This window comes from Panulirus ornatus, chromosome 6, assembly GCF_036320965.1.
Source record: "Panulirus ornatus isolate Po-2019 chromosome 6, ASM3632096v1, whole genome shotgun sequence".
Lineage (NCBI taxonomy): Eukaryota > Metazoa > Arthropoda > Malacostraca > Decapoda > Palinuridae > Panulirus > Panulirus ornatus.
Window position 1 is genome coordinate 47111431 of NC_092229.1, and position 56828 is coordinate 47168258.

At 40.4% G+C, this 56828-nt stretch overlaps 1 protein-coding gene across 2 annotated transcripts; it reads left to right on the top strand.

Moving 5' to 3' along the window:
- The first annotated feature begins 12564 nt into the window (after nucleotides 1–12564).
- On the top strand, nucleotides 12565–51319 carry BckdhB (Branched chain keto acid dehydrogenase E1 subunit beta). 2 transcript variants are annotated; one of them, XM_071662856.1, is made up of 9 exons: nucleotides 12565–12696; nucleotides 12821–13033; nucleotides 27157–27234; nucleotides 32879–33081; nucleotides 36343–36498; nucleotides 40841–41012; nucleotides 43194–43339; nucleotides 45638–45724; nucleotides 50766–51319. In XM_071662856.1, the coding sequence occupies exons 2-9, from the start codon at nucleotides 12898–12900 to the stop codon at nucleotides 50904–50906; spliced, it is 1119 nt and encodes a 372-aa protein (XP_071518957.1). In that variant the 5' UTR covers nucleotides 12565–12696; nucleotides 12821–12897; the 3' UTR covers nucleotides 50907–51319. The 2 variants fall into 2 exon arrangements, with proteins under 2 accessions (XP_071518957.1, XP_071518958.1); XM_071662857.1 differs by lacking the exon at nucleotides 12565–12696 and having other exon boundaries at nucleotides 12803–13033.
- Nucleotides 51320–56828: the final 5509 nt, after the last annotated feature.

Genomic DNA, 56828 nt, shown 5'->3' on the forward strand with positions numbered 1-56828 from the left:
CAGATTATTTAACATATAACCCCACAACCCTTTTCACATGGCTCCTGCACCTGAAAGTTGCACTACAATCAGTAGCCGGGAAAGGATGGACTCCTTTGGAGAGAAGTTCCTCAGTGAGGCAGCAATCCCCTTTGTCCACTAACACCGATTCATCCTCACCAAAAGTGTCTTTTCACTCACAGTGTAACTACATACAGGGAAAGTCCAGTAATGCCAATGATAATTATGACTGATATTTTTTTATATTCATATACTTAATCGCTGTCTCCTGCGTTAGTGAGGTAGCACAAGGAAACAGACAAAGAATGGCCCAACCCACCCACATACACACATATATATATATATATATATATATATATATATATATATATATATATATATATATATGAGAGAATTAATCCCTAATACTGATCCTTGTGATATACCACTTGTTACGTTTAACCATTTTGAGGTTTGACCATAAATACATAACTGTTTTCGGTCAGTTAACCAATTTCCTTACCACTGAAGTAGAACTCTATCTGTACCATATAACTTTAGTTAGTAACCTTTGATGGGGAACTTTACGGAGTGCGTTTTGAAAATCTAGTTAGATAACATCAGCAGCTTTACTTTCATCATATATATTCATTATATAATTCAAGAAATTGCGCATGAACAGTTTTGTCGAAAACCACGCTACGAGTCATTTATCAAGTGATGGTCCTTTTAATGGTTCACAATCTTATACCGTATACAATGATAATTTCCTTAAGTTTGCCAGCAAGACGCTAAGCTGTTTGGACGATAATTTCCAGGCACTGGTTTACTGCCTTTTTTGAGAATGGGTGTTACGTAGCAAGCTTCCATTCCTTTAGTACTTTTCCTGTAGCAAGTGATTTTACTGAAGAGAATCATGAAGGCTTTGACTCATTTTTCGTCTCTCGTTGTCCTCGGAAAAAATCTTATCTAGGGTGTAGTTTTATTCATCTTTATTTCATTTAGTGGTGGTACTGTATTTTCGACCCATATCCAAGTGTCGCAAAACGTTTTCCCTCTCTTAGCATTGGAATTGAGTTCGGGACATTAGCAATACCTTCAGTTGTACATACAGGATGCGAAAAGATTGCTTAAAATCTTTGCCATGTCTTCGTTGTTGTGAACCATGTCACTGTTTTCACTTATCAGTGGGCCAATTGATTGGGTGAAGACTCTCTTGCTTCTAACATACCCATAGAATTCTGGGTTTATTTTCCTATATTCAGCAGTAGTGCGTTTCATACTGACGTTTGCTTTGAAGTATAGGTCTCAGCTCTCTACACAGGCTTACATAATTTGCTTTTATCAAGCTAGTTATTGTCCTCTTTGAGCTTCTTATATGCTTCTTTCTGAAACAACAGACACTTCATTATATAATCGTTCCACCATTTCGACTTCGTATTTGGAAAAAGACCGGCTTCTGCGAGTTGGCACAAGTGATCCATCCACTATTTAAATGTTTTACAGAAACTCTGCCGAGCCACGTCCATATCGCTTTCAAATATTACATCATCCCAAATTTGCTGCCAACAGCCATGCGATTCTTAAAAAAGTGCAAAGTCTGAAATTTGGTATTATCTCGCTATCCGTATGTTGACCCGCGTTCCATGAAGTGTCAAAAGTTGAATGTACTTCGCCGGTGATCACTTGCACTAAGCTTTTCTCTGACTTCAGTGTTGTTGACAAGATTCTCATGTGTAGTTAGAACTAAATCTAATACATTCTCATCGCGCTTATGTTTATCAACTAATTGCACTGGAAGCAGCGCAGCCTTGGAGATGCATCAGCACTTAGAAAGAGTTCCTGGCTATATATATATATATATATATATATATATATATATATATATATATATATATATATATATATATATATATATATGATGTGAGTGAAAGAGTGCCTTCCACGAGATTTTTGCAAAGGACACGGAAGTTTAGAATGACGAGTCGTGTGAGTTACCTCCTGTCAGGGCCGTCGTAACCAGAGGCGTATCGAGGTGGTGGTGGTGGTGAGGGAATTCCCCCTCCCTTACCCCCCCCCCCCCCTTGAGCTGTACATTATACTAGATCACACGCGCACCACTGTAAAGTCACCTCTTGCACCAGTATACAATAATCTTATTCGGTAATGAATGATTGTTTATGTCATTTTTACAGTTCTAACTTAGTCCTCCGTAAGGAAAAGCAGATTTATTCATGGCTATTTAACTGTTGCAGTGATATGCCCTACTTGTGAACAATGAAACAAGAGTGTCAGTTCCACCACTTTCCTAAGACAATGACATGTTTTTAACAAAATACTGTCTCGAAAGCATGTTGATTTGTCATACATCGAAGCTCCCTTGGTTCATTGCCATCAGCTGTTTTGTTACCAAATACCGTGAACATATTTTTGTAGTCAAATATGGTCGCCGTTTTCCTAATAAAACTTGTTACTGTACAACACCTGCATTCAGTTGCATGAGAATGCTTCTGTCTCTGCTGAGCGTACAACGAGAGATTACTATGGCAGGAAAAAAGCAGCCACATCGGACACGGAAAACTTCCTTCAGCCTTCATTCATCTTTTAACTTCTCCATAAATCAATGCAGGTCCATTATTCACGCGAAGCATGTTTTAAGTCCTTAAGTCCGCGGTCCTGGCTACTCATTACGTCACATTCTACCTGAAACTTAAGGGTGAGCCGCTAAACCATAGAACTCTTTACATTGTCATGTCCTTTGTAGAATGACGATCTAGCCCCCCACCCCCTTTATTTTTTTTTTTTTTAAGAAAACACAGATCTTCCTCTCCATGAAAAGCTCTTTTGACTATCATATCCACATTACCTTAGATCTTTAGCGGTTCATTTTTCTTCGCTCAAGGCTTGGCATCGATAAGAATTTGAGACCATGATTGGAGTTAGCTATCTGCGCAGGATTGAGACCACAACGGTTAATCGACCACGCATCAGATTAACAGAAGTCTGTTGGGGATGAGAGAGCTTGGGAAGTGAGTCAGTTGTTGTTCGCTGATGATACAGCGCTGGTGGCTGATTCATGTGAGAAACTGCAGAAGCTGGTGACTGAGTTTGGTAAAGTGTGTGGAAGAAGAAAGTTGAGAGTAAATGTGAATAAGAGCAAGGTTATTAGGTACAGTAGGGGTGAGGGTCAAGTCAATTGGGAGGTGAGTTTGAATGGAGAAAAACTGGAGGAAGTGAAGTGTTTTAGATATCTGGGAGTGGATCTGTCAGCGGATGGAACCATGGAAGCGGAAGTGGATCATAGGGTGGGGGAGGGGGCGAAAATTTTGGGAGCCTTGAAAAATGTGTGGAAGTCGAGAACATTATCTCGGAAAGCAAAAATGGGTATGTTTGAGGGAATAGTGATTCCAACAATGTTGTATGGTTGCGAGGCGTGGGCTATGGATAGAGATGTGCGCAGGAGGATGGATGTGCTGGAAATGAGATGTTTGAGGACAATGTGTGGTGTGAGGTGGTTTGATCGAGTAAGTAACGTAAGGGTAAGAGAGATGTGTGGAAATAAAAAGAGCGTGGTTGAGAGAGCAGAAGAGGGTGTTTTGAAATGGTTTGGGCACATGGAGAGAATGAGTGAGGAGAGATTGACCAAGAGGATATATGTGTCGGAGGTGGAGGGAACGAGGAGAAGAGGGAGACCAAATTGGAGGTGGAAAGATGGAGTGAAAAAGATTTTGTGTGATCGGGGCCTGAACATGCAGGAGGGTGAAAGGAGGGCAAGAAATAGAGTGAATTGGAGTCATGTGGTATACAGGGGTTGACGTGCTATCAGTGGATTGAAGCAGGGCATGTGAAGCGTCTGGGGTAAACCATGGAAAGCTGTGTAGGTATGTATATTTGCGTGTGTGGACGTGTGTATGTACATGTGTATGGGGGGGGGGGTTGGGCCATTTCTTTCGTCTGTTTCCTTGCGCTACCTCGCAAACGCGGGAGACAGCGACAAAGTATAAAAAAAAAAAAAAAAAAAAATATATATATATATATATATATATATATATATATATATATATATATATATATATATGGGGTAAACCATGGAAAGTTCTGTGGGACCTGGATGTGGAAAGGGAGCTGTTGTTTCGGTGCATTATTACATGACAGCTAGAGACTGAGTGTGAACGAATGTGGCCTTTGTTGTCCTTTCCTAGCGCTATCTCGCGCACATGCGGGGGGGGGGGGGGTGTTATTTAATGTGTGGCGGGGTGGCGATAGGAATGAATAAAGGCAGACAGTATGAATTATGTACATGTGTATATATGTATATGTCTGTGTGTATATATATGTATACGTTGATATGTATAGGTATGTATATTTGCGTGTGTATAGGTATGTATATTTGCGTGTGTGGACGTGTATGTATATACATGTGTATGTGGGTGGGTTGGGCCATTCTTTCGTCTGTTTCCTTGCGCTACCTCGCTAACGCGGGAGACAGCAACAAAGTGAAATAAATGAATATATATATATATATATATATATATATATATATATATATATATATATATATATATATATATATGTATATGGACGTTAAGAAATATTGGATGTAAATAGTTTGCAGTCGACGGTGAAGAGGTCTTTGAAAGATGCATACACGAAGAAAATAGCGGACAGAGTAAGATATGCAAGAATTATGTAGGAAAAGGGTGTATAGAAGTGTCACTACGATATCAGAGCATTAGATGAAGGGAATTAGCAAAATGCCATAGGAATCGGTGAACAATAAGAGTAATGTTTAAAGAGCTTTATGACAGTCGAAAAATTTAGAGATGGGTCACCATGGGTGCGTAGCTCCCTCCCAACACTACACGAAGGGGGTAGTCATACATAGCGAACATCTTTGTCATGGGTTAGTTCCATAACACAGACCCGGTCCAAGGGTTGCTATGGTTACCTTAGTTGTATATTTTGGCAGGCCAGTCGTCGTTCTTTGTGCCTATTGGTCAACTGAAGTCAAAGTATGAATCTTTGTCAACCTTAATAGGACTTTAGATTTGTAGAGGAATATATGTTTTTTTTTCGGCGTCACTGTATAAGCTTGACTTTGTGTTCGTCATTCTCGCTCTGACGTTGGATGTAGACCTGGATAGCTTTGTACAAGTCTTTCTTCGCCTCACTAAGGTTTTAAGGTCTAGCTTGCTTTGTTCAAGTCTTTCTCGACCTCGCCAAGGTTCTACATCTGTTTCGCTTTACACTAATTCTCGACCTCCTTGCTTAGCTTTGTACTGTATATGTCTTCGTCGATATGTAGGCCTGGCTAGCTTTGCAAGAGCCTTTCTTGACCAACACGGGGGTTCTAAACCTCACTGGGGTTCTAGGTAAGATGTAATTATACGTATAGTACATGCATGCAGAAGAATTTCGTATATATTATCCATGGGGATAGGAGAGAAAGAATACTTCCCCTGTATTCCTTGTGTGCCGTAGAGGGCGACTAAAAGGGGTGGGAGTTGGGGGCTGGAAATCCTCCCCTCCAGTGTTTACTTTTCTAAAAGAAGGAACTGAGAAGGGAGCCAAATGAGGATATTTTCACCTTTAAGGCTCAGTCCTCCATTCTTAACGCTACCTCGGTGATGCGAGAAATGGAGGTGGAAAGATGGAGTGAAAAAGATTTTGTGTGATCGGGGCCTGAACATGCAGGAGGGTGAAAGGAGGGCAAGGAATAGAGTGAATTGGAGCGATGTGGTATACAGGGTTTGACGTGCTGTCAGTGGATTGAATCAAGGCATGTGAAGCGTCTGGGGTAAACCATGGAAAGCTGTGTAGGTATGTATATTTGCGTGTGTGGACGTGTGTATGTACATGTGATGGGGGGGGGGGGGGGGTTGGGCCATTTCTTTCGTCTGTTTCCTTGCGCTACCTCGCAAACGCGGGAGACAGCGACAAAGTATAAAAAAAAAAAAAAAAAAAAAAAAAAAAAAAAATATATATATATATATATATATATATATATATATATATATATATATATATATATATATATATATGTGTGTGTGTGTGGAATACTGCTATCGCATCTGCATTCTTACTTGACGGAGCTCAGTCGAAAGCGATCCGACTGATCAACTGTCCCATGCTAACTTCAGAACTTGACCCACAGGCTGTACGCCGCAGTGATGGTTCACTTTCCCTCTTCTGTAGGCATTACTTTGGATTTGGCTTGTGGGCCCCATATCACTAGATAGACCATGCAATACAGTACTCGGTAGGTTGCTGCGCCACATGATTACTTTGTGGCCGTTGGCAACTCAAGGGAGGGCCATTCTGGAAACTTTCTTTTCCTATACCTCGAAACTCTGGAACTCTGTATCCTCTCAGGTCTTAACCAACAACAATGGCCTGGTAATTTTTAAAAGACAGATTTCTAACTGTTTGCAAAATTCGTAGATGTTTTCCCTTGCTCTCCCCCCCCCCCCATTCATCGACCTTTTTTTTTTTATTTTTATAATTCATTATTGCCAGGCCTTGATTTAGACGTGAGAATAGTTTCATGGACAACCCTTGAGATCACTTATGTGGACTAGATGGTGAGACTAGTGTTGCGGGTGATCATTGTGATAGTTTTATGTACAACCATCATATGAAATGAGTATTGCGGACGACGTGTGAGACTAGTTATGATCTATATGAAAGATTAATTTTGTGAATATTGTGTGAGATTAGTGTGGTGTGAGTGATACTATACGCCATTTTCATGACCAGTGTTTTAGACGATCAGTATGATTAGCCTGCTACTGTAGTGCTGTGACCGATCTGTGAGGTTAGTGCTGTAGACAATCAGCGAGATTAATTTGGTGATATAATACTGTAGCAATCTGTACGATAGATTGAGTTTAGGCTTTGTGCTCTCTGTAAGATTGGTGTTGTAGACGACCAGAGATTAGCTTGGTAATAAGTAGTGCTGATGGGTAGTAGTTGGTAGTCAACCATTGACCAGGGAGGTATGTTACCCGTATTACCCGCCTAGGTATTAAGAAAGGGTTGGTGACAGCTGCGTAGTGAACCAGCACTTCACTCGTTGTCAAGTTGCACTCCTCTGACCCAGGTAGCTGTCTTTCCCATCTGCCTCACTCACATGTGGACTACTGGCATTCTGTCCACCAACATACAATCTCTCCTTGTTATACATGATACTTGACAGCACTTAAGTATATCGTTCTTCATAAACTCTGGATTTTCCCGCAGTGAGCGCTATGTGTTCCCCCTGCCTTTTGGCAAAATGGTAGGAGTGTAGATAGCAATAGTAGGTGGGAACATTTAAGCAGGAGCATTAGGTAGACATATTAGTAGTAGTAGTAGTAGTAGTAGTGAATTGGAGCGATGTGGTATACCGGGGTTGACGTGCTGTCAGTGGATTGAAGCAGGGCATGTGAAGCGTCTGGGGTAAACCATGGAAAGCTGTGTAGGTATGTATATTTGCGTGTGTGGACGTATGTATATACATGTGTATGGGGGGGGGGGCATTTCTTTCGTCTGTTTCCTTGCGCTACCTCGCAAACGCGGGAGACAGCGACAAAGTATAATAAAGATATAAAATAGTAGTAGTAGTAAGTAGGAAGCATCTGCAAACACCGGTAGAGTTGCCCTCTGCCAGTGGCCCGTTAAGGGTGAGGCCCTAAAGGCTTAAGAAGTGGCATTGGTGTCCACCAGTTATGTAGACTAATGCTGTAGCCACCCCCTTGAGGAAGTTCCAGTTAGAACAGACGTCAGAGATATAGATAGATATAGATAAATAGTTCTGTAAGCGATCTGTGAGATTAGTGTTGTAGATGACCAGTGAAATTAGGGGTAGTAATCTAATAGTGCTATAACCAATCTGTGAGATTTTGTGTTGTGGACCATCAGTGAGATTAGCCAACCTAGCGATAATCGTATGTATGCGATCTGTAAGATTACTGTTGTCGGTTATTATTGTGATCAAATAGATGATATTGAGCTACAAGCGATCAATAAGCCTAGTGTTACTGACTATCAAGAGAGATTAGTGTCGTGATATAGTGCTGTAAGTGATCTGCGGGACTAATGTTTTGTTGGGAATTTATTGAGTAATATAACCGATGAAGTTCAGGAGGCCCATGTTTGTCCTCTGAGTAATAACGGATGCAACCCGAGGTAGAAATGTCGATGCAAGTTACCAAGACGATATAAATATTCTGAAATTTTTACTTCTATACTCAGCGCACCGACACACATCAAGCAAGGGGTGTCGCTAGTCATGGTTTGGACCATATGATTTCATGTGAATCTTTAATACTTTGAGGGAATGTCACGTCACGCATGAGAACTGATTTCTGACCTTTTAATGATAACGCTGAACGGAGCGTTACTTAATAAGAAGCATGAAGCTGTGGGAGATCTAAGGGAGGGAATTGACAGTAAATACAATGATAATGCTGATTCCTTTATTACAATTGCTCTAAACTTCCTGTTTATTCGGAGGGAAAAGTAAATGTATATGTATGTATATCTAAATGATTGGTGCCATTCAACTGGGCCTGCTCGGGACTGGCTCGGGAATGAGTGTCACTTTATATGGGGTTACGTCATCAGGAGTACGGTTTCGTCAAAGGACTTATTACTCTAAAGGAGTTCACGTTTCCCTGCTACTGAAATTATCGCAGGCTGAGGCTTCAGGAGTTCCTGGAAAGAGACCATGGGTGATACTAAGAAACTTTCTTAGATATTGATCCTTGTGTTCGGTGATTTCCACGTGTCGTTTTCCCTACCTTCCTAAAACAATGACGTAAGTCCATATTGAAATTATCTGCAAATATATTGATTTGTCCCATCAGACATAACTCCCTCAGGTGAAAGTAATCAACTGTTTTATATGAAACAAAAAAATCGCTGGTACACTAAATTCATTTCTGTAAATAATTTTACTAATATCAGTGATTAATTTTATGATTGAGATAGCTCGAAAGAGTTCAGTTCTTTCATACATTGTGCGCTTACATACCACTCGTTCGGAGCTTTTCATCATTATCTTGTTTCTTCGCAACAAAATCCTTAATACGTGCCCGCAGAAAGAGGACTTGCTCCTCCGGAAACTGGAAGTCTTGTTCAAATACCGAACCCTTCTGAACAGTTAGCGTGAATGCACAAGGAATTGGTTGGTCTGTACAGCGTACTACTTTCATATGAACCTGGTGCCGTTCAAAGTACTTTGTACTTTGCTCGACTGAGTTGATTGCAGAGCACTCCGACTTACCATTCACTTCCGGTCTGACCAAAAACTTAAACTTACGGTCACCTTTTATGCATTCTCGCCACTTCCATAAAGCCCTTGAAGCCTAGTTGTCCCTAGACATATGAAATTAGTAGTAAGTAAACTCTCTCTCTCTCTCTCTCTCTCTCTCTCTCTCTCTCTCTCTCTCTCTCTCTCTCTCTCTCTCTCTCTCTCTCTCTCTAGTGTAAAGTACTTACTACTAGACTCCGAGAATCGAACCCCGATCCACTTGCGACAACCAGATAGCCTAACCCCTAGACCAAGATTAACTTAGCATTCCTTCCGTAACCATTCTATGATTCACGGATCTCGTGATGTGTCACTCTTCCGCCGCTCCCGATCTGGACAAAGAAGGAAGGCTGTTCTATCCAAACAGATGGATTGGATCAGGGCTAGAGGCTCGGGGCATAGTGGTAAATAGTTTACATAAAGATGTCATGTGTACATTAAATGGTTGAGATATACACACATTTTACCGTAGTGCCTTAGGAATCGATTAAAAAGCCTGCCTTCCTTGTCTGGTGTGCGAGTGGCAGTATTTCCACCTCACAAGGATACATGACGCATCAAAAGATATTTGAAACAACGAATGGTTACGTAGATGTTTTAAGCTCAACCTGGCGCGAGGGTTAGGCTCCCTGGCTGCCACGCAAATGGGTCACGGTTCCATTCTCAAGGTATAGTGAAAAATAGTTTGAACTAGATATCATGTATACATTACATGGTAAATATATTTACACACACACACACAGACACACGCACGCATATATGTTCGTCGTTTCTCGTTTTAGCAATGTAGCGCCAGGAATAGACGGAAGAAAAGTCCCTATTTGCTCACATCAATTATGTAGGTGTCATGTGTATTGCACAGAAACCACGGCACCCTATCCACAACCAGGCCCCACATATCTTTCCGTGGTTTCCCCCCGACTGTTTCATATGCAGTGAAAGCACGTCGCACTTTGTATACCACCTCGCCCCAGCACATTCTGTCAAATGCACGCTTTTCACCCTCCTGCATGTTCAGGCCCCAATCACTCAAAATCTCTTTCATTCTAGCCTTCCACCTCCAGTTTGGTCTGCCCCTAATTTTATTTCAATTTCTAACACATACATCCTCTTTGTCAACTTCTCACTCATTGTCTGTATGTCCGCACCATTTCAGCACACCCTCTTCAGTTCATTCACCCACACTATTATTACCACATCTCTTTCTTACCCTTTTTATGACTTACTCGATTAAAACCACCTCGCACCACGTATTGCCCTTCATGTAATTTCCAACACATCCTCCCTCCTCAGCACACTCTCTCGTATAGCCCATACCTCGCATTCATACATCGTCGGGACTGCTATATCAAACATACTCATTTTTATCCTGACAGAAAGCTGCCTCCCTTTCCACACATTCTTTAGTGCTTCCAGAACCTTCGTCCACTCTTCTACCATGTGACTCACGCTTCCATGGTTCCATTCACTGCACTGTCCACTCCCAGCTATCTGAAAAGAAATCCACTTCTATTTTTTTCCATTCAAACTCACCCAATTATCCTGTCTCCCTGCCCTGCCTAACCTAGTAATCTTGCTTTATTTCACAATTACCCTCAACTTCCTTTCACACACACTCAGAAACTCAGTCACCGACTTCTGCGGGTTCTCACTCGAATCTGCTGTGTTATCAGCAAACAACAAATCATTCCCTCTCCAGAACCCATTCACCTCTTGCATACTCGAGCATCTCTTCAAGTGTCATTTACCTCCCTCGCCACCCCTTCCATAAACAAATTAAACAATCATGGTGACATCACACACCCCTGCCGTAGGCGCATTTTTACCTGAAACCACTCGCCTTCCTCTTTCATAAGACCTTCCACAAGGCATGATTTATTAACCATATCAGTAGTGCTTTCTGCAAATCCATGAATGCCTTAATACAAATCCTTTTTATCTACGTATTTTTCACACTCCTGAAAACAAGCACCTGATTTACACATTTTCTACCATTGTGAATCCACATTGTTCTGACCCACGAGTCCATTCTGTTTTTTACGATTCTCTTGCAGGACTCGGTTGTGATATGTGTGCATGTATGAGCATGTATGTGGATAAGGAGCTGTGGTTTTGCTGCATTACACATCGACGGCTAGAGACTGATTGTGAACAAATGTGGCCTTCTTTGTCTGTTTTCTTGGTGCTACCTCACTGAAACGGGGTAGCGATGCTGTTTCCTGTGGGAGGGTAGCGATAGGATGGATGAAGGCAAGCAAGTATGAATATGTACATGAGTATATATGTATATGTATGTATATATGTATAAGTTGATATGTATATGTGCATGTATGGCCATTTATGTATATGTATGTGTATTCCTATGAGTCCACGGGGAAAAACACAATAAGTTCCCAGGTGCACTTTCGTATAACAATCACATCATCAGGGGAGACACAAGAGAGAAATATAACAGTCAGTTGATATACAACGAAGACACGTAGCTAGGAACACCATTTAATAAACAAGCGATTGTCCAAGACAAGAGGAGTGTGTCATAAACATTATGTGGACAAGAAGGTGAATTGTTTACAAATTTTAACAAAGTTATCCGATTCGTACAGACAGTCACTGATATTATGGATATAATTCTTTGTGTATTTAATAATAGAAGTCAGTAATATTTCTCGTGGTAATAGAGTTAATAGCTGATTAAACAAGGCATTTGATTCTAGTCTGGTTCTTATACTATGTTTGTGTTGCTTAAGTCTAACAGAAAGATCCTTACCAGTCTGCCCAACATAAAATTTATCACAATTTCTACATCGCACTTTATAGATGCACTCAGAATTTTCTGGTGAGTGGATGGGCCATCCTTTCGTCCGTTTCCTGGCGCTTCCTCGCTGACGCGGGAAACGGCAGTCAAGTATAAGTATATATATAGTAACGCATGGTATCTGGATTGTATCAATTAATGTATTTTTGCATGTTTATAGATATGTTAAAGGTATAGGTTGGATTCTATATATTATGTACTTAGATGTATAGTGTGGAAAAAAAATTCAATAAACTTTCCTGTAAATGTAATAAGCCTTGTATGATAACAATCAGTACAATTGATTATGATATTAAGCTGCACTACATTCTTTCTCGTATGATTATATAAACATTCAGATCATGATTCTAGGTGTGTGTAAATATCACCCTGAATTTGTCTACCATATTTATAGATTACTGATGTGACTCGGATAAACCCGCTTAGCAGATGTGTCGAATAAACTACATGTTTGCAAAGAAGAGCATATGAGAAGTAGTGCCATATGATGGAGGGGGATGATATGGGACATAAACAAAGAAGCCCAAATCAATATTCCTGTTGGAGGTGCACCTTCGTCCCTGCGGCAGAACCAGTATTTCCAACATGGGTTGCTCTGAATTCTTGTGAAGTATGCTCCATTTTTTTTTCTTGTCACAAAAGAATTGACAATAATTCTAGGTTTGTAATGATTATTTGTTCCTCTCGGATGACTAACTGATTATGAATATGAGAACATCTTATCGATGGTCCAGGTTCAGCAGGAGTTGTGAGGTCTACTTGCTGTGGCAACACTGATTCCTTGGCCTAGAACAACGTCGGCGAAATTAATATGAAGCCGTTTTTCCATCTTCCATTATTGAAACGGCTTTTGAAGCCATCCTTGGGATCTTCGCTTCAGAATACACTTCATCCGAGACATTCATCCCATTTCACCTACTTTCCTGACACCGTGCCAGAGTCTCAAGGTATGACATCATATGTTTGCAGAATTTAGAAGAAAAAAAATGCAGGGAACTGAACTGCATTTATATTTCCAGCATATGACCGAAATTGACAAGGTTGTATTTGTGTTTTTATTGGGAATGGAATGAAGTAGATCAATTAGCTTGAGGAGGCGAACTTCTGAAACTGAATTAAGGTGATATGGTAATCAGACCATTATCACCATGAAGTGGTTAGGTAACACATATATATACTGTTGTATAGTTGAGTTCCAGCAGGGGCACTTGTCAACCTATGGTGCTAATTCTTCTTCTGAATCTTTTCTGGAGTTTTGGTCCAGTCTAGTTTCAGTGGCTTTATGATTATAAAGAATGACGTATTCATACTAGAATTTATCAAACCTCCTCTGAAGTCTTTACTTCTTGCTCCAATTAGTTTATGGTATAAGTTCCATAAATCAATACTCTGTTAATGAATGCATAAGTTGTAAGGTATTTCTTAACTTTGATGTCGTTTGAAGATGATCTTTACATGATCTCTTGTAACATTTGTCTCTGTAATTGAAAAAGCTGCTCTCATTCATAAACATTTTGGCACTCAATATCTTACACATTTTAATCATATCTCCCATTAGCCTTTGGAATGGTGCTGTGAGTAATCTTAAAGCTTTCAACCTTCCCTCATTTGATATCTTAGATTATTAAGCCTGTTACCGGTGTTCTCTTTTGTTGTTTTCCTTTGCAAATTTTTTTATATCTGCTTTTACTTATATAGAAACCACACTTGGTCTGCATATTTAACATGGAATCTCCTTTGTTGATACTTGGAGATGTAATATTCAAAAAAAAAATTTTTTGTCTCATCACTCCCATTTGCTTCTCTGGGCCTGATCTTTCCATTACTGTAAGACATTATTCAGTAAATCTGACCAAGTACTTGAAATGTACAAAGTCTTATTGTGATGCACTCCTCTGGAAGCAATTTCAGGTGCCACTTTTCAGATTAGTTGTTCATACATTTATTATCTTCATGTAAGAGCAAGCACTCATTCTCTGTCTGGGTGTGTCAGGAAGCCTTCTTGTCATCTGCATATTTGAAAAAAATCACCGTTGTTTTTCAGGAATTCTGTTAGATCATTAACCCATTCCGTGTAACCTGCAATAGATACAGAGATACTCGTTTTGAGTGATCAGTAAATCAAAGGGTTAGTTATTTCACATTTTGACTTCGGAAGTTTATAGAGTACTTATCCCTGAGTGAAAAAATATATACATATATAGAATGATCCAGTTGCTACCCTGACCCTCTTATAGAAGGTTTAGAACTGTCTTGTGTATGAAGGAAAATTCCTGTTATTACTACCAGATGCATTATTATTCTGCTGAGCTTTCCCCTTTTCCACATTTTAATATTTCCTTAAGCTTTTGAGAATTTTTTTTGTGAACAGATATTACTGTTGATACTCAATTTAATGATGCAAAGACCTTTTTAGAAGTTATTTGGACCACCATAATTGACACGATTTTAGGGGGAAAAAATTTTGCAACTAACCTCTCAGAATTTTACAAGAGAGTGAGCTCCATCAAAAGTAAAGAAAAAGATAAGGCTGGGTATGTTTTTGTATTTGGACTGCTAGAAGCTTACTAGCCACTTGGAAGGCTGATTAAGAAGCTGGATCAATAGGCAGGATTAAGGGGAGACTCCTTCTGGGGATAAACCATTATATGAAAAGAACAAAGAAAACTCTCAAAATGGAGTGATGTCATTAGCAGAGTTCCATAGGGATCTGTTGTAGCACCATTATTCTCTGATTTATATGAATAACATGCTAGAACGTGTGATTTGTTATCTAGATATGTTTGCAGATGATGCAGTAGTCATGAGGGAAATTAAAGTCATGGAACATTGCATCAAGGGATAAGGGGAGTTTGGCATACTCTGAAATTGGTGTGGTATGTGGTTGATGAAGTTCAACACAAGTTAAAGTATAGTAATATGGATGGATCATGATATAGCTGGAAATGAGTAGCAGGATTCTATGTGGGGGAGAGACTTGGCAGTAGACATTGTCCCCAATCTGTCTTCAGAGTCCCCCTTTAGAATAGTTAAGGAGACCAATTGGCTGCCTGCAAATATTACATTTGCATTCAAGTTCATGGACAGGAAACATATATATATATATATATATATATATATATATATATATATATATATATATATATGTGAGGATATTCCAGGTGAGGATATTCCCTCAAGGGCCCAGTCCTCTGTTCTTAACGCTACCTCTCTAACACGGGAAATGGCGAATAGTTTGAAAGAAAGAAAAAGAAATATATATATATATATATATATATATATATATATATATATATATATATATATATATATATATATATATATATTATCCCTGGGGATAGGGGAGAAAGAATACTTCCCACGTATTCCCTGCGTGTCGTAGAAGGCGACTAAAAGGGGAGTGAGTGGGTGGCTGGAAATCCTCCCCTCTCGTTTTTTTTTTTTCTTCTTTTTTTAATTTTCCAAAAGAAGGAACAGAGAAGGGGGCCTGGTGAGGATTTTCCCTTTAAGGCCCAGTCCTCTGTTCTTAACGCTACCTCGCAAACGCGGGAAATGGCGAATAGTATGAAATTTTTTTTTTTTTTTTTTTTTTTTTTTTTTTTTTTTTTTTTTTGCTTTGTCGCTGTCTCCCGCGTTTGCGAGGTAGCGCAAGGAAACAGACGAAAGAAATGGCCCAACCCACCCCCATACACATGCCTTGATTCAATCCACTGACAGCATGTCAACCCCGGTATACCACATCGCTCCAATTCACTCTATTCTTTGCCCTCCTTTCACCCTCCTGCATGTTCAGGCCCCGATCACACAAAATCTTTTTCACTGCATCTTTCCACCTCCAATTTGGTCTCCCTCTTCTCCTCGTTCCCTCCACCTCCGACACATATATCCTCTTGGTCAACCTTTCCTCACTCATTCTCTCCATGTGACCAAACCATTTCAAAACACCCTCTTCTGCTCTCTCAACCACGCTCTTTTTATTTCCACACATCTCTCTTACCCTTACGTTACTTACTCGATCAAACCACCTCACACCACACATTGTCCTCAAACATCTCATTTCCAGCACATCCATCCTCCTGCGCACAACTCTATCCATAGTCCACGCCTCGCAACCATACAACATTGTTGGAACCACTATTCCTTCAAACATAGCCATTTTTGCTTTCCGAGATAATGTTCTCGACTTCCACACATTCTTCAAGGCCCCCAGAATTTTTGCCCCCTCCCCCACCCTATGATCCACTTCCGCTTCCATGGTTCCATCCGCTGCCAGATCCACTCCCAGATATCTAAAACACTTCACTTCCTCCAGTTTTTCTCCATTTAAACTCACCTCCCAATTGAATTGACCCTCAACCCTACTGTACCTAATGACCTTGCTCTTATTCACATTTACTCTTAACTCTCTTCTTTCACACACTTTACCAAACTCAGTCACCAGCTTCTGCAGTTTCTCACATGAATCAGCCACCAGCGCTGTATCATCAGCGAACAACAACTGACTCACTTCCCAAGCTCTCTCATCCCTAACAGACTTCATACTTGCCCCTCTTTCCAAAACTCTTGCATTCACCTCCCTAACAACCCCATCCATAAACAAACAACCATGGAGACATCACACACCCCTGCCGCAAACCTACATTCACTGAGAACCAATCACTTTCCTCTCTTCCTACACGTACACATGCCTTACATCCTCGATAAAAACTTTTCACTGCTTCTAACAACTTGCCTCCCACACCATATATTCTTAATACCTTCCACAGAGCATCTCTATCAACTCTATCATATGCCTTCTCCAGATCCATAAATGCTACATACAAATCCATTTGCTTTTCTAAGTATTTCTCACATACATTCTTCAAAGCAAACACCTGGTCCACACATCCTCTACCACTTCTGAAACCACACTGCTCTTCCCCAATCTGATGCTCTGTACATGCCTTCACCCTCTCAATCAATACCCTCCCATATAATTTGCCAGGAATACTCAGCAAACTTATACCTGTGTAATTTGAGCACTCACTCTTATCCCCTTTGCCTTTGTACAATGGCACTATGCACGCATTCCGCCAATCCTCAGGCACCTCACCATGAGTCATACATACATTAAATATATATATATATATATATATATATATATATATTCCCTGGGGATAGGGGAGAAAGAATACTTCCCACGTATTCCCTGCGTGTCGTAGAAGGCGACTAAAAGGGAAGGGTGCGGGGGGCTGGAAATCCTCCCCTCTCAGTTTTTTTTAATTTTCCAAAAGAAGGAACAGAGAAGGGGGCCAGGTGAGGATATTCCCTCAAAGGTCCAGTCCTCTGTTCTTAACGCTACCTTGCTAACGCAGGAAATGGCGAGTAGTATGAATGAAAATATATATATATATATATATATATATATATATATATATATATATATATATTTTTTTTTTTTATACTTTGTCGCTGTCTCCCGCGTTTGCGAGGTAGCGCAAGGAAACAGACGAAAGAAATGGCCCAACCCCCCCCATACACATGTATATACATACGTCCACACACGCACATATACATACCTACACAGCTTTCCATGGTTTACCCCAGACGCTTCACATGTCTTGATTCAATCCACTGACAGCACGTCAACCCCGGTATACCACATTGCTCCAATTCACTCTATTCCTTGCCCTCCTTTCACCCTCCTGCAAGTTCAGGCCCCGATCACACAAAATCTTTTTCACTCCATCTTTCCACCTCCAATTTGGTCTCCCTCTTCTCCTCGTTCCCTCCACCTCCGACACATATATCTTCTTGGTCAACCTTTCCTCACTCATTCTCTCCATGTGCCCAAACCATTTCAAAACACCCTCTTCTGCTCTCTCAACCACGCTCTTTTTATTTCCACACATCTCTCTCACCCTTACGTTACTTACTCGATCAAACCACCTTACACCACACATTGTCCTCAGACATCTCATTTCCAGCACATCCATCCTCCTGCGCACAACTCTATCCATAGCCCACGCCTCGCAACCATACAACATTGTTGGAACCACTATTCCTTCAAACATACCCATTTTTGCTTTCCGAGATAATGTTCTCGACTTCCACACATTCTTCAAGGCTCCCAGAATTTTCACCCCCTCCCCCACCCTATGGTCCAATTCTGCTTCCATGGTTCCATCCGCTGCCAGATCCACTCCCAGATATCTAAAACACTTCACTTCCTCCAGTTTTTCTCCATTCAAACTCACCTCCCAATTTACTTGACCCTCAACCCTACTGTACCTAATGACCTTGCTCTTATTCACATTTACTCTTAACTTTCTTCTTCCACACACTTTACCAAACTCCGTCACCAGCTTCTGCAGTTTCTCACATGAATCAGCCACCAGCGCTGTATCATCAGCGAACAACAACTGACTCACTTCCCAAGCTCTCTCATCCCCAACAGACTTCATACTTGCCCCTCTTTCCAAAACTCTTGCCTTTACCTCCCTAACAACCCCATCCATAAACAAATTAAACAACCATGGAGACATCACACACCCCTGCCGCAAACCTACATTCACTGAGAACCAATCACTTTCCTCTCTTCCTACACGTACACATGCCTTACATCCTCGATAAAAACTTTTCACTGCTTCTAACAACTTGCCTCCCACACCATATATTCTTAATACCTTCCTCAGAGCATCTCTATCAACTCTATCATATGCCTTCTCCAGATCCATAAATGCTATATATATCTGTTTCCCCTTTTAGAAAGTTAAAATATGAGGAGGGGAGGGTTTCTGGCCCCCCACTCCCGTCCCCTTTAGTTGCCTTCTACAACATGTGAGGAATGCGTGGGAAGTATTCTTTCTCCCCTATCCCCAGGGATATGTATGTAAGTAGGAGAGATGGCCAGAGAGCGTTATTGGATTACGTGTTAATTGATAGGCGTGTGAAAGAGAGACTTTTGGATGTTAATGTGCTGAGAGGTGCAACTTGAAGGATGTCTGATCATTATCTTGTGAAGGCGAAGGTGAAGATTTGTAGGGGTTTTCAGAAAAGAAGGGAGAATGTTGGGGTGAAGAGTGGTGAGAGTAAGTGAGCTTAGGAAGGAGACTTGTGTGAGGAAGTACCAGGAGAGGCTGAGTACAGAATGGAAGAAAAAGGTGAGAACAAAGGAGGTAAGGGGAGTGGGGGAGGAATGGGATGTATTTAGGGAAGCAGTGATGCCTTGCGCAAAAGATGCTTGTGGCATGAGAAGCGTGAGAGGTGGATTGATTAGAAAGGTTAGTGAGCGGTGGGATGAAGAAGTGAGATTATTAGTGAAAGAGAAGAGAGAGGCATTTGGACGATTTTTGCAGGGAAAGATGCAAATGAGTGGGAGATGTATAAAAGAAAGAGGCAGGAGGTCAAGAGAAAGGTGCAAGAAGTGAAAAAGAGGGCAAATGAGAGTTGGGGTGAGAGAGTATCATTAAATTTTAGGGAGAATAAAAAGATGTTTTGGAAGGAGGTAAATAAAGTGCGTAAGACAAGGGAGCAAATGGGAACTTCAGTGAAGGGGGCTAATGGGGAGATGATAACAAGTAGTGATGTGAGGAGGTGGAGTGAGTATTTTGAAGGTTTGTTGAATGTGTTTGATGATAGAGTGGCAGATATAGAGTGTTTTGGTTGAAGTGGTGTGCAAAGTGAGAGGGTTAGGGAAAATGATTTGGTAAACAGAGAAGAGGTAGTAAAAGCTTTGCAGAAGATGAAAGCTGGCAAGGCAGCAGGTTTGGATGATATTGCAGTGGAATTTATTAAAAAAGGGGGTGACTGTATTGTTGACTGGTTGGTAAGGTTATTTAATGTATGTATGACTCATGGTGAGGTGTCTGAGGATTGGCGGAATGCTTGCATAGTGCCATTGTACAAAGGCAAAGGGGATAAGAGTGAGTGCTCAAATTACAGAGGTATAAGTTTGTTGAGTATTCCTGGTAAATTATATGGGAGGGTACTGATTGAGAGGGTGAAGGCATGTACAGAGCATCAGATTGGGGAAGAGCAGTGTGGTTTCAGAAGTGATAGAGGATGTGTGGATCAGGTGTTTGCTTTGATGAATGTATGTGAGAAATACTTAGAAAAGCAAATGGATTTGTATGTAGCATTTATGGATCTGGAGAAGGCATATGATAGAGTTGATAGAGATGCTCTTTGGAAGGTACTAAGAATATATGGTGTGGGAGGCAAGTTGTTAGAAGCAGTGAAAAGTTTTTATCGAGGATGTAAGGCATGTGTACGCGTAGGAAAAGAGGAAAGTGATTGGTTCTCAGTGAATGTAGGTTTGCGGCAGGGGTGTGTGATGTCTCCGTGGTTGTTTAATTTGCTTATGGATGGGGTTGTTAGGGAGGTGAATGCAAGAGTTTTGGAAAGAGGGGCAAGTATGCAGTGTGTTGTGGATGAGAGAGCTTGGGAAGTGAGTTAGTTGTTGTTCGCTGATGATACAGCGCTGGTGGCTGATTCGTGTGAGAAACTGCAGAAGCTGGTGACTGAGTTTGGTAAAGTGTGTGAAAGAAGAAAGTTAAGAGTAAATGTGAATAAGTACAAGGTTATTAGGTACAGTAGGGTTGAGGGTCAAGTCAATTGGGAGGTAAGTTTGATTGGAGAAAAACTGGAGGAAGTAAAGTGTTTTAGATATCTTTGAGTGGATCTGGCAGCGGATGGAACCATGGAAGCGGAAGTGAATCATAGGGTGGGGAGGGGGCGAAAACTCTGGGAGTCTTGAAGAATGTGTTGAAGTCAAGAACATTATCTCGGAAAGCAAAAATGGGTATGTTTGAAGGAATAGTGGTTCCAACAATGTTGTATGGCTGCGAGGCGTGGGCTATGGATAGAGTTGTGCGGAGGAGGGTTGATGTGCTGGAAATGGGATGTTTGAGGACAATATGTGGTGTGAGGTGGTTTGATTGAGTAAGTAATGTAAGGGTAAGAGAGATGTGTGGAAATAAAAAGAGCATGGTTGAGAGGGCAGACGAGTGTGTTTTGAAATGGTTTGGTCACATGGAGAGAATGAGTGAGGAAAGATTGACCAAATTGGAGGTTGAAGGATGGGGTGATAAAGATTTTAAGCAATCAGGGCCTGAATATACAGGAGGATGAGAGGTGTGCAAGGAATAGAATGAATTGGAATGATGTGGTATACCGGGGTTGACATGTGAAACAATTGGAGCTAAACCATGGAAAGGTCTGAGTTGCCTGAATGTGGTGGATAGGGAGCTTTGGTTTCAATGCATTACACATGACAGCTAGAGACAGTGTGAACAAATGTGGCCTCTTTTTTTTTTTCTGTTTTTGTGGCTACCTCCCTGAAGCAAGGGTTAGCGTTGATTTTTCCAATGGGATGGGGTAGTGACAGTTATGGATGAAGGAAAGCAAGTATGAATATGTACATGTGTATATATGTATTATGTCTGTGTATGTATATGTTGATATGTATATGTGCATGTAAGGACGTTTACATATATATGTGTGCATATGAGTGGATAGGCCATTCTTCATCTGTTTCCTGGCACTGCCTCGCTGACACGAGAAACGGCGATCAAGTATAATGAGTAAAATTAATATATATTTATACTTGTTCACAGTGTCAGGCATTAGCAAGGTATTGCCAGGAACAGACAAAGAACTGGCTATATTTGTTTATATCCATTATGTAGCTGTTGTGTGTAAATGCACCACAACCGTATCCCTCTATTATCAAACAGGCCCACGGACCTTTCTGTAGTTCTCCTGGCTGCTTTATATTCCCAGGTTCAGTCCATTGACAACATATTCCCCTTTATTTACCACATTGCTGCAAATGACTATCCTGTGCATCTCTTGCATCATCATGCATTTTAAAGCCCTTTGCTCTCAAAACCTTTTCCATTCCATTTTGCCATACCCTGTTTTCTTGCTCCCTTCTCCTTTTCCCTTCCACATCTGATGCATATACCCTGTGTGTCAGCCTCACCTCACTTTTTCCCTTCATATGTTTAAACTTCCTTCCAGAACATCTTTTTATTCTCCCTAGAATTCAATTATACTCTCTCACCCCAACCCTCATTTGCCCTCTTTTTCACCTCTTGCACCTTTCTCTTGACCTCCTGCCTCCCACTCATTTGCATTTTTTCCCTGCAAAAATCATCTAAATGCCTCTCTCTTCTCTTTCACTAATAATCTCTCTTCCTCATCCCACCACTCACTAACCTTTCTAATCAACCCACCTCCCACGCTTCTCATGCCAAAAGCATCTTTTGCACAAGCCATCACTGCTTCCCTAAATACATCCCATTCCTCCCCCACTCCCCTTACCTCCTTTGTTCTCACCTTTTTCCATTCTGTGCTCAGTCTCTCCTGGTACTTCCTCACACAAGTCTCCTTCCCAAGCTAACTTACTCTCACCACCCTCTTCACCCCAACATTCTCTTCTTTTCTGAAAGGTGATAACAAGTAGTGGTAATGTGATAAGGAGATGGAGTGAGTATTTTGAAGGTTTGTTGAATGTGTTTGATGATAGAGTGGCAGATATAGGGTGTTTTGGTCGAGGTGGTGTGCAAAGTGAGAGGGTTAGGGAAAATGATTTGGTAAACAGAGAAGAGGTAGTAAAAGCTTTGCGGAAGATGAAAGCCGGCTAGGCAGCAGGTTTGGATGGTATTGCAGTGGAATTTATTTAAAAAGGAGGTGACTGTATTGTTGACTGGTTGGTAAGGTTATTTAATGTATGTATGACTCATGATGAGGTGCCTAAGGATTGGCGGAATGCTTGCAAAGTGCCATTGTACAAAGGCAAAGGGGATAAGAGTGAGTGCTCAAATTACAGAGGTGTAAGTTTGTTTAGTATTCCTGGTAAATTATATGGGAGGGTATTGATTGAGAGGGTGAAGGCATATACAGAGCATCAGATTGGGGAAGAGCCATGTGGTTTCAGAAGTGATAGAGGATGTGTGGATCAGGTGTTTGCTTTGAAGAATGTATGTGAGAAATACTTAGAAAAGCAAATGGATTTGTATGTAGCATTTATGGATCTGGAGAAGGCATATGATAAGAGTTGATAGAGATGCTCTGTGGAAGGTACTAAGAATATATGGTGTGGGAGGCAAGTTGTTAGAAGCAGTGAAAAGTTTTTATCAAGGATGTAAGGCATGTGTACGTGTAGGAAGAGAGGAAAGTGATTGGTTCTCAATGAATGTAGGTTTGCGGCAGGGGTGTGTGATGTCTCCATGGTTGTTTAATTTGTTTATGGATGGGGTTGTTAGGGAGGTGAATGCAAGAGTTTTGGAAAGAGGGGCAAGTATGCAGTCTGTTGTGGATGAGAGAGCTTGGGAAGTGAGTCAGTTGTTGTTCGCTGATGATACAGCGCTGGTGGCTGATTCATGTGAGAAACTGCAGAAGCTGGTGACTGAGTTTGGTAAAGTGTGTGAAAGAAGAAAGTTAAGAGTAAATGTGAATAAAAGCAAGGTTATTAGGTACAGTAGGGTTGAGGGTCAAGTCAATTGGGAGGTAAGCTTGAATGGAGAAAACCTGGAGGAAGTAAAGTGTTTTAGATATCTGGGAGTGGATCTGGCAGCGGATGGAACCAATGAAGCGGAAGTTAATCATAGGTTGGGGGAGGGGACGAAAATTCTGTAAGCCTTGAAGAATGTTTGGAAGTCGAGAACATTATCTCGGAAAGCAAAAATGGGTATGTTTGAAGGAATAGTGGTTCCAACAATGTTGTATGGCTGTGAGGCGTGGGCTGTGGATAGAGTTGTGCGCAAGAGGGTGGAAGCGCTGGAAATGAGATGTTTGAGGACAATATGTGGTGTGAGGTGGTTTGATCGAGTAAGTAATGTAAGGGTAAGAGAGATGTGTGGAAATAAAAAGAGCGTGGTTGAGAGAGCAGAAGAGGGTGTTTTGAAATGGTTTGGTCACATGGAGAGAATGAGTGAGGAAAGATTGACCAAGAGGATATATGTGTCGGAGGTGGAGGGAACGAGGAGAAGTGGGAGACCAAATTGGAGGTGGAAAGATGGAGTGAAAAAGATTTTGAGTGATTGGGGCCTGAACATGCAGGATGGTGAAAGGAGGGCAAGGAATAGAGTGAATTGGATCGATGTGGTATACCGGGGTCGACGTGCTGTCAATGGATTGAATCAGGGCACATGAAGTGTCTGGGGTAAACCATGGAAAGTTGTGTGGGGCCTGGATGTGGAAAGGGAGCTGTGGTTTCGGGCATTATTGCATGACAGTTAGAGACTGAGTGTGAACGAATGGGGCCTTTGTTGTCTTTTCCTAGCGCTACCTCGCACACATGAGGGGGGAAGGGGGATGTTATTCCATGTGTGGCGAGGTGGTGATGGGAATAAATAAAGGCAGACAGTATGAATTATGTACATGTGTATATATGTATATGTCTGTGTGTGTATATATATATGTGTACATTGAGATGTATAGGTATGTATATTTGCATGTGTGGATGTGTATGTATATACATGTGTATGGGGGTGGGTTGGGCCATTTCTTTCGTCTGTTTCCTTGCGCTACCTCGCAAATGCGGGAGACAGCGACAAAGCAAAATAAAATAAATAAAAATATATATCCCCAAACTCAGATAAAAGATTCTGCCACTCCTCAGCCAAATCTGCCACTAGTGCTGTCTCATCAAAAAAACAACTGATGGACCTTGTTGGCGCACTCCCCCCCTCCCTGCACACCTGCTCCTGTTGCCAAGATCTTTACATTTACTCCCCGCACCACCCCCATCCATAAACTGTTTAAACAGCCATGATGACATCATACAACCCTGATGCAGACCCACTTCCACTTAGAATCACTCACCTTCCTCTCTTGCTACTTGCACACATACCTTAATCTATTGATAAAGATTCTTTCTGGCTTCTAGCAGCTTTCCTTTCACAATGTATAACACTTTTCACAAAACTTCTCTATCAGCTCCCATCACGTGCTTCCTCCAGATCCATAAACGTCATATACAGGTCCATCTGTTTCTCAAGGTATTTCTCACACATTCTTCAAAACGAATGCCAGATACACATATCTACCACTTCTAAAGCCACATTGTTCCTACCCAGTCATGCACTCTGCATGTCACCACACCTTTCAGTCACGCTTTCCCATACAACTTAACATGTACACTCGACAAACTCCACATGCCACCCTGTGCATACCATGTACTTCTCTTTTCCATGTAAGTACTGCTTCCTTCGATACCCCTCATTCCTTTCCCATTCCTTTAATTTCATATACTTTCATCTTATTCGGTTCTTCACTGAATCCCTCCTGGTATCTTTTTATACGGGCTTCTTTTCTAAGCTCATCCTTTCCACCCATAACATTTCTCTTTTCCTAAAGCCTCTCCAAACCCCACCCCTCCCTTTACCAAGTACTGATCAGACATCACAATGGATGCCCTTCTTAGCACATTTACACCCAAAAGTCTCTCCTTTTTGTGCCTTCAATTCGTACATCATCCAGTAATGTCAGCTTTCCATCACTCCTACTCATCCATGAATACTTGTAAATGTTTCTCACTTTAAAGAAGGTATTCGTAATCACCAGTTGTTATTCAGCAGTATTTCCAGTGTAATTATAGCCTGTTCCTATTTTTTCTGGCAATTATACATATTTCTGTAGAGTCAGTCATTCTCTATACTGTAATACAAAAATACTGAACCGACAACTAGGAATTACATAAGTAAAGTAGATGAAAAAACTTGGTATGAAATTTCTTTCTTGGAATCGGGAGGATTAGTGATGCCTGCATCATGAACCAGTGCTTCATTAGTTGTCAAGTTGTACTCCTCTGAACCATGTCGCTGTGTTTTCTTTCTGCCTCGCCCACATAAGGACTACTGGCATTCTGTCCACAAACATACAGTCTCTCCTTGTCATACATAATAATTCACAACACCTAACTCACACAGCTCATTCTTTGTAACTCTAGATTTTCCTGCAGTGTGGACTTTGCACTAGCCCTGTTTTTGGGCAAAATATTAGGAGTTTTAGAAGGAGCAGGTAAGAACATTTAGCCGGGAGCATTAGGTAAAAGTAGTCGGTGGGAACAGTAAATCGGAGCCTCTGCAAACACTGCGCTAGAGTTGCCTTCTGCCAGTGGCTCATGAAGGATGAGGCACTTAAGGCAAAAAAGCAACACTGGAGTTCACTAGTTATGGAGACTATTGCCATGGACATCCTCTTGAGTGGGTTCCTGTTGGGAATAGGCATCAGAGATATAGATATAGAATAAAAACAGATATTCAGACAAATTGATTTATGTTGAGGTAGACACTAAAGAACCCAAATGTATTCGTGTGATGATATTTGAAAAAAAGTGTAAATGGAAAAACTTCGTGCACTCATACTGGCATGCATGAGGATACTTTGACCCTTCTACAAGGTCAGGAGAGCTACTGGATTTTTTTTTTTTAAATACACAGGAATGAGTCAGTGTTCATAGAATGATTCTGCACTTGATACAAATACAGATTATCATTGTCGAATAGTTCATGATCATCTGCCTGGTCCTCTAAACCAAGCTGAAACTTAGTGACTCAATTTCCTTTCCTAGAAAACTCAAGCAAATGTGCTTTCTTGGTGTGACTGGAGGATGACTAACTATAGGGAGAACTAAATTCACAGTACCACCACATTCACGTGAACATCCTGGCCTGGTGCATGGGCTTGAAATTGAGGTGCAAAACTTTGATGTATAATGAATATCTTTCCCGATGTGTCACCGAACATTCATAAATATCTGTCTGGAGGCTTTCAGGGGTTCCCCAACATTTTTACCAAAATTACAGCTGGAGACAATGGAATGAGGAATACTCTTTACAGTTAGATGTGGCCTCATTATTTTTTTGGTGTTTCTGTGCATCATTCATTGTAATTTTGCAAAAGGTTCACAATTTGGGTGAAGTATCAATGCTAGTACAATTTGTTAATCATAAATTACACCTGTATGGTTACCATGTGACTGCCTCTTTGAGAGCCACACATTTTTGTTATGGAATGGATACCATACTTTAACCTGATTTTCATATTGTGTATGTGACAAAGATGATATTTTATTTTTCAGGGGATACAGAGAGACTAAATTTATTCCAGGCCATCAACACTGCTCTGGACATCGCCCTTGCTACGGACAATAGTTCTGGTCAGTATTCTAATATATCTAAAAGTTGGACATATTTTCTTAAGTCTAGTTTATGTCATGTTGGTCCATTTATACTTTGCAAATACAGATCATTATACATTTCCATGCATTGGAAAAAAAATTGGTATCAGAGAGTGATAACGAAAATACTTTAGCATAGAATTCTTTTAGGCAAAAACACAAGAAATGTAAAAACATAAAAAGGTGGCACTTCAGATAATGGATTCCAGTTTATGGGCACCACAAAACAAGCTCTGTAATATCTTTGACTTTTAGGCTACAGAGATATACTGTGTGGAGAATAGTATAAGAGGAGTGTGATATGGATTTTTTTTTTTTTTACACAAGTTGGTAGTGGTTAGTTTATAAGGATGTTGGGTTGAATTATGTAAAAGTTTGTGAAACATGTCTAGGAATCAACAAGAAGTAATTTTTCTTGCAGCCAACAGACTTTGTTTCGGTGTTATTTAAAAGATAAGAAATAAGTATGGTCTCATTTTCATCCATTGGCTGGCTCATCATATGCTTTCAAACACATAAACACATGTTCAGGCATACAAACCCTATCTATCTAACAATCTGTACCTCTGATGCCCATTCCCTCCAGGAACTCCCATCAAGTGGTGATCTCGGCAGAAGAGTCTCCACTTACATGCCTCCCTCACATACACCATTCCACGCATTCTTTCTCTGTTTCTCTCCTTCCATTATTCCTTGACCCTATTTACCCATGTCACTGGTGGTCTTCCACTAACATTAACCCCTTTAATTTTACTATCATACATTCTCCTTGTAAACTCCCAGTCTTGCATTTTTTCCACATGCCCAAACCACCTCATAGTATTATATTTCACCCATTCTACCACTCCACAATTCACTTCCTTTGCATTCCTTGTCACACCACATCTCTCATATACCCCTTCATTTCTTTCTTGATTCCATCTAGTCACACCACATGCTCTTCTCAAATATCTCATTTTCACAGCCTGGATTCTTGACCTCTATGCCTATCCACCTCCATATTTCGGCTGCATAGGGCATGTTTGGGAGGACTATGCTGTCCCTTAATCCTTTCTTCACTATCATACTTACACCTCTACACTTTATTCTACTGAGGGACCCAATGACTTTAGTACCCTGTACTGCTCTCTCCCTTATCTCTCCTTCCATATCACCACATACCCAAGACAGCATCCCAGATACTTAAGTTCCCTCCCTTCCAGTCTCCACCCCCCATATCCACAGCATTTTCTTCTTTCACTTTATATGGTGTATAAAATCAATACTTTCCCTCCATTTCCTTTCAGACACCATTACTTTACTTTTACCTGCATTTACCTTCAATCTCCTTTGCTTATACACATCATAAGACACACTTACAACCCACTGCAACTCCTCTTCACTCTGCAAACAATACAGTATCATTCGCCACTAGCTACCACATCTCACTCCATTTCTGCACCCCTTTTCCCTGGTTATGCTTTCATCTCTCTTATCACTCCATCCATATATATATATATATATATATATATATATATATATATATATATATATATATATATATATATATATGTATATATATATATTTATATATATATATATATATATATATTTTTTTTTTTTTTTGCTTTGTCGCTGTCTCTTGCGTTTGCGAGGTAGCGCAAGGAAACAGACGAAAGAAATGGCCCAACCCACCCCCATACACATGTATATACATACGTCCACACACGCAAAATATACATACCTACACAGCTTTCCATGGTTTACCCCAGACGCTTCACATGCCCCGCTTTAATCCACTGACAGCACGTCAACCCCGGTATACCACATCACTCCAATTAACTCTATTCCTTGCCCTCCTTTCACCCTCCTGCATGTTCAGGCCCCGATCACACAAAATCTTTTTCACTCCATCTTTCCACCTCCAATTTGGTCTCCCTCTTCTCCTCGTTCCCTCCACCTCCGACACATATATCCTCTTGGTCAATCTTTCCTCACTCATTCTCTCCATGTGCCCAAACCATTTCAAAACACCCTCTTCTGCTCTCTCAACCACGCTCTTTTTATTTCCACACATCTCTCTTACCCTTACGTTACTTACTTGATCAAACCACCTCACACCACACATTGTCCTCAAACATCTCATTTCCAGCACATCCATCCTCCTGCGCACAACTCTATCCATAGCCCACGCCTCGCAACCATACAACATTGTTGGAACCACTATTCCTTCAAACATACTCATTTTTGCTTTCCGAGATAATGTTCTCGACTTCCACACATTCTTCAAGGCTCCCAGAATTTTCGCCCCCTCCCCCACCCTATGATCCACTTCCGCTTCCATGTTTCCATCCGCTGCCAGATCCACTCCCAGATATCTAAAACACTTCACTTCCTCCAGTTTTTCTCCATTCAAACTCACCTCCCAATTGACTTGACCCTCAACCCTACTGTACCTAATAACCTTGCTCTTATTCACATTTACTCTTAACTTTCTTCTTTCACACACTTTACCAAACTCAGTCACCAGCTTCTGCAGTTTCTCACATGAATCAGCCACCAGCGCTGTATCATCAGCGAACAACAACTGACTCACTTCCCAAGCTCTCTCATCCCCAACACATGGCCAAGGTAACATCACACAGCCCTGCCTCACATCTACATGTATCCCAAAACTCACTCAGCTCACCATCCGCCCTTACACATACATATTCTCCTCTGTAGAAGGCTTGTACACCATCCAATAGTTGTCCTTTTATGCCATATATCCTTAACACATCCCATAGAGCATTCCACTCAACTCATACGCTTTCTTCAAATCCACAAAAGCTGCATACAGCCTCTTACCTTTCGCCAAATACTTTTCCACGGTCATCTTTATTACAAAGATCTGATCCACACGTCCCCCACCTTTCCTAAAACCCCCTTGGTCTTCACTTACTCTGCATTCAGTCACTTCCATCATTCTGTCAATTAATATTTCTGCATGCACTTTTCTGAGAACAGTCTGGTGTGATGAGGGTTAATAGAACAATAAATGATAGGGTAAGAGAGAGGTGTGTTAGTGAGGGGAGTGTTGTTAAGAGAGCTTAAGAGATTGTGCTCAAATTGTATGTAAGTTCGGACGAGGGAGGAAGGATGACTGTTCACTATCCACATTATTGATTTGTTCTAAAAACTTGAAAGGTTTTGAGCTGGCCACCCCTCAGTCTTCTCTCTTAGGAGGTGGGCAGATCTAAAGCCATTGGCCTTTCACTGTAACTTAGCTTTCTTAATTCTGGTACCACATGTGTTGCCCTCCCATGGACCTTGTCTATTAGCTCTATAGAAAACATAGATGAATGAATAATGGTTAATTGGATTCAGGCAGCCATTCAGCAGAAAATACGCAGTTGAGGCATTACAGATTTTACAGAACTGAGAGGTCATGATGTTAACTCTTCATTTTATTTATTTATTTATTTATTTTATCTTGCTTTGTTGCTGTCTCCTGCATTAGCGAGGGAGCGCAAGGAAACGGAAGAAAGAATGGCCCAACCCACCCACACACATGTATATACATACACGTCCACACACGCAAATATACATACCTATACATCTCAATGTACACATATATATACACACACAGACATATACATATATACACATGTACATAATTCATACTTTCTGCCTTTATTTATTCCCATTGCCACCTCACCACACATGGAATAACAACCCCCTCCCCCCTCATGTGTGCGAGGTAGCGCTAGAAAAAGACAACAAAGGCCCCATTCGTTCACACTCAGTCTCTAGCTGTCATGCAATAATGCACTGAAACCACAGCTCCCTTTCCACATCCAGGCCCCACAGAACTTTTCATGGTTTACCCCAGACGCTTCACATGCCTTGGTTCAATCCATTGACAGCACGTCAACCCCGGTATACCACATCGTTCCAATTCACTCTATTCCTTGCCCACCTTTCACCCTCGTGCATGTTCAGGCCCCGATCACTCAAAATCTTTTTCACTCCATCTTTCCACCTCCAATTTGGTCTCCCACTTTTCCTCGTTCCCTTCACCTCTGACACATGTATCCTCTTGGTCAATCTTTCCTCACTCATTCTCTCCATGTGACCAAACCATTTCAAAACACCCTCTTCTGCTCTCTCATACCAGAGCTTGATATTAAGGTGAGCTATATATTTCCACACTTTGGATAAGCACAGTGATGAGATATATCTAGATAGACAGGGTGACAGATGTTCAGCTGAAAATTAATTGATGAATAGATGCAGTAATACAGTAGTAGACATACCACATAGTCAAACTAATAGGGAACACTGCTCACCTGCACAGCTATGCACTTGTTCATGGTTTATGATGTTCACAGTGGTAGGTATAGGACTGTTCTTTTATCTTCTGCATGACCTATGATTGGAATAAATTGATTTTGATAGAGAGGCATTGGGGAAAGGAGGTCTCTATGATGGGTATGTGAGCCATTTGTTGCCAAACTGCTATATGAACTGCTGATGTTGGTCGGAGAGGATGAACAGGCTCTGCAAGATAAGGGCCTCTTGGTAGGTGGTGTAAGAAGGGCCCAAGATGATTCTCCATGCCTTTTTATGCACTCTGTCTAGCTAGACCCTCTGTGTAATTGTTAGTGAGGAGGACCAGACTGGAGAGTTGTAGGTAGGTAGGTTAAGTAGAATGAAGATGATATAGACATTCCTTAGCTCAACTCACCAGTTGGGACATATAGTGAGTTCAGTCATCAGAAAAGGTACAAATGCTATGAGGAAGATTTGATGATACTTCTGACATGACCATGGTGACACCAAGAAGTTTAAAGTCTCTTGATTACCTGGAGGATGTCAGGGCTTGGTGTGCTTCTTAAGATGCAGTGACCAAACTTGAGAAGCATATTCTAGTTTTGCCCTCATGCTAAATAATTCCTTATCCATATACTTGGAAGCAATACTGATATTTGCAAGAGGACAGTTTTTCTTCCTTACTATTTTTGCAATGTGGGACTCTGCTGATACATTAGGGATAACATTGTTTCCCAAGTCCTTCTCACACACAGAATCCTATTAAGACCTTCTTTCGCTTTGCCCCATCCTCATTTCTTTGCATTTGCTTGGGTTGAATTTCATCATCCAATGTCAGACCAACTGATGCAAGCCTCCTCGCTTTTTACTTCCCTCATGACTTGGTCATCTACAAGCATATTCAGGAAGGAGTCCATGTCTTCAGGCAAGGTATTCACATAGATCAAAACGAGTGATGGTTCAGAAACCAAACCATAGGGCACTCCACTGGTGACCTTCACCATCTGGGGAAAGCTCCCTTCCACGAAGAGAAATTTCTGTGAATTGGAGGAGTCTCCCACTTATTCCAGCCTCTTATGCAGTCTTGTGTTAAATGCTCTCTGGCAATTGAGACAAAGAATTTACACAACATTTCCTTTTACCAAAGACAGTGTGTGTGTTTGTGTACATATAAGAAGTACTTAGTACATATACAAGGTTAAGAGACATGGCAACATGAGTGTACAACTTTCTCCCTGTAATACACATATAGTAATCACACATTCACTTGTTTGCTCACACTTATCCACTCTCATTTTGTCATCAAAATAACTGAAGATTTTCACAATTTCAGTGATATTTGGAGAAGATGTTGGTTTTGGAGGGGTTTTCCGGTGCACTGTTGGACTTCAGGATAAGTATGGAAAGGACCGTGTGTTCAACACTCCACTCTGTGAACAAGGAATTGCTGGATTTGCCATTGGAGTTGCTGTTGGTGGGGCCACAGCCATTGCAGAAATGCAATTTGCAGACTACATCTTTCCAGCATTTGATCAAGTACGTTTAAATTCTTGATACTAAGACTACATAAATTTGTTTTCAGTAGATGAAAGGTTACAAGTAAATCTACATAGATGCTCCTTGATTTATTTAGGGGTAATGTTCTTAATAACAGTGCATAAGTCAAAACTTGTCATAAACAATATGATTTTGCCCAAATTTCCATCATTTGGAATAGTTGAGCCTTCCTTCCTTGGTAACTAGTTTGTTTTCACTTGTACTGTGTCACACAGGCACCCTGTTTTCTGCCACTGTTGTATGCCACACCCAGTACTATACTTGCTCCCCGTGCACACACCACCCAAAATTCCAGACAGCATCACCAACACACTTTAAAAAAACACCATATTGAGCAGTAGAAATATGGGAAAGAAATTGCTGTATAAAGAAACATAGAAACATGAGAAAGAAGTTATTAACTTTAAAAAATTACATAAATCCTAGTATTAGACTGTAAAGAATAATTTACCTAAATCTCAGTAATGCTTAGACTTTGTGAAGGTGTCCTACTTGTGGTGGGTGATGTAAAACTTAGTTGCTAGACAAGAAAGATGGAGAGGAGATAGGGATCACATCACTAGGGTCAACATCAGAGTTTGTGGGTTGCATTGGCAAGTCTGGAGGTGGAAGGTTGTGTAGATGGGTGGAGCAAGCCACTCCATCTTCCTCACAAACCTATTTAGAGGTGATTGTAATTGTGGACCTTTTCTCCTCGTATATTTCTCTGTGGTAGCCAGTGTCTTGTCAATTCCACTGTTTAATATTAAAAATCGTGAGCCATTCAGATTCTTCTCTAACTGTGTTGTTGTCAATCCTACTTCATGAAATGTATTAACCATCTCCTTAGTGTTGAACTGTCATACTTTTTCAACTGGTTCATCTTGATTGTCTGCAGTCTCCATTGCCATCTTATTCTAGTTGCATGAGGTCTTCAAAATTGTGTTCATTGTTGAGGTAGCCAGGCCAGGCTCATGTGAGATGGAAGATAGTTTTTCCTGCCTTTGTGCTTCTTTATGATTTTCATATTCATCTCTAAATCAAGTAATTTACATTTGAGAGGGGTTCCTTCACTCTTATCATCACTTGGTCATTTTCCAGTGATTATGAGTTAGAAATATGGGTGATATTAACCCTAAAAGTTCTGAAACAGAGAGGCAGAGATGCACATGGAACCACTGTAACTGCATCATTGTTTATGTAAGATGCATTCCTTGGGAAAGAGACTACCCACCTAATGCATCTGTTCACTGTATTCCTTTATGCATCCTATCTAGTGTTTCAGTTACTAATGCAAATTTTTCAGTGTCTTAAAAAGTATTGTATATGAGTTATGGGAGTATTTGCGTAAAGTCGGATTTATGCGTGTTGGGTCTTTCGTAAATCGGGGAGTGGCTGTACAAGTTCCACATTTAAGTAAGGGCACTCTGTTTAAGTACATGAAAGCTTTTTCAGTTAGTTACTCATTTTTGCACATGAATTAATCTTTTATTTTGAGATACAGCTGAAGATAATGAAATAGATTTATAGGTGACTGAATTTATTGTAAGTAGAATACACCCATGTATCTGTTCCTGAACCCCAGCTGGATTTTATTCTTGTCTTGTAAAACTGGATTTTTTCTCATCCACTTTTTCAGTAGTTTTTCTGTGCTCTGGTCTGTCCCACAAGCCTGAAAGATACATTCATTTATCCCTAGGAAAATTAGGGTCTGGACTTCCCTACAATCAGTGTTTCTAGTGAGAAACTGCTGGCCTTCCACACTCTTGCTCTGTCTATATCTGTGCAAACACATTATCATGACAGCTCACTTGTTGAGGGCTCACCTTTGGTCACTCAGAGACTGTCACAGAGAAGATCATTTGGGAAGTTAGTCTCCTCCTTGGCCTTTCTGAGAAATACTTCCTTTAAGGAGGTCAGCATAACCATAAAGTTCTTTAGAATTTTCCAATCCATATATCTATCCATTTTATCCCTGGGGATAGGGGAGAAAGAATACCTCCCATGTATTCCCTGCATGTCGTAGAAGGCAACTAAAAGGGGAGGGAGTGGGGGGCTAGAAATCCTCCCCTCTCGTTTTTTTTACTTTTCCAAAAGAAGGATTAGAGAAGGGGGGCCAGGTAAGGATATTCCCTCAATGGCTCAGTCCTCTGTTCTTAACGCTACCTCACTAACGTGGGAAATGGTGAATATTATGAAAGAAAGAAAAAGATATCTATCCATTTATATCTCTGATGCCCATTCTCTTTTGGAACTGCCATCAAAGGGGTGGCACAGCAAAAGAGACTCCACTTATACCTGTCTGTACATGCCTCCCTCACACACCATTCCGCACCTTCCTCCCCCATTTCTCTCTCCAGTATTCTTCCACAGGATGTCCTCTCACACCAACTGCTTTAATCATACTATCATACAGTCTCCTTGGAAACTCCCCATCTTGCATTTTTTGTCATGCTCAAACCAACTCAAACATCTCAAATGCATTGATTAACAATACCTTACTCAACATATTGAGGAATGACCATGTGAGGCACTGATTTAACACCTTTGGGTTGATGTACCTTAGTGTATCACAAGATGGCTTTTGATTTCTGTTTACCATACTTTATCTTCATTTGTTTTCATTTATGTATTTTTAATTTTAGTTTTTTTTTTTTTTTTTTTTTTTTTTAGGAAGTTTCCATCCAACCCTAATACTCCTTGTTGGTATGCATTTTAGGTGTATAGGTTGATTCCAACCCTGGAGAGAAGTGTAAATTTTGAAGCTAGAAAACCTGTTTCTTTGTAGGGTAGTGTTCCATATGCATTCTCCCCAAGATGTGTTTTCCTACCCTACTTTCCCCCTCTCAAAAATCCTGACTACTGAGTGGTAGTAACCACCATTGGGTTGATGTCCATGTTCCGAGAGTCAGGAGGCAGATTGTTACCGACAGCCAGTGAGATGAAAACATCACTGCCAGAGTGAAGGTTGTTGATGAATTGGTGGGTTCACCTAGATCAAGCCTACAGGCTGCAGCACTAAGTAGGTGGTTAGCAATGGATGAAAGGCATTAACTTCACCAGAAGGCAGGGGAGTAAGAGCTTTATGACACCGATGGATTCTAGAGATTTTTCTTGACTCTTATGACACTACCCTTGAGAGAAGAAGTATTTCATACTTCAGGTTTTTCCTTTTTGCCTGTTTTATAATTATTCATGTTTTATTGTGAGTGATGGTGCTTTGATGGGAGAGTTTATACTAATATTGATATTTCTTCCTAGATTGTAAATGAAGCAGCAAAGTACCGCTACAGATCTGGGAATCTCTTTAATTGTGGGAAGTTGACTTTCCGAGCTCCATGTGGTGCAGTGGGTCATGGTGCTCTTTATCATTCTCAGTCGCCAGAAGCATACTTTGCTCACACGCCAGGCCTTAAGGTATGTATGAATATATTTCTTTTAACTATAGAAGAGATGCATAGTTAAGATGTCTTTGGTGTTCTGGTATTTCTTATATCTGCTTTTTTTTTTATTCTTCCTAACTCTTGACAATGAAGCTAATCTTCTAATGAAGTTTCCTCTTCCTCATACATCTTTTTTCATGAAAAGAGAAAAAGAAAGGAGTTGAGCGAGGAGTGCGCATCCTCCTCAAAGGTTCAAATTGGGGTGTCTGAATGTGTGTGGATGTAACCAAGATGAGAAGAAAGGTTTCCGTGAGGAAAGAAACCTAGATGTTCTGGCTTTGAATGAAATGAAGCTCAAGGGTAAAGGGGAAGAATGGTATGGAAAATTCTTAGGAGTAAAGTCAGGAGTTGGTGAGGGGACAAGAGCTAAGGAATTAATAGCACTCCTCCTGAAGGCAGGAATTGTGGGAATGTGATAGAGTGTAAGAAAGTAAATTGTATATTGATGTGTGTAAAACTGAGAGTGGATGGAGAGAGGGGTGATCATTGGTGCTTATGCACCTGGTCACGAGAAGAAAGATCATGAGAGACAAGTGTTTTGGGAGCAGCTGAGTGAGTGTGTCAACAGCTTTGATTCATAAGACTGGGTATTAGTGATGGGTAATTTAAATGCAAAGGTGAGTAATGTTGCAGTTGAATGTATAATTGGTGCTCATGGGGTATTCAGTGTTGTGAATGGAAATGGTGAAGAGCTTGTGGATTTGTGTGCTGGAAAAAGACTGGTGATTGGGAATACCTGGTTTGAAAAGAGAGATATACGTACATAAGTATATGTATATGAGTAGGAGAGATGATCAAAGGGCATCATTGGATTTCATGTTTATTGGTATGTGTGTGAAAGAGAGACTTTTGGATGTTAATGTGCTGAGAGGGGCAGCTGGAGGGATGTCTGATCATTATCTTGTGGAGGCAAAAGTGAAGATTTGTTGAGGTTTTCAAAAATGAAGAGAGAATGTTGGGGAGAAGAGAGTGGCGAGAGTAAGTGAGCTTGAAAAGGACACCTGTGCAAGGAAGTACCAGGAGATATTGTGTAGAATGGCAAAAGGTGAGAGCAAATGATGTGAGGGGAGTGGGTGAGGAATGGGATGTGTTTAGGGAAGCAGTGATGGCGTGTGCAAAAGATGCATGTGGCTTGAGAAAGGTGGGAGGTGGGCATATTAAAAAGGGTAGTGAGTGGTGGGATGAAGTAAAGTTGTTAGTGAAAGAGGAAAGAGAGGCGTTTGGATGGTACTTACAAGGAAAGAGTGCAAATGACTGAAAATTATATAAAAGAAAGTGGCAGGTCAAGAGGAAGGTGCATGGTTTTAAAAAGGGCAAATGAGATTTGGGTTGAGAGAGAATCATATATGATTAAACTTTTGGGAGAGCATAAAGATGTTTTGGAAGGAGGTAGATAATGTTCGTAAGATAAGAGAACAAATGGGAACATCGGTGAAGGGGGCTAGGGGAGAAAGTAATGACAGGTAGTAATGAAGTGAGGAGATGGAGTGAGTATTTTGAAGGTTCGTTGAATGTGTTTGATGATAGAGTGGCAGATGTAGGGTGTTTTAGTCAGGGTGGTGTGCGAAGTGAAAGAGTCAGGGAGAATTGTTTGGTTAAGAGAGAAGAGGTAGTGAAAGCTTTGAGGAAGATGAAATTTGGCAGGGCAGCAGGTTTGGATGGTATTGCAGTAAGATTTATTAAGAAGGGGGGTGACTGTGTTGTTGAGTGGTTGGTAAGGATACTCAATGTATGTATGGATCATGGTAAAGTGCCTGAGGATTGGCAGAATGCATGCATAGTGCCCTTGTACAAAGGCAGAGGGGATAAATGTGAGCATTCAAACTACAGAGGCATAAGTTTGTCGAGTATTCGTGGGATATTGGATGGGAGGGTATTGATTGAGAGGACAAAGGCATGTACAAAGCATCAGATTGGGGAAGAGCAATGTGGTTTCAGAAGTGGTAGAGGATGTGTGAATCAGGTGTTTGCTTTGAAGAATGTGTGTTAGAAATACTTGGAAAACCAGATGGAATTGTATGTAGCATTTATGGATCTGGATAAGGCATATGTTAGGGTTGATAGAGATGCTTTGTGGAAGATATTAAAGAGTATATGGTGTTGGAGGTTTCCAGTGAAGGTCGGTCTGTTGCAGGGGTGTGTGATGTCCCTATGGTTGTTTAATTTGTTTATGGATGGGTTGTTTAGAGAGGTAAATGCAAGAGTTTTGCAGAGAGGGATGAGTATTTAGTCTCTTGGAAATGAGAGGGCCTGGGAAGTGAGTCAGTTGTTGTTCGCCGATGACACAGCTCTGGTGGCTGATTCAGGTGAGAAACTGCAGAATTTGGTGACTGAGTTTGGAAAAGTGTGAAAGGAGAAAGTTGAAAGTAAATGTGAATAAGAGCAAGGTTATTAGGTTCAGTAGGATTGAGGGACAAGTTAATTGGGATGTAAGTTTGAATGGAAAAAAATTGGAGGAAGTGGAGTGTCTTAGATATCTGGGAGTGGACTTAGCAGCAAATGGAACCATGGAAGTGGAAGTGAGTCATAGGGTTGGGAAGGAGGCAAAGGTATTTGGTGCAGTGAAGAATGTGTGGAAGGAGAAAATGTTATTGTAGAGAACAAAAGTGGGTGTGTTTGAAGGAATCGTAGTTCCAACAATATTATATGGTTGCGAGGCATGGGCTATAGATAGGGTTGTACAGAGGAGGTTGGATTTGTTGGAAAGGAAATGTTTGAGGATAATATGTGGTGTGTGTGTGTGGGTTTCATTGAGTAAGTAATGAAAAGGTAAGAGAGATGTGTGGAAATAAAAAGAGAGTTGTTGGGAGAGCAGACGAGGGTGTGTTGAAATGGTTTGGACACATGGAGAGAATGAGTGAGGAACGATTGACAGAGGATAGATTTGGAAGAGTTGGAGGGAAGAAGGAGAAGCAGGAGACCAAATTGGAGGTGGAAGGATGGAGTGAAAAAGATTTTGAGCAATTGGGGCTTGAACATACAGGAGGGTGAGAGGTGTACAAGGAATAGAGTGAATTTGAATGATGTGGTATAACAGGGTCGACGTGCTGTCAGTAGAGTGAACCAGGGCATGTGAAACATCTGGGTAGAAACCATGGAAAAGTCTGTGGGGCCTGGATGTGGATAGGGAGCTGTGGTTTTGGTGCATTACACATGACAGCTAGAGACTGAGTGTGAACGAATGTGGCCTTTTTTGTCTTTTCCTGGCGCTACCTCGCTGGAAGGGGTGGAGTGGCAAAAGATGAGAATAAGTGAAGGTAGAGTAGATGAGGGTTAGGAGGTGTTTAGGGAGGCAGTACTGACATGTGTAAGAGAATTTTGTGGCATATGGAAGGTGTACATGTGATGATGGGTAGTGAGTTGTGGAATGAAGTTATGTTGCTAGTGAAAAAGAAAATAAGTATATTGTCTTTACACTGGGAGATGTACAAAAGAGAGTGGCAGTCGGTTAGGAGGAAGGTGCAGAGGCTGAAAAAGAGGGCAAATGAGAGTTGGGTTGTGCGAGTATCAGCAAACTTTAAGGAGAAAAAGAAAATGTTTTCAAAGGATCATAATGAGGTTTACCTCGTTTCTGCATGTTACCGCTTCCTTTTTTGCTCCCATCACCAATGTTCCCATTCGTTTTCGTGTGACCTTCAATATTAGCCTTTCTTTGAAACAACATTCTTCCTGAAACCACCTCGCACAAGACATTGTCCTCAGATTTTTCCTTTCCAACACCTCCACCTTCCTTCATACATCCTTATGTATAGCCCATGCATCACATCCATACGATATCACTAGGACTACAATACCTTCAAATGTACTTATTTTCGCCCTCCCAGATAATGATGTCTATTTCCCTACTTTCCCTAATGTATGTAACCTTTCTTTGACTGTTCCTAGCGCTACCTCCCTAACGCAGGAAACAGTGATCAAGTATAAAGGAAATTAATGAGTTGGTCTTGATTAGGGCTTTAAGTTGCCCATGTTGTCTCAGAGAAAAATTGCTCTCATTCTTGAGACTTTGTTTATTTGGAGTGAAAAAGATTTTGTGTGATCGGGGCCTGAACATGCAGGAGGGTGAAAGGAGGGCAAAGAATAGAGTGAATTGGAGCGATGTGGTATACCGGGGTTGACGTGCTGTCAGTGGATTGAATCAAGGCATGTGTATGGGGGTGGGTTGGGCCATTTCTTTCGTCTGTTTCCTTGCGCTACCTCGCAAACGCGGGAGACAGCGGCAAAAAAAAAAAAAAAAAAAAAAAAAAAAAATTCTTTTTGGGATGTTGCATAGTCATCAAATTTGAAATATAAATAACTGATAATTCTTTTCACAGATTGTGGTACCACGAGGACCAATCAAAGCTAAAGGTCTGCTGTTGTCCTGCATTCGTGACAACAATCCTTGCATCTTTCTTGAACCAAAGGTTCTGTACCGCTCGGCTGTAGAAATGGTTCCCACTGAGGAGTATACCATGCCACTTTCATCTGCTGACATCCTTGTCGAAGGTAATTTACTTTACATCTGTGTGTATGAGTAGAAACCTTTAATTTCTTTTGTTCACTACATATTAAAGGCATAAATTTAGGCAGTATACATTTTCTATTGTTTTCTCATCTCACTGTACTCTAGAATTTTTTCTCACTTATGGACAGAGCCCTATGAGCATCTTATACAGCATTAAAACTCAAAGTTTTGCCTCCAAAATAAGGTGTATGCAGGAGGATTCCCTCCCTTTTGACCATCATAAAACAACATATGGGACTTGTTCACAGGATTCAGCAACTATTCAGGAACCTGTACAAGCCAGTGGGATTAATGCTTGGAGGTGTGGTATGGCCTGGTGACGTCTCACCCTCGTTCATTTATATTTGCTGATTTGTGTTGTTTAGACTTGCTGTGAGTTGCATTATGTTGCTTGCATTATTATCATTTTCAGTTCTGACCTTCAGATTAGAGGCTGGAGGGTATTTTTTCTTTTATCCATGGGTTTTATATGACATGACTTATGTGTGCTTTGTTGTTCCTTAAGAATTAGCATCTCAGGAGACATGATAGCGGTGGCCACAATATGGTGGCACCTTAGACTTTATATTGACAGTCAGCCTCTGCCAGACTTTACTTTTTTTTTCCCAGTTGAGAGAATTTCTTGCCATTTCATTTCAGAACTGCTTTGATCACACTGGCTTGAATTTGATTCTAGGTACTTTTTTCAGCTCTTAGATATGACAAACTTTATGATACTTTTAGATTATCTGCTGATTCCACATGCAAGCAAAGAGTCCCAGCTTTGAATCCTGAGCTGCTTCTCTTATTTCTTATTTTGGGTGGTTTGCTTGCATATTTTATTCTTTCTCTTAGATAATTACCTTTAGGTTTGAAGAGCTTCAGCTGTCTCAGTAACAAAAAGCTTACATAAGATGCTTGGCTAGGCAGTTGATGGATGTGGCTGTCATCATTAAAATTTCTATTACTCATAGCCCTTTTTCCAGGGGTTCCTCAGCTCCATGGCTGCACCACACTCAGCAGCAGGATGGGTCCCTTTGAAGTAAGAATTTTTTCAAAACGACTGTATTCTCTTTTGTCAACTGATGATAATGTGGTCGTGCCAAACTTGACATTACATTTACATTGTAACCTCAAGCAGGTGGTGGAGCGATAGTGCCATTAATCATGAAATACTTACATAGATAAGAAGGATCCATGCTGCCAGCCAGGGCCTACCCTGAATTCAACATCCTCTCACACTCGTGTAACAGAAGGCATACTACTTTTTGGGGTATTTTTTCCAATGATCTAAGAAAGAGGTGTAACTCAGCACAGAGAAAGGGTTAAGCAATTGAGCTAATGGTATGAACCTTAAGAATGCTTTGTAGCACACTGCTGTTAATGCTTGAGTGAGATACTGTTCTTCACTTCAACCTTGTCAAGCACATCTTTACTACGCCCTTGATACGCCTGAATTCATTTCACCCATGACAAATATACCTCAATTCAACCTCAGTATATGCATCTTCTCTACACTCTCAATACTACTGGTCTTTGATAAGGTGTGGATTTTGCTGGAGAGGAAAAGAATAAAGATAAGAAATACAATAAAAAGGAGAAACAGTGCAAAAACAATAGCAAGGAGGCAATGAAAAGAAGAAACTGAGTAGAAACAATGTATTCTTTCTCACGCGGAGAGACAAAAATATGGGAATTTTATTTAACTTTTGGGGGGTCAGTAGAGACAAGGAATCCTCGCTTATGTATCCAAGTAAAATGTGGGTTTATATCCATGGAAAAGCTATTGAAGTACAGGAAGTTGTCTTGCATATTTTGGAAAATGAATTTGCAGTTAGGAGAGTGAGTTGCACAGGAAGCTGCGACCAAAGAATGAAAAGGTGTTGCCGAGATGTTATGGCTGTATGAAGAAAACAGTAATGGAGAGAAATACTTAAAGATGTAGTTGAGGATAGCAAGTGGAAACTTATCTAAGAAAATTGGAGGTGAAATTGGACAGATTTGAATCTAATGTATAAGAGGAGTGTCAGTATGGATAAGGTTCTGTAGTGGCTATACAGACAAAATGTTTTGTAGATAGAAACTGTTGTTTTTTGTAGACTACAGAGTATAGTTAGTAAGCATGTTGAAATATCTTGATTAAAGTAATTTTTTTCTTAAATTATAATTTCCATATTTTGCAGGTGAAGATATAACACTTTTAGCATGGGGAACGCAGATCCATGTGATGAGAGAGGTGGCAGAGCTTGCACGTCAAGAGCTTAATGTATCTTGTGAAGTGATAGACCTTGTCACAATTCTACCATGGGACCAAAAGACGATTTTTGATGTAAGTGAGATGTCTTGTAAGTTTTTTCCTATTAGTAGATAATTCCTAGGGTCTGCATTAATAGTACAGCACCATTTGGTAGTCCACTGTATATTTGTACACTCCTCTGTATCTTGTTAAGATTACCACAGTATATCCTCATGTAACAGCTGATCTCATTTATGTTTCAGTCCCTGACTTTTTGCCAAAACATCCTAAATTTGTCTCATACCTCACAAAAAAGTCAACCTCAGGTTTTGAGGGGCTCTGGTACAGTCATTTGTTGCCATCCCTTAGACCCTCTCTATTAGCTCTTTGTGCTTCTGTAAATTGTAAGTAGTAGTTAGTAGGCAGCCAATGACCAGGGAGATATATAACTGTTATTACCCACCTGGATATCAGGATCATTAGTGATGGCTCCATAGTGAGCCAGCATATCAGTGGTTGTCAAGTTGCACTCCTCTGTTCCAGGTAGCTGTCTTTTCTCTCTGCTTCACCCACACACTGACTGCTGGCATTCTGTCCACAAGCATGTGATCTCTCCTTGTCATACATAGAACGTGACAACACTTAATTCACACCACTCATTCTTTGTAACTCTAGATTTTCCTGTGGTGAGCACTATCCCTGGTAGATGGTAGTAGCATCAGATTGGAGTTGTAGGTAGGAAAATTAGGCAGGAGCATTAGGTAGAATTAGTAGGTTGGAACATTAGGCAAGAACATCAGTTTAATCCAGGTGGTAGAAGAAGTCAGGAGGAACATTAGGTAGGAGCCTATGCAAACATTGCGCTAGAGTTGCCTTCTGCCAGTACCCAGTTAAGGGTGAGGCACTAAAGACTAAGAAGTTGCTCTGGAATTCCTCAGTTATGAAGACTTTTGCTATGGCCACCCCCTTGAGGGACTTCCCAGAGGAAACAGGCACTGAAGGTAAAGTTAGATAGATAATATCTTTAGATGCAGAGCCAGACTTGAGAAGCATATTCTAATGTTAGCCTTTTGTATGATGTGAACAGCTTGCTGAATATTTCCTCCAACATGAACTTGAATACATTTCTAATATTTGCTTGCATATAGTTGATCTTCATTGTTTTTCTAGGATGAGACTCTGGTGACAGGTTATGGATGATGTTGACTTCCTAGTCTTTCTCATACAAAGATTTCCACACTTTTATATTATGTGTAATTGTACTCTATAGGGAGCGAGTTTTAAACTCAGGGGACCCCATCTCTTTAACATTCTCCATCATACAGTTTCATAGATTTCTGTCTGCATTAATCATGTCTTCACTCATTTTATTCCATTCATGCATCACAATTACATTATATTTTTTTTAAGTTCCTTGTTTAATTTCATATGTTCACTGTCTGCATCATTAGTGTGTTTTACAAATTTAATTGTTGTGATATAGTCACCCCTCCCTACTTCCTGATCCAAGGTGGGCTAATTTAAATCCTATATTATTTCCCTGTAACTCAACTTTCGTAATGCTGGTACCATCTTTGTTTTCCTCATCTGGACCTACTGCATTAGCTCTTCATGCTTCTTTCCATGAACTTGAGAAGCATATTCTAGTTTTAGCCTCATATATGATGTGAACAGCTTGCTGAATATTTCCTTATACTTGAACCAAAATTCACTCATAGAATTTGCATGCGGATAGTTGGTTTCTCTGTCTATCCTCCTGAGATGGGACTCTGGCAACAGGTTAGATGGGAGGGGTAATGTGATTAAAAGTTAAGTCATACTTAGCAATGAAGGATTAAACTATCCGACAGTTACTTGAGTGAGTTTGGTCTGTTGTGTGTATGCACCTATTTATTATTCATGGACTTTGTATGATGCTTGTTTGCCATTTTTTACCACAGGAAAGTACTGTCAAGTACAGATGGAAGAGAAGTCCTCTCATGGCTTGTTTCTCATTTCCTTCTTTTGGAAAGTAGTTATTCAGGAGGGGAGGAATTCTAGCCTCCCTGTTCTACCCCTCTGTAGTCACCTTATATGGCATGCAGAAGTTACACAAGTGGTATTTTTCTTAACTGTCCCTAGGGATGTTGATTCATAGAAGTGTTCAGCATGGTAATGCAAATTGTTTCATGTTGTGCACAAAAATAGCTAAATGAAGTCCCTGATACCTGGGAGGCTGCAACTATATTGACTTTAAAGGTACTGCATATGTTTCAAATTATTTTCATTATTATGATATTTGTACAATGAAGTTTACATAATGAAAAATAAGAAGAGGATTTTTTTGCTTTTTGGCTGTGATTTGAACTTTAAAACTTATAAGGTGATTACCTTTTGAACATTATTTTTCAGTCTGTAAAAAAAACTGGTCGACTTTTAATTGCACATGAGGCACCAATAACAAATGGATTTGGAGCAGAGATTGCTGCAGCTGTCCAGGTAAGAATAAGGATCTCTGAAATGTTGGATAAAGCATTTATAGTGTTAGATAGATGTAATGTTACAAAGACTTTAATGCTAACTTACATTCTCATTGTTGTTTTCTTGACATATGAGTGATATATATCTGTGCTAATTATAAAGATTCAGTATAAGTGCATGTTTCTTTCATTTATAATTACTCTAGGATCTCTTTTTGAAAGGATCTTGGACTTACCCAGGGCTATTTATCCTGGGGCTCCTGTAGCTCTAAGGCTGTGCTACATTCATTAGCAGAGATAAGATTGGCTCCTTTACAGAGAGAAGGTCTATGATGAGATTGTTACCTTTTCATTAACTGACCATGTTACAACCTTGCCAAAAGTGACTTTTCCAGGAGGAGTCCAGTAACACACACACACACGTTTACTTAGTTCCTGCCTTAGGAGACCCTTTTGTCTTTATGAGGCTCCTGCAGCTCCCAGAAAACACTGGCCATGTCCAGTGGTCAGGACCATAGGTCATTAAGTGTAGTGATGTCATACACATCTATGTTTGGAGAATGCAGGGTAGAAAGTGCTCGATGTATCATTGTCGTAGTTGCTTTGTGGGCAAGAAGGGTTGTGGGGTATGTTGAAATTGTGTTTGCATTGTTGTAGGAATGGGTTATGTATAGAGCATCAATGGGAAAGTGTAACTTATATTTGTGTTGGGAATGTTACTTCTGATGAGTATATGTCTGGTAAGGTGTAGTCTGAGACTGCGTTATTAAGGTTGCACCAGGGACAGATGAAGAAACGATGTATCTGGTCACATCCATTCATTAGCTGTCATGTGTATTGCCCCAAAACCACAGCTGTGTATCCACAAATGGTTTAGCCCAGACCCTTTAATTCCCTAGTTAAGTCCATTGATAGCAAGTTGACCCCTGCATACAACATTGTTCCAGTTCACTATATCCTGCACACACCCCTCGCCTTCCTGCATGTTCCGGTCCCAATTACTCAAAAATGTTTTGACTTCATCCTTCCAGCTCCTTTTGGGTCTTTCCTGTTCTCCTTGTTCCCTCCATTTCTGATACATATATCCTCTTTGTCAACCTTTCCTTACTCATTCTTTCCCTATTTCCAAACCATTTCAGTCGTCTGTCCTCAGCACTCTCAACCTCTGTCTTTTTATTATTGCACCTTTCTCTTGCCTTTTCTTTACTCAATCAGATCACCTCGCACAACGTATTGTCCTCAAGACATTTCATTTTCAACACATCCACCCGCTTCCGCGCTGCCTTATCTATAGCCCATGTCTCACATCCTTGTAATATTGTTAGGACTGTTTTACCTTCAAATATACCCATTTTCACTCTCCCAGATAATGGTCTCACTTTCCACGCATTCTTCAGCACTCCTAGTACCTTTACCCCCTCACTCATCATACGACTCACTTCTGCTTCCAAGGTTCCATTTGTTGCCATGTCCACTCCCATGCATCTGAAATTCTTCACTTCCTCCAATTTTTCTCCATTTAAACTCACACCTCAACTAACTTATCCAATCCAGCTAAACAATAACCTAGCTTTTATTCACATTTGCTCTCAACTTTTTCCTTTCACACTCTTGCAGACTCACTCATCAACTTTTGCAGTTTCTACTCGAATCCACCACCAGTGCAAACATCTGACTTTTCCCAGGCCCTCTCATCATCTTTAGACTGCATACTTCACCTCTCTCCAAGACACATGCATTTACCTCTCTTGCCACCTCATCCATAAACAAATTAAACAACCATGGTGACATCACACACTTTCATCTTGTAATGTTCACTTCTCATACACATGTCTTACACCCTTGATAAAAACTTCATAATGCTTCTAGCATCTTTCCTCCCACACTGTATATTTTAAAATCTTCTACAATATATCTCTGTCAACCTTATCATATGCTTTCTCCAGATCCATAAATGCCATATACACATCCATCCATTTCTCTGTTTCTAACATACAATCTTCAAAACAAACACCTGATGCACACATCCTTTGCTAACTCTGAAACCACACTACTTCACCCTAGTATGATGCTCTGTAAATGCCATTACTCTCAGTCACTACCTCCCATACAATTTACTAGGTACACTCAACAAAGTTATACCTCTGTTGTTTGAACATTCACTGTTATCCCTCTTGCTTTTATACATTGGCACTACACATGCAGTCCACCAATCCTCAGGTACCTCACTTTGATCCATACATATATTTAAAAATCCCAACTAACTAGTCAGAGACACAGTCACCCTTTTGATATATTCAGCTGCGGTGCCATCCACTCCATTTGGCTTACCACATTTCATCGTATGTAAGGCTTTTACAACCTCTTCTCACTTCACAAAACCACTCTCCATAACTCTTTAACTTCGCATACCACCCTGACCTAAACATCTTACATCTGCCACCCTATCATCAAACATATTTAACTGTCATTCAAAATCCTCCCTCCATCTCCTCCTTACTTCATCTTAACATGTTGCTTTCTGTTTATCTATGTCTCTGACACCATTCTCTTTGGGCTATCAAGGGGATGGCCATGGTAAAAGTCATAAGTGGTGAATTCTAGTGAACTCCACTACCTGTCACCACTTCCCCTTTTGCTTCTTCTATTAATGTTTGTTTTCTTGATTTTCACACATTATTAACCTCCTTCCAAAACATTCTCTTATTCTTCCTAAAGTTTACCGATATTCGTTTACACCAACTCTCATTTACCCTCTTTTTCAACCCTTGCATCTTACTCTTGACCTCTTGCATAGCAACTTTACTTCTTCATCCCACCACTCACTACCCTTTCTAATCAGCCCACCTCCCACTTTTTGCTTGCCTCATGCATCTCTTGCACATGCCAGAACTGCTTCCCTAAATACCCACTCCCCTTGCTTCATTTACTCTTCGCTTTTGCCATTCTACATTCAGTCTCTCCTGGTATTTCTTTACAAAAATCTCTTTTCCAAGCTCTCTTACTTTCAACACTCTTTTCCAAGCTCTCTTACTTTCAACACTCTCTTTTCACTGACATTGTTTCCTCTTTTCCCAAAGCCTGTACAAATCTTCACCCTCACTTCCTGAAGATAGTGACCATACATCCCACCAGCTACCCTTCACAGTACTTTTACATCCAAAGGTGTATCTTTCACACATCAATTAATATGTAATCCAGTAATGCCTACTGACCATCCCTCCCACTCATATATGTATACTTATGTGTATCTCTTTTTCTAAACCAGGAAATCCCAGTCACCTGTCCTTTTTTCAGCACACAACACCATAAGCCGTTCACCATTTCTTTTCATGATACTGAATACCCCACGCCCCCATATTATACCTTCAACTGCCATATTACTCACCGTTGCATTCAAATCACCTACCACTAATACCTGTTCTTGTTCATCATAACTTCTGACACACACACTCATCTGCTCCTGAAACACTTAGCTCTCATGATTTTCTTTTCTTATAGCCAGGTGCATAAGCACCAATCACCCATCTCTCACTATTTAGTTTTTACCCACATCAGTGTAAAATTCACTTCCTTACACTCTTTCACACTCCCACAACTTCTTCAGAAGTGCTAGTCCTTCATTAGCTCTTGTCCTCTCACCAACCCCTAACTGTACTCCTAAGAAATTTCCAAACTATTCTTCCCCTTTACCTTTGAGTTTGGTGTTATTCAGAGCCAGAATATAAAGATTTCTTTCCTCAGACGTACTACCTGTTTCTCCTTACTTCTCTTGGTTACATTCACACACATTTTGACATCCCAGCCTGAGCCTTTGAGGAGGATGAGCAATCCCTGCTTGGCTCCTTCTTTTGTTCCATATAACAAGGGCATGTTAAATGTGGATAGAGAGCTGTGGTTTCAGTGCATTACACATGAAACGTAGAGTATGAGTACGTGCAAATGTGGCCTTTTTGCATCTGTTTCCTGGTGCAATCTTGCTGACATAGGAGGCAGCAATTCGGTGATTAGGAATATCTGGTTTGAAAAGTTTAATATACTCTAGTATGTGTCTGTAAGTAGGAGAGATGGTCAACAGGCATTTTTAGATTACATATTAATTGATTGGCGTGAGAAAGAGTGACTTTTGGATGTACATGTGCTGAAAACTGATGAGATGTCTGGGGATGTCCAATCACAATCTTGTGGAGGCAAGGGTGAAGATTTGTAGAGGTTTTTTAAAAAGAGGAAAGAATGTTGTGGAGAACAGAATGGTGAGAGTGAGTGGGCTTGGAAAGGAGACTTGAGAAGAAGTACTAGGAGAAACTGAGTGTAGAATAACAAAAGGTTAGAGTAAATGAAGCAAGGGGAGTGGGTGAGGAATGGGAGGTACTTAGGGAAGCAGTGATAACATGTGCAAGAGATGTATGAGCCATATAAAAGGTAGGTGGTGGGCAGATTAGAAAGGGTAGTGAGTGGTGGGATGAAGAAGTAAAGTTGCAGGTGAAAGAGAAAAAAGAGGCGATTGGACATTACTTACAGGGAAGGAGAGCAAATGATTGCAAGATGTGCAAGAGAAAATGGCAGAAGGTCAAGAGGAAGCTGCAGAAGTTGGAAAAGTGAGCAAATGAGAGTTGGATTAAGAGAGCATTGTTAAACTCAAGGGAGGATAAAAAGGTCTTTTGGAAGGAGGTAAGTAATGTGCAAAAGACAAGAGAACATGTAGGAATGTTGGTGAAGAGGGCAAAAGGGGAAATGATAACAGGTAATGATGAAGTGAGTATTTTGAAGGATTTGTAAATGTATTTGATGATAGAGTGGCAAATGTAGGGTGCTTTGGCTGGGGTGGTATACAAAGTGAAAGTCATGGAGAATGGTTTGGTGAAGGGAGGAGGTACCAAAAGCCTTGCAGAAAATGAGAGATGCAGCTGGAGTGGATGGTATTTCTGTTGAATTTATTAAGAAAGTGGATGATTGTGTTGTTGATTCATTGGTAAGGATATTTATTTTATGTATGGATTTTGGTGAGGTGACAGAATAATTGTAAATGAAATATTCACTGTACTTTTGTTTTCTTCCAGAATGAATGTTTTCTTCATCTAGAAGCACCCATTGAAAGAATTTGCGGCTTTGATACTCCTTTTCCACACATTTTTGAACCATTTTATTTGCCAGATAAATGGCGATGTTTTAGTGCCATAAAGAAATTAATTAACTATTAAGGGTTAGGTAACATATTCTGTCCACATGTTAATAATACTTTCATATTGTATATATCTACTGTATGTATTATTTTGTATGTTAGACAGACCCGTAAAAGATTTTTCAATGTATTTGAAACCCACACAGTAAGGAAATATGTGTTTACCAGCTCTGTAAAACAGATGCCCTTCTTTGTAAGAATTGTGACATGTTTAAAGATCAGAAATTAGAATTTGTGTTGTATCTGTTTAACAGACTTTTTGCTAAGAAGATAAAGAAATAGAAGGATAGTGATATGAAATGATTCAAAATGTACTGTTATTCAAACTACCTGTGAATAGTACTGAACTTGGAACTTTTTTTCTTATTATATCCTAGAAAGAAGTACAACTGTCTTGATTATTTACATTTTGAAGACAAATCTTGACGCTTATTAGAAGTTTTAGTTGTCCTTTCATTTGATGTTTGTTTGTATGTTTGTTTGTTGATGTGTAGGAACTGCAGCAGTGTGATTGCATTAGGTAAACAGCCTTTTGGTGTGCTAAGGCCTGTAGGTACATTACTGTAGCATTTGTGCAGGCAGATGTCAACTGTCAGCTCACTATTGTTTTAGGCCCTCTGTGGATCATTTCGTGTTTATGGAGAGCAGGTCGGTAACTAAGCTCAACACATACAGTACTTAATATATATGAATTTTTTTATGTATATAACATGTTTAGGTTGAAATGTTTATCATATCATTAATAGGAAAATCAGCATTTCTTCTACGGTATCATGTTGTAAAGCTAGTGGTACAGATGGGTTCGGAATGGTTCAAGACAGATATCAAGAAGGGTTGTGCTAAGTTTGTACAATATCATGAAATTAATTTCCATGTAAAATGGAGTTAGGGACTATGGACCAAAAATACAGAATAGTAATCTGAGCATTTTTTAGACATTAATATTAGCTTCCAGTACTATCTCTCAGTTGGGTATTGTTAACTTAACATCATATCTTTATCTCCCTTATCTATATGTACTTTTCTGTCATGCATGCACTTCATTTAATGAGCTAGTTGGAAAATTATCAAAACATGTCTTCCAAACACAACACTGTTTATTCATATATTACCCTAACACAGCAGTTATTAGTTACTGCAAGAGGTGAAAAACCACTTGAGAGAACTGTATAGAAAAAATAGATAATGAATAATGTGCATTGCACATAACAACTGGAGACTGGATGTTAATGAATGTGGCATTTTTTGTGTTTTCCTGGTGTTACCTTGCTTAAGCGGGGGATGGCAGTGCTGTTTCCTGTGGGGTGGAGTGGCACTGGGAGTGGATGAAGGTGGGCAAGTGTGGATGTGTGCATATGTATATGTTTGTATCTATGCATATATGTTAATATGTATATGTATGTAATATATTAATATGTATATGTATGTATGTATGCATGTGTGGGTGCTTATGTTTATATGTGTGTATATGAGTGGATGGGCCATTCTTTGTCTGTTTGCTGGCACTACCTTGCTGACACAGGAGATGGCAATCAGTTATAAAAAAATATACAGATAGGTTGGTATATAGCACAAGATAGGTACCAACATTGATTCTGCCAAATCTAATTGTGCTACATCATGACATTAGTTCCCATGTAAATAAGGGGATGTGTTGGAAGTGAAATTTTTGAGGGCTAGATATGGCATGAGGGGAGTGTATGGAATAAATGGTAATAGGGTGAGAGAGAGGTGTACTAGTTGAAAGAGTGTGGTTGAAAGAGATGAGGAGGTTATGTTGAAATGGGTGATATGTTGTTATGTTGATATGATGAGATACAGTGAGAAGTTGACAAAGAAGATGTAAATTGTCAGAGGTTGAGGGGACAATGAGAAGGGGACACCAAATTGCAGACAGAAGGATGGAGTGAATAATATTTTGGGTGCTTGGGGTCTGAACATGGGGGAGGATGAAAACATATACGGGATAGAGTGAGTTAAAGCAGTGTGGTGTACAGGTGTCAACGTGTTGACGGTGGACTTAACCAAGGCATGTGAAAGGTCTGTAGGGACTGGTTCTAGATTGAGTGCTGTTGTTTTGACACAGTACACATGACAGCTGGGGAATGGTTGTGTGATTGAAGTCTATTCTTCAGCTGTTCTTGGTCCCTCCTCACCAATATAGGATATGGCATACAGGTATGAAAAAATACATGTATTTTTTCAGACTTGATCATGGTTTCCTGCATTTAGGAGGTAACTCCAGGAAACAGATGAAGAAAGACACATCAGCTCACATATGCGTACATACATATATACACATACATGTTTTTTTTTTGTTTTTTTTTCCCTCCGCTGTCTCCCGCGTTTGCGAGGTAGCGCAAGGAAACAGACGAAAGAAATGGCCCAACGCACCCCCATACACATGTATATACATACGTCCACACACGCAAATATACATACCTACACAGCTTTCCATGGTTTACCCCAGACGCTTCACATGCCCTGATTCAATCCACTGACAGCACGTCAACCCCGGTATACCACATCGATCCAATTTGCTCTATTCCTTGCCCTCCTTTCACCCTCCTGCATGTTCAGGCCCCGATCACACAAAATCTTTTTCACTCCATCTTTCCACCTCCAATTTGGTCTCCCACTTCTCCTCGTTCCCTCCACCTCCAACACATATATCCTCATACATGTATATATACATATATATATATGCATACATACATATACATTTATACATATGTACATATTCATACTTGCTTGCCATTATCCATTCCCAACATTACCCCACCCCACAGGAAACAGCACAAATGCATGAAGGAAAAGAAAAAACATAACTTGTACATTCTTTTCTATCCCGCACCCGATCTCCTCCTTGTGTCAGCGAGGTAGCACTTGGAAACAGAAGAGTAAAGGTGACATCTGCTTTCACTCATTCTCTAGATGTTATGAGTAATGTACCAAAACCACAGCTCCTCATCCAAACCAGGCCCCACACACCTTTATGTGGTCCATTACACACATTTCTCATGCCCTTATTCTGTCCATTGATGGCACGTCATCTCCAGTATACCACATTGTTTCAATTCACTCCAATCCATGCAGGCCTTTCACCTTCCTCCTCCATGTTCAGGCCTTGATTGCTCAAACTCTTTTTCACTCCATCTTCCCGTCTCCAATTTGGTCTCCCGGATCACTTCTGACACATATGTCCTCTCTGTCAATCTTATCTCACTCATTCTTTCCATATGACCAAATCATTTCAACACACCGTCTTGTGCTTACTCAACCACACACTTTTTTTTTTCCACATATCTCTTTTACCCTTTTAGTGTTTACTTGATCAAACCACCTCACCACATACTTTCCTCAAACATATCATTTCCAACACAAACACCTTCCTCCACACAATCCTATCCATAGCCCTTGCCTCATAGCCAGACGATATTGTTGGAACTACTGTTCCTCAAACATACCCATTTTTACCCCCCAAGATAGTGTTTTCTCTTTCCACACACACTCTTCATTGCTCCCAGAACCTTTGCCCCCCTCCCTCACCCTATGACTCACTTCTGCTTTCATTGTTCCATTTGTTGCCAAGTCTGCTCTCAGATATCTAAAATATTTCCCTTCCTCCAATTTTTCTCCATTCAAACTTACAACCTGATTAACTTATCCCTCAACTTTGCTGAACCTAATAACCTTTTATTCACATTTACTCTCGACTTTCTCCTCTCAAACACTTCCAAACTCAGTCACCAACTTCTGCAGTTTTTCACTTGAATCAGCCACTGGTGCTGTATCATCAACAAACAACAATTGACTCACTTCACAGGCCTTCTCATCCTCAACAGACTGCATATTCGCCCCTTTCTCCAAAACTCTTTGCATTTACCTCCCTAAAACAACCATGGTGACATCACATACCCTGCTGCAGACCAACCTTCACTGGGAACCATTCACTTTCCCCTCTTCCTACTCATCACACATCTTACACCCTTGATAAAAACTTTTCACTATTATTAGCAGCTTAACTTCCATACCATATATTCTTAAGACCTTCCACAAGGCATCTCTATCCACCCTGTCATATATATGCCTAATCGAGATCCATAAATACCACATGCAGATCCTTCTTTTTCTCCGAGTATTTCTCACACACATTCTTCAAACCAAATAACTGATCTGCACATCCTCTACCACTACTGAAACCACACTGCTCCTCTCCAGTCTACTGTGCTGCACATGCCTTCACCCTCTCAATCAATACCCTCCTATACAACTTACCAGGTATACTAAACCAGCTTGTACCTCTGTAGTTTGAACACTCACCTTTATCCCCTTTTCCTTTATGCAGTGGTACTATACATGCATTCAGGCATTTTGCTTTGATCTATACAGACATTGAATATCCTTACCAACCTATCAACAACATGGCCATCTTCCACAAGGCTTTCACCACCTCTTCTCTTTTCACCAAACCACACTCCACGACTCTCACCTGCATACCACCCAGAGCAAAACACCCTTCATCTGCCATGCTATCATCTAAAACATTCAACAATCCTTCAAAATACTCACCTCATCACTACCTGTTATCACTTCCCCTCCTACCCCTTTTACCATTGTTCCCATTGGTTCTCTTGTCTTTTGCACATTATATACCTCCTTCCTAAACATCATTGTATTCTCCCAAAAATTTAATGATGGTCTTTCACCCCAACGCTTATTTGCCTTCTTTTTTCAACCCCTGTACCTCCTCTTGACTTCGTGCCACTTCTATTTGTACAGATTCTCCCTGACATACGTCCAAGTTCCGTTCTGACTTACCAGTCGGATCTCGAAATGGATGTATGTCAGCATGGCATGTAGCATTCATATATCTGTACAGCATTCTTTTGTCCTACTCATTTTCTATCATGATTATCTCATTTTTTATTAACCAGCTTTATTGTATGATTTTGTAGTTTCTTTTCACTTTTTTTAGATTATTTTGTTCACAGATTGATTCATCCAAACATTCAATGAATTTTTTGGCAGCTCCTTCATCAGCACTTGCTGCTTCACCTGTGACTCGAACATTGTGCAACCTGTATCTTCTTTTAAATCTATTGAACCAACCATGACTTGCTGTGAAGTTCTTGAAGTAATCCTTTCCTGCTCGCTCCCTCAAAGTCTCAGAAAGACTTTTAGCCTTTGTCTGAATTGTTAGTGAGCTGTGGTACACATTTTTTAATTTGAACTTTTATCCAGAGCATCAACAACTTTTCGATTTTGTGGATGGCCCTTGTCGTTGCTTTATTATTATCGTAGACTTCATACTTGCCAAACCTTTCACTGCTTCACGTTTTTTCTTTGTCCTTTAGAATTGTGGAGACTGTCGAATGGGACAACCGCAGATCATGTGCAATCTCAATAACATTTTTTCCTCCGTCATATTGGGTGATTACCTTCATTTTCAATTCCAAATCAAGCATCTTTCTTGGCTTTTTGCCAGGTCTGTCAACATGTAATGGGTTTTTCTCTTGCTCATCATCTTTGGGGCTTGTTACAAAAACAGTTTAATCCAGCATGAAAATTCATTAGATTCACCTGAATAACGTGCATTTACTGGATAGTTACTTGAGAGATGCTGTGATTAACACAATGCCATGATCGTCTGACATTCACCATTGTATACTGATTTTGTGTGGAGACTTTGAGGCAATGGGTTCATGTCAAGGAACTCCTTACCTTTTGGTTTACATATGGTTTGGAGTGAGCCCAAGACTTATTTTTGTGTGTGCAATAACAAGGGACTCAGCCCTAAGAATAAATCATCCATTGTGTATCCATCGTTGCAATCTGCCATCTGTTGTATTCCACACTGTGGTGATGTTCCCATTTATGCATGTCCAGGATTAATGAAGTTTCTCATTCTTATACAGAACTTAGCAATTACAGTGATGTC

Coding starts and splice junctions, on each gene's coding strand:
- BckdhB (XM_071662856.1), top strand. CDS start 12,898: ATGAAGCCGTTTTTCCATCTTCCATTATTGAAACGGCTTTTGAAGCCA. Junction 13,034..27,156: donor CACCGTGCCAGAGTCTCAAG/GTATGACATCAT, acceptor TTTATTTTTCAG/GGGATACAGAGAGACTAAAT. Junction 33,082..36,342: donor TCTTTCCAGCATTTGATCAA/GTACGTTTAAAT, acceptor ATTTCTTCCTAG/ATTGTAAATGAAGCAGCAAA.